We start from the raw sequence: 72,089 nt of genomic DNA on the forward strand, positions 1-72,089 counted from the left end.
GGGTAGCCGGCCCCACAGTCCAGGCTCGGGGCGGACGGGCCCCAAAGTCCAGGCTCGGGGCGGATGGGCCCCACAGTCAAGGCTCGGGGCGGACGGGCCCCACAGTCAAGGCTCGGGGCGGACGGGCCCCACATTCAAGGCTGGGGGCAGACGGGCCCCACAATCCAGGCTCGGGGCGGACGGACCCCACAGTCCAGGCTCGGGGCGGACGGGTCCCACAGTCCAGGCTCGGGGCGTACGGGCCCCACAGTCCAGGCTCGGGGTGGACGGGCCCTACAGTCCAGGCTCGGGGTGGACGGACCCCACAGTCCAGACTCTGGGCGGATGGGCCCCACAGTCCAGACACGTTGCTATTCCCGGGGCAGGCGGCCCCACAGTCCAGACCTGGGGCTAGACCCTGGGCAGGCGGCCTCAAAGTCCGGACACGGGGCGGACGGGCCCCACAGTTCGGACACGGGGCGGGCGTGCTCCACAGTCCAGACACGGGATTAGTCCGAGGCAGGCGGCCCCACAGTCCAGACCTGGGGCTAGACCCGGGGCAGGCGGCCCCAAAATCCGGACACGGGGCGGACGGGCCCCACAGTCCGAACACGGGGCGGGCTGGCCCCACAGTCAGGACACGGGGCGCGCGAGCCCCACAGTCAGGGCACGGTGCGGCCGGGGGGGCCCCACAGTCCGGACCCGGGGCAGGCGGGGAGCCCCACAGTCCGGACCCGGGGCGGGTAGGGGGCCCCACAATCCGGATCCGGGTTTGGCGCGGGTCCCCACTGTCCAGACCTGGGGCTAGACTCGGGGCAGGTGGCCCCACAGTCCGGACACGGGGCAGACGGTTCCCACAGTCCAGACACGGGGCTGCCACTGTCTGGACATAGGGCGGGGGGCCCCACAGTCCGGACCCGGGGTGGGCGGGGGGCCCCACAGTCCGGACCCGGGTTGGGCGGGGGTCCCCACTGTCCAGACCTGGGGCTAGACTCGGGGCAGGCGGCCCCACAGTCCGGACACGGGGCGGACGGGCCCCACAGTCCGGACACGGGACGGGCGTGCTCCACAGTCCAGACACGGGGCTAGTCCCGAAGCAGGCAGCCCCACAGTCCAGACCTGGGTCTAGACCCGGGGCAGGCGGCCCCAAAATCTGGACACGGGGCGGATGGGCCCCACAGTCCGAATACAGGGCGGGCTGGCCCCACATTTAGGACACAGTGCGGCCGGGGGGCCCCACAGTCCGGACCCGGGGAGGACAGGGAACCCCACAGTCTGGACCCGGGGCGGGCGGGGGGCCCCACAGTCCGGACCCGGGTTGGGCGGGGGTCCCCACTGTCCAGACCTGGGGCTGGACTCGGGGCAGGCGGCCCCACAGTCCGGACACGGGGCGAACGGGCCCCACAGTCCAGACACGGGGCTGCCACTGTCCGGACATAGGGCGGGGGGCCCCACAGTCCGGACCCGGGGCGGGCGGGGGGCCCCACAGTCCAGACCCGGGGCGGGCGGGGGTCCCCACTGTCCAGACCTGGGGCTAAACTCGGCGCAAGCGGCCCCACAGTCCGGACACGGGGCTGCCACTGTCCGAATATAGGGCGGGGGGGCCCCACAGTCCTGGCTCGGGGCTAGACCCAGGGGCAGCCGGCCCCACAGTCCAGACTTGATGCGAGCGGGGGGCCCCACAGTCCAGACCTGGGGCAGGCGGGGGGCCCCACAGTCCAGACCTGGGGCTAGACCCGGGGCAGGTGGCCCCACAGTCTTGACACGTTGCGGATGGGCCCCACAGTCCGGACACGGGGCGGCCACAGTCCGGACATAGAGCGGGCGGGCCTCACAGTCCAGGCTCGGGGCTACACCCGGGGGCAGCCGGCCCCACAGTTCAGACCCGGGGAGGGCGGGGGGCCCCACAGTCAAGACTCGGGGAGGGCGGCGGGCCCCACAGTCCGGACCCAAGGCAGGCGGGGGGCCCCACCGTCCGGACCCGGTGCGGGGGACCCCACAGTCCATACCCGGGGTGGGCGGGGGACCCCACAGTCCAGACCTGGGGCTCGACCCGGGGCAGGCGGCCTCAAAGTCCGGACACGGGGCGGACGGGCCTCACAGTGTGGACACGGGGCGGGTGTGCTCCACAGTCCAGACACGGGGCTAGTCCCGAGGCAGGCGGCCCCACAGTCCAGACCTGGGGCTAGACCCGGGGCAGGCGGCCCCACAGTCTGGACACAGGGCGGCCACAGTCCGGACATAGGGCGGGCGGGCCCCACAGTCCAGGCTCGGAGCTAGACCCGGGGGCAGCCGGCCCCACAGTCCAGATCCGGGGCGGGCGGGAGGCCCCACAGTCCAGACCCAAGGCGGGCGGGGGGCCCCACAGTCCGGACCCGTGTTGGGCGGGGGTCCCCACTGTCCAGACCTGGGGCTAGACTCGGAGCAGGCGGCCCCACAGTCCGGACACGGGGCGGACGGGCCCCACAGTCCGGACACGGGGCTGTCACTGAACGGACATAGGGCGGGGGGCCCCACAGTCCGGACCCGGGGCGGGCGGGGGGCCCCACAGTCCGGACACGGGGCGGACTGGACCCACAGTCAGGACACGGGGCGGACTGGACCCACAGTCAGGACACGGGGCGGGTGGGACCTACAGTCAGGACACGTGGCGGGTGGGCCCCACAGTCAGGACACGGGGCGGGCGGCTTTACAGTCCAGACCTGGGGCTAGACCCGGAGCAGGCGACCCCACAGTCCAGGCTAGCGGGTGGCCGGCCCCACTGTCCAGACTCTGGGCATACGGCCCCACAGTCCAGACTCAGGGTGGGCGGCCCCACAGTCCAAACTCGGGGAAGGCGGCCCCACAGTCCAAACTTGGGGCGGGCGGCCCCACAGTCCAAACTCGGGGCGGGCGGCCCCACAGTCCAAACTCGGGGCGGGCGGCCCCACAGTCCAGACTCGGGGCAAGCGGCCCCACAGTCAAGACCTGGGGCTAGACCCGGGGCAGGCAGCCCCACAGTCCAGACCTGGGGCTAGACACGGTGCGGGCGATCCCCACAGTCAGGACACGGGGCAGACCGGCCCCACAGTCAGGACACGGGGCGGGCGGGCCCCACAGTCAGGACACGGGGCGGGCGGGCCCCACATTCCAGACTCGGGGCAGACGGGCCCCACAGTCCAGACTCGGGGCGGACGGGCCCCACAGTCCAGACACGGAGCGGACGGGCCCCACAGTCCACACTCGGGGCGAACGGGCCCCACAGTCAGGACACGGGGCGAACGGGCCCCACAGTCAGGACACGGGGCGGGCGGGCCCCACATTCCAGACTCGGGGCAGACGGGCCCCACAGTCCAGACTCGGGGCGGACGGGCCCCACAGTCCAGACACGGAGCGGATGGGCCCCACAGTCCACACTCGGGGCGAACGGGCCCCACAGTCAGGACACGGGGCGAACGGGCCCCACAGTCAGGACACGGGGCGAACGGGCCCCACAGTCAGGACACGGGGCGGACGGGCCCCTCAGTCCAGACTCGGGGCGAACGGGCCCGACAGTCCAGACTAGGGGCGAACGGGCCACACAGTCCAGACATGGAGTGGACGGGCCCCACAGTCAGGACACGGGGCGGGCGTCCCCACAGTTCAGACCTGGGGCTAGACCCGGAGCAGGCGGCCCCACAGTCCAGACCCAGGGCAGGCAGCCCCACAGTCCAGACCCGGACTAGACCCGGGGCAGGTGGTTCCACAGTCCAGACTCGGGGCGGACGGGCCCCACAGTCCAGACTCGGGGAGGACGGGCCCCACAGTCCAGACACGCGGCGGGCGGGCCCCACTGTCCAGACATGGTGCGGGCGGGCCCCACAGTCAAGATTTGGGGCGGGCGGGCCCCATAGTCGGCGGCTCCACAGTCCAGGCTAGCGGGTGGCCGGCCCTACAGTCCAGACCCCAACTAGGCCCGGGGCAGGTGGCCCCACAGTCCAGACTCAGGGCGGACGGGCCCCACAGTCCACACTTGGGGGAGGACGGGCCCCACAGTCCACACTCGAGGCGGACGGGCCCCACAGTCCACACTCAGGGCGGACGAGCCCCACAGTCCACACTCGGGGCGGACGAGCCCCACAGTCCACACTCGGTGTGGGCGGGCCCCACAGTCCACACTCGGTGTGGGCAGGCCCCACAGTCCAGACTCGGGGTGGGCGGGCCCCAGAGTCCAGACTCGGGGCGGGCGGGACCCAGAGTCCAGACACGGGGCGGATGGGCCTCACAGTCACGTCACGGGGCGGGCGGGCCCCACAGTCCAGACCTGGGGCCAGACCCACAGCAGGCCGCCCCACAGTCCAAACCCGGGGCAGACCGCCCCACAGTCCAGACCTAGACAAGACACGGGACAGGCGGCTCCACAGTCCAGACACGGGGCAGGCGGGCCCCACAGTCCAGACATGGTGCGAGCGGGAGGCGGGCGGGCCCTACATCTGGCGGCCCCACAGTCCAGGCTAGCGGGTGGCCGGGCCCACAGTCCAGACCCGGGGCCTGCCGGCCCCACAGTCCAGTCCCGGGGCCAGCCAGCCCCACAGTCCAGACCCAGGGCCAGGCGGCCCCACAGTCCAGACCCGAGGCTAGAACCCGGGCAGGCGGCCCCTTATTCCGGACATGGGGCGGGCGGCCCTACAGTCCAGACTCGGGGCGGATGGGCCCCACAGTCCAGACACAGGGCGGACGGGCCCCACAGTCCAGACACGGGGCGGACTGGCCCCACAGTCCAGACTCGGAGCGGACGGGCCCCACAGTCCAGGCTCGGGGCGGACGGGCCCCACAGTCCAGGCTCGGGGCGGGCGGGCCCCACGGTCCAGACATGGGGCGTGCCCCACAGTCCAGACACGGGGCAGGCGGACCCCACAGTCCAGAGACGGGGCGGGCGGGCCCCTTTGTCCAGACACGGGGCAGACGGGCCCCACAGTCCAGGCTAGCGGGTGGCCGGCCCCACAGTCCAGACCCGAGGCTACACCGGGGGCAGGCGGCCCCACAGTCCCGACACGGGGCGGGCGGCCCCACATTCCGGACACGGGGCGGGCGGCCCCACATTCCGGACACGGGGCGGGCGGCCCCACAGTCCAGACATGAGCCTAGACTCGGGGCAGGCGGCTCCACAGTCCAGGCTCGGGGCGGACGGGCCCCAAAATCCAGGCTCGGGGCGGACGGGCCCCATAGTCCAGGTTCTTGGAGGACGGGCCCCACAGTCCAGGCTCGGGGCGGACGGGCTCCACAGTCCAGACTTGGGGCGGACGGGCTCCACAGTCCAGACATGAGGCAGGCGGGTGACACAGTCCAGACATGGTGCGGGCAGGGGGCGGGCAGGCCCTACAGCCGGCAGCCCCACAGTTCAGGCTAGCGGGTGGCCGGCCTCACAGTCCAGACTCGGGGTGGACGGGCCTCACAGTCCAGACTCGGGGCGGATGGGCTCCACAGTCCAGACTCGGGGCAGACGGGCCCCACAGTCCAGACTCGGGGTGGACCGGCCCCACAGTCCAGACTCGTGGCGGACGGGCCTCACAGTCCAGACTCGTGGCGGACGGGCCTCACAGTCCAGACCTGGGGCTAGACACGAGGCAGGCGGCCCCACAGTCCAGTTACGGGGCGGACGGGCCCCACAGTCCAGACTCGGGGTGGACGGGCCCCACAGTCCAGACTCAGGGCGGACGGGACCCACAGTCCAGACTTGGGGCCGACGGGACCCACAGTCCAGACTCGGGGCGGACAGGCCCCACAGTCCACACTCGGGGCGGTCGGGCCCCACAGTCCACACTCGGGGCGGTCGGGCCCCATAGTCCATACTCGGGGCGGACGGGCCCCACAGTCCAAACTCGGGGCGGGCGGACAAACAGTCCAGACCGGGGGCGGGCGGCCCCACAGTCCAGACTCGGGGCGGGCGGCCCCACAGTCCAGACCCGGGGCGGGCGGCCCAACAGTCCAGACCCGGGGCGGGCGGCCCCACAGTCCAGACCCAGGGCGGGCGGCCCAAAAGTCCAGAACCAAGGCGGGCGGTCCAACAGTCCAGACTCGAGGCGGGAAGTCCCACAGTCCAGACACAAAGCCAGGCCCGAGGCGGGCGGCCCAACAGTCCAGACACGGGGCCAGGCCCGAGGCGACCCGCCCAACAGTTCAGACATGGGGCTAGATATACTGTTCTGATAGAGGGGCCCTCTTCTGGCTGTGTCCGCCCCTGACGTACAGATATACAGCAATATGCAGCAGGTGAGACAAGATCCAGGGAGATATCCGATCGCCAGAACTGGGGTCAGGAAGGAATTTTTTTCCCCCCTAGGGGGTTTTCTTCGCCTTCCTCTGGATCTTTGGTTCCAGTGGCTCTCATCAGGTCTGCACTATCCGCAGCAAGTTCTGTAGTCTCTATCGGGCCTGACCTGGGAGTCATTGTGAACTTTAATTTATTAAAAGGCCAGTAATATTTTTATTACAATGTGGTTTATTGCTATTCCAATAAAAATAATAATAATAATATATTTTGTTGTGTGTTTTATTTGTGTGTACTTCACCCTACAGAGACAATGATGAGAGTGAACGCTGACGCTCAATGTTCCAGAACAAGAACCAGACTTGGCTGATCCGGCATATAATAAAGTGTCTGTCTCATCTGCTGTATACATGATGGCAGCTGCTGCAGGACCAGGGAGTATAGAGCGTGCTATATACAGGTGCATCTCACAAAATTAAAATATCATCAAAAAGTTAATTTCAGTTCTTCAATACAAAAAGTGAAAATCATATATTATATAGAGTCATTACAAACAGAGTGATCTATTTCAAGTGTTTATTTCTGTTAATGTTGATGGTTATGGCTTACAGCCAATGAAAACACAAAAAAAGTTATTATCTCAGTAAACTTAAATAATTAACAAAAAACTCCTGCAAAGGCTTCCTAAGCATTTAAAAAGGTCCCTTATTCTGTTTCAGTAGGCTCCACAATCATGGGGAAGACTGCTGACTTGACAGATGTCCAGAAGGCAGTCACTGACACACTCTACAAGGTCCCAGAGTTCCAATTTTTATTTGGAAATCAAGGTCCAAAGGTTTAGCTGCTTGAGGTCTAGTGTGAAGTTTCCACCATCAGTGATGGTTTGGGGAGCCATGTCATCTGTTGGTGTAGGTCCACTGTGTTTTATCAAGACCAAAGTCAGTGTAGCTGTCTACAAGGAAATTTTAGAGCACTTCATGCTTCCCTCTGCTGACAAACTTTTGGAGATGGAAATTTCATTCCCCAGCAGGACTTGGCACCTGTCCACACTGCCAAAGGTACCAATACCTGGTTTAAAACAACAGTATTGACGCACCCCCAGGGCCGTGGGGTACTCGGTGCCGGGCCTATAGATGCTGGGGGAAGGGATATGTCACAGTGGCGGCCCGGTCCGTGGCCCAGGGCGGTCAACAAAAAGGGGAAGGAAAATATTTATATGGGATGTGTAGTTCATAGGAAGTGTTCGTGACGCCACCTGTGGTTTCTGGTAATAGGTACCAGACCTCTGGGGCGGTTGATAGGGCAGCTGGGTTGGAACGGCTCCCCACAGGTGGAGCGGGCCCCAGGGCAGTGTAGTATAGATGATGGAGATGCTGGGGCTTGTGGTGCAGGAGAGATGGCGCAGAGGAAATAACTGACGAAGGCAGCGGAGTGCAGTCATCCGAGTTTACTCACAGTTCTGTTCAAGTTCCTCAGGTACACTGTACGGGTGTCAGGCTCCCGCGTCGCACTGCGTCTACCAGATAAGGGGTCCAGCACTTTCTCAAGTATATCAGGAGTGTTTGACGGAAGCCCGCTTTCTTTATGTTCCTTACTTAGACCGACTTCTCGCGCCAGGTCTTCTCCCTCCTGCCCTGTGCTTCCCCACACACAGTCCCGATCGGGTGTTCTGAAATCCCTCTGGGCAACCTGGAGTTCCCGGACCTACTTGATGCCCTTCACGGTGACTAGGGTGAGGCTGTGGCAACTGCACCATGGAAGTGCAGAAGCCTCCGGTTTTCCAGCCAAGACCTGGAGTAACACGGCTGGTCCAGGGAACGGTTCCCTTCTTGTGGCCTGATCCCTCTGTCACTTGGCAGACTCGGGCGTACGGGTGCCGTCCTGCACTCACAATACCCCCTGGGATCCCTTCTGTTAACGGAGCATTTCTCCTCTGCTCCCCTCCTGGGCCTCTATACCAGGCCCCTTGCTGGAGCAGAGCTACTGAAGAGACTCTGCTCCCCTCCTCTCCTTTCACTGAATCACTCTCACTCTCTGTTCTCTCCCCACCCTAAGATGGCTTCCCTTTATATACCTCCTATTATGGTGCTCCCCTACTCTACATCCTCCACCCTCACCCACTACTGGTTCCCCCTCTCTTTGGTTCCCCCCACTCCAGCCAGGGACAGGGCTCAGCAGAAACACTGTGCATCTTGCCCTTCCAGCCGGCCTGGAGTAGTGTAGTGTTGAATGCGGGTGTTGGGGTTCCGGGCAGCACTCCTTCCTTACCTGAGAGAAGGAGACACCACACCTCTGGGTGAGGTGCAGTACCTCTGTGGCGGCTGAACCCTCAGGGGCGCCACACTCCCCCCTGGTAAAACACAGCACGTCCGCGGGCAGGAACTGAGCAAAAACATGGTATTTTAGACGTTTTTTTTCATGTAAAACATTTTCAACATTTTTTTAAGCAAATGTAGTGAGATCCCTAACAGGGTGTCCATGTCACAGGTAAAGGTGTAAATCGAGCAGCATGAAGGACTCGTCCGAAAACCCTCAATGTAGGCCCTGGACGCCTGTTGAAGCCCAAGGTGCAGTACCTAGGTCATGTGGTAAGCTCCAAAGGTTTAGCACCAGACCCTGAAAAAGTCACCGTGATCAAGGACTGGCCAAGACCCTCCACTATCAAGGAGTGCGGCAGTTCCTCGGGCTGGTAGGCTACTACAGGAGATTCATCAAGGGTTTCACCAAGATAGCGGCACCCATGCAGAACTTCTTAGTGGGCCAGACCAAGAGGGTCAAGAACCCGAATCCTCCGTTCAAATGGGGTAAACCAGAAGACGAATCCTTCACTCGACTGAAAGTGGCTCTTACTGGAGACGAAGTCCTGGCCTACCTCGACTATGGCCAACCCTTTATACTCCATACGGATGTCAGCAACATGGAATTGGGAGCGGTGCTGTCCCAGGTACAGCAGGGCAGAGAGAGAGTGATTGCCTACGCCAGCAGGAAGCTCTGGCCCACGGAAAGGAACCCCGACAACTATAGTTCCTTTAAGTTGGAGTTTTTAGCCATAGTCTGGGCTGTAACAGAGCGTTTCAAACACTACCTCACCTCCTCCAGATTTACAGTCTTCACGGATAACAACCCGCTGGCGCACCTGGAGACTGCGAAGCTTGGTGCCCTAGAACAACGATGGATGGCTCGACTATCCAACTACGAGTTTACCATCAAGTATCGGGTGAGGCAAAAAAAAATGCTAATGCGCTGTCCAGGATGCCCAACTTGCCAGATGAGGGAGAAGACCCGGAAGAGCTGGAAGAGATAAAGCTATCAGATTTCCATAGTCACGGGATGACCCAGTGCTCCCATTGTGTGAGTTACAAGCGCTCCGCCAACAGACAGGCCACGTTTAACCCATTTCCCCACCATGGATGGGCAGAGACGCAGGATAGCGACCCAGCTGTCCACCTAGTAAAGGAATTGCTGACACAAGCTGACTCGCACCATGGTCCAGATGCTCCACAGGAGACCCAACAGTTGTGGAAGGAGAAGAGCAAGCTGTTCATCTATGAGGGAAAGCTGTGTTGAAGAAGCATCAACTCCCGGACACACGAACTTGTCTGGCAGGTGGTAGTCCCGAGGTGGGATGCGCCAATGGTCTTAGAAGCGTACCACGATGGAGCAGGACACTTTGGGTGGAAGAAGTTGGAAGCCCTGCTATGTGAGCGATTCTACTGGGCTGGCATGAGGAAAGCAATCGAGAGATGGTGTCAAGAATGTGGTCCATGCAACCTGAGATGGAAGGACCGTGACAGCCAGAGGGCTCCCCTGCAGTCCATAATCACCAAACAGCCACTTGAACTGGTAGCCTTGGACCAAGTGAAGCTAGCCCCAAGTCGGTCAGGCTATGTCCACTCTCTCACCATAGTAGACGTGCCAGTGAAAGATCAGACGGCTCAGACGGCAGCCAAAGCGTTCCAGCAACACTTTTGTCACCTGCACGGTTACCCTGAACGAGTGCTGACCGACCAAGGTCCAGCATTTGAAGCAGAAGTGTTTCAAGAATTCAGTAACCTGTACGGCTGCAAGAAAATAAGGATGTATCATCCCCAGACCAACGGGTTATGCGAGAAAATGAACCAGGTAGTGATAGTCTGTGGCCAGAGAAGTTACCGGATTTGGTAGACCTATATAACCACATCCCCGTGAACTCCACCAACTGTACACCCGCTTACCTGATGAGAGCAAGGCCTGGTAAGCTACCCATTGACTTAGACATGGGAGTTTTAACACCAGAGACGACATCACCAGATGCGGATTGGGATACCAAGCGGCAGCAACAATACCGCAAGGTGCAAGAATGTGTAGAGAGAAGTTTGTCCCAGGAGAGACAGAAGCAGGAGAAAACTTATAATCAGCACACACCTGCAGTTCCCTTGTCACCTGGAGAACAGGTACTCAAAATGAAGAGACGAGTTCACAAATTAGATGATCAGTGGGAGGTTGAGCCATACACCGTCTTACCTTCAAATTTTGACAACACCAAGGTGTGCCTCATCAGTAAAGATGGAGGAGAAACTTCAGCGGCAGTCTCAAGAGACCACTTGAAGATATGCCCTGATCAGTTGAAACACAAACAAGAACACCAAAACAGCCCCCAGCACACAGAAAAGGTGGAAGAGACGGTTCAAACCATCCTTGGAGAATTTCACCGGTCTTGGACGCAGGTGAACCAAGCAATCATGGTACCTGTCCTGACTTTTCCCCAAGTAGCCTCACCGGAAGCCGCAGAGACTCTAGAACAGCAGAGAGACCAGTCGGCCCCATAAACAGATGCTTCATCCTCAGCGGATCAGGAGAATCTACCCCCTGCTAGCGGTGAATCTGTCATACCCATGGCGAGTCAAAGAGTTCGTAGAAAACTACCAAGCTTACCCGTGTTACCTCAGACTAACCATAGTGTAGTCCACACTGAGCCCACCACACCAGCGGTAGACACTAGAGACCAGGGTAGGTCAGTTACAACAAATGTACTGCGTAGATCAACCCGTAGTACTAAAGGTCAGCTCCCTGCCTGCTGGAGGAACTAAAGTGTAAGATATGTAAGTGTATGTAGTTGTTAAACTTATGGACAATTGGACCACAGGACTAGGTGTGGTCAGGACAATGTTGAATATAGTTAATAATTGACGTAGAAAATAAACCGCAGACGTGACCGAAAACCAGGCCCACCGACAGAGTGCCCTGAAGCCACGCCCAGGGACGATACACGAAGTGGGCTGAGGCGGTTCCTACCAACCAAACTTCAGTTATCCGGAAACAGACAATTTCCGGATAGTGGGGTAAGGACTAAGCACCGCAGTGACTGATAAAAAATTTTGTTGGGTTTTTATGATTTTTGCGACTTTGTAAATTGTTGGTAAAGAGAATTGTTATTGTTGTTAATTGTTAATTCAAAAAGGTATCCTCAGTCCGGGAGTACTGAATTTAACTAGGGGGGAATGTGGCACCCCAGGGGCCCGGTTGCCACAGTGGCATTGCCTCCCTCACAAGAGGTGATGCCATGCCTGGAAGCAAGCAGGGGTCCCCTGATCAGGTATACCAGCATACCACACTTTCCTGGCTCCAGACGAGAAAGGGGAGCTCCTCCCCTTAGCAACTGGAATCTGGAGGCGGGGTTAGTTAGAGTGAGTGGAGAGGAGTTGAAGACATGAAAGCAATGAGGAAGGACCTGGGGAGTGGAGCTGTAAGCCAGCTCACTCCAGAGAGGAGCGCAGAAGAGCCGGACACCGGAGTCCGAGGTTGTGGGGCACTGAAGGCCAGCAGCAGAAACCAGAGGGCAGGAGACTGCAGGTCTCCTGGCCCCAACAGACGCCCGAAGGCTCAGCAGCACATAGGGCCCATCACCGCCACGTGGGAGCGACACTTAAGGAAGGCCCCAGCTGCCTGCCATACGTTTTACTCAGGGACGAGGGCCGCAGCATAGCTACAAGCAGCAGGGCCAAAGAGATTAGCGCAGAGGGAAGGCCTACAACTTCAACTGGCGAGCTGGATCCACAACTTGCTTCCAGGCCACCCGGACCTCTACTATCAGCTAGTACCCGTGTCCTGGTCTGCTTAACAACCGCAAGTAAAGGTAAGAGGAAACCGCCATTAAGCTGTGGACTGGTCATTATCTGCGCCATCGCCTGCACTACACCGCACCAACAACATCTACCCTTTAGTATTACTATATCCTGCCCTGGAGCTAAGCTATGCCTGTGGAGAGCTGAACCAACTCTGCTGCATCACCTTCAGCTCCAGAGGATCTGCACCGCAGCGGCAGCCCCATATCTATAAAACTTTACTCCCCTTCGACCTTTCCCTTTAATTGACCGCCCTGGGTCACGGACCGGGTCACTGCTACCGTGACACCCTCAGCATCGACCGGCCCGACTACCGAGTACCCCACGGCCCAGGGGGCGCGTCACATCCACTTCTATGGGAGCAGTGGTGTAATGTGTGACCCCTCTCTCCATGCACTTCTATGGGAGCAGTGGTGTAATGTGTGACCCTGCTCCGTCCACTTCTATGGGAGCAGTGGTGTAATGTGTGACCCCGCTCCCTAGGTCATGGCTTCGGGAAGATGGCCACCGGGAAAGTAATGCACTCCACTCTGCTCACCGTCGACACCGAGCCCGCAGTATCGCCATGCTTCTGCTGCCGGCATCCTGAGGAAGGGATCCTGCCTCCTGTGATCCAGCTCCACAAACACCGCAACCCCCTGGTAAGCTACATTTGAACCGTAGGACGCACCCCCCACTTTCCTCCCATATTTAGGGGGAAAAAACTGCGTCTTATAGTCTGAAAAAAAGTACTTGGTGCAGCACGATGCCCACTACTAAAGATGAGCGGATCGATTAGCAGATGATCAAGTTCAAGTTGAATTTCCTGAAATCCGCAGTTTGTCGTGAATTCAAACATTCTGCGATTTGATTTGTGAGAATCGGCAAAAAAAATTGCCCAGTGCCATTTCACACACGATTTAGGTATCCTTAGAGGTCTGGTCGCTGCTGTTATAGGGCAGATGCAAACCTCTGGATCCACTGGTACTCAGATCTCAAAATACAAGTAGCAAAAATGGAGGTTCCATGTCCTTCCATAAAGCTTAGAAAGATATTTATTCCATGCCCAAGGTATGCCACGTTTTGGCCCTAACGCTTGAGCAAGGCTCAGTGTTACAACCGGAAAACAAAACTTATGACTCTTTGAAGAAGGAGGGGGAGTAAAAAGTGAAGAATGTCGGGTGTTGGAAGGGGTTAACGAATGTGACTAGCAAGAGAAACCATGTACTTAGTCTGCAATCTGTCTTTGGATACAATTTTTCACATTGCTAAACAGAGTCTTTGGCTGGAGAGATTCCGCTGTGTTGGTTCCAGTAAGCTCCTTGTTTCTAGGAAAGTCTCCGATCTTCTCTTCATACTTTTGGTTTCATTGTAAGAGAATATTAAAATAAAATTTAAATGAGCATTCGCTTCCCGATGAGGAGGTTGTGAAAAATTCTCTGCTGATTATTTCTCTGATCTTTAGAGACGTTGAAGCTTCTTTTTTTAGCTCCAAATCCCCAGCACAGATGTAAGGTGCCTCAGTGAGGTTGTCGTGGGCGAGCTGTGGCCCCCTCTCGCTCTAGCACCCTACAGACTATACGTGTCCTCCCTCTGATGTGTGGCTGTGTATGTAGTGTTCTCCACTTACTTCAAACCATCCGATCGTGACTGTCTCCAGGCATTTCTCTTCTGGGACCAGGGCAGCAATAAATTCAGAGGACACGAGGTTCTTAACCATAACTTAGACTTTACTTGGGGAAGAGGAGTATGTACAATATTTACAGGCAGATATAATGGATAAGGCCTGACAGGTTATTATCTCCCTCACAGGCGCTGGCAACATCTTTAGCCCTGGTTCCCTCTTTAGGTGAAGCATCTCTGTGACTCTAATCTCTAGCCCTAGAGACTCTTCTGCAATAACAACAGTGTTCCGGATCCGATATCTCCCCCACGTCTTAGCCTGGAGTCCTATTTATCTTCCTCTGCTACCTGCAGACTAGAAGTGCCCCGGTTTCTCAATACCTCCGTTGAGCTTCTCCGGACAGCTAACAGGACTCTTGCGCAGGGAGATCTTTACACTGATGATCCCACTATCTGAGGGTATGGAGCTCCCATCTACCCTAGCAGCCACCATATACTCAGGCTGCCCGTATGGTTTACTGTCCTATCTCTTACTACTCATCACTTCCTGCTTCTGGAAACTAAGCAGAGATTTTCCTAATGTGCCCACCCTCTGTGGGCTGTCATCACACAGCATTAACCCCATCACTGTCTGTAACACTGCTGGCAGACTCAACCTGACATCTGCACCCGAGACAGTGGCATCTTGTGGCTGGTTAAAAGTACTACAGCCCACAAGGAATTATGCCAAGAACAAGCTCTATAAACATTCAAGGCTTAATCAGGGCACTAAGTTCCACCTCTACTCTACTGACTGGACCACTGAAGCTAACCCCTTAGCTTGGCCTTCCGACAGTCCAGAGAGGTTTAACTACGGGACCACTTTCTTTAACTACTTCAGTGCCAGAGGAAGGCTACATCCTTCCCCACTATTACACAGACATACAATTAAAGGGGTTTTTGAGTTTTTTTTTACAAAATCTTCGTGAAGGTGGAAGTCCTGGCTGGGTGCGTGGACTTTTACCTTTTGCTGTGAGGGTGCTATGCCCTTGCAGGCCGCATGTAACTGATGTTGCAGGTTGGCCTGGATCAGATGTTTCACAGTTCAATGAGGGAGACCACCATCCAAGCAAACTTTTTACTGAACATTAACTTGGGGAGGGTTATATACATTAGATAGCGGGTACATATCTTCTCAAATGTTTCCTTGATGATGGGTAACATTCTCCTCACACAAATTCAATCCCTTTCTCTTCTCTCTCTTTTCTTGTTCTTGTTCTTGGTCTTGGTCTTCACTGTTCCTCATTACTACATCACAACCCAGCTCGACACTATAGTTCAGTTTAGCAAGAGTCCTTTACTCAACCCGTGGTTCTACGTCTTCCTTCCCCTTAGGAGAACTACAGTGGGTACAGATGGGGTGCAGAGTGTACTTTAATGAGAAAAAAAATGAACTTTTTAGAATTTACCAAATGGCTGCAATGAAACAAAGAGTGAAAAATTTAAAGGGGTCTGAATACTTTCCATACCCACTGTAAAGTGCCAGTATGGCTGGTCCTTATCTTCTCTGATGCTGACGCCTTGGAACTCCCCCCAGTACACACTGTTTTTCTCACGTACTTCATCCTGTGTAGGTCCGTTACCTTTAGGAGTTATAAACTCTGGGCTGTATTTCTAGGTGTCCTCTCCCAGTACCATCTCCGATAAATCACTGTCTCTGGGTCACTGTGCCTCCTTTTTGGTCCGAATCACGCCATCTCTGTCATGGTCTCCTCTCAATACTAGGGACACCCATGAAATGCGGCACTGCTCACATTGAACCCCAAGTCCTTTCTCTATGCACTCTAGGCACTGACATTCTAACAGGAAACTGTCTCTTTCCCTTTAGCTTAGCCCCTCCCACACTGGGCTAGTCCCAACTATTAACTCTTACTTTACCTGGTAATTACCTGTTGCTGGGCAGAATACAATACCAACAACATAAAACATTTCACATCAAAAAACTTTTGCAATGATACACATTCTTCAAGGGGGAATGTGGGCAATATGTCCATCTCCTTACACTAGTTCACACATTATAATGAAGACACACTAAATAAACTATAATACTGGGGCATGTGTCTTAATCATTGAATATATGCAGGTGGAAATTAATTATATTTGAATTTTACAAAAATCCACATTCAGCAAAACACAGATTTTGGTCTATGCGGACTTGGCAATTTTTATTTTTTTTTTAGAGCCATAAACACCATCAAAATATATGATGAGCAGAAGGGCCAGAGAAAGTAGTATTTTTTTTATAGATTTTCCCACCTTTCATCTCTTATGCTTTGGGTTGTGGAGCAACCTGAAGAGAATAATAAGAAACATTAACTCTACAAAGCATAACTTCTCTGCACATCCACATATGCCTCATGACTTTCCACTGATTGCTGATCCTTTTTAACCTTTTATACACATGAAAACTCCCACAATCCTTTGCAGTATTAACTATATAACACCGGAGGGGCTGCTGGTTGGCCTCTTATAAAGTGAGAGCAGACACACTGGCTGTGGTTGGGCTAGTGAAGGTGAGTGTGTTTGCTACACAAACACTATTTACAAATATTGGTATAAATACTTTCCTTTGCATTGATACATTGTTTCTTGATGGAAAAAAAACACAATGGGGAGAAAAGATCCTTGGGTGGCTGGACTTTTAAGAAAAGACTTCAGGTGTCAGACTAAGAAGTTATGTGCCACCATCTGGGTTACAAACCTAAAAACTTTTTTGCACATGACTTTCCTCCCCTCGTTCCCCCGGTGTGCTGCTCAGGTCTGTGCAGTATGAGGACTGTGCACATTAGGCACAAAGTAGTGCTGTAATCGCACCAGTAGCGTGCTGAGCCCAGACTCGCAGGTGCAGACTGGTGCTTTGGCTTCATCAATCAGCAATATCCACCTTAGTTGTGATTGATTTCTTTACTTTTCTTGCTATATGTTGCTCCATTTATAATTTTTTTTCATATGGAAAAATATTTTCCCAATGGTGACTGGTGTGGCCAATAATGAGGGTTTAGTGCACACCTGGGCACGGCGGCTCAGTGGTTAGCACTGTGGCATGGCGGCTCAGTGGTTAGCACTGTGGCATGGCGGCTCAGTGGTTAGCACTGTGGCATGGCAGCTCAGTGGTTAGCACTGTGGCATGGCGGCTCAGTGGTTAGCACTGTGGCATGGCGGCTCAGTGGTTAGCACTGTGGCATGGCGGCTCAGTGGTTAGCACTGTGGCATGGCGGCTCAGTGGTTAGCACTGTGGCATTGCAATGCTGGGGTCTTGGGTTCAAATCCCACCAAGGAGAACATCTGCAATAAGCTTGTATGTTCTCCATGTTCTTACAAGGGGTTTCCTCCAAACCCACAGATTGAGTCACAGCTATGTAGGGGCTGAACCTTGTTATACCTCATTGAATGTGTTTTGTGACCCATGACTCTACATTTCGGTACTCCGCCTAATGTTTGACAATGAAAATGCTGCTACTTTTATGTAGTAGTTTTTTAATGCTCTTTAGATATATTTTGATCAGATCCCTTGTTTGCACAGTAATGAATAATTAAGGTGTCGCGGCTGCTTCTGTGGGGGGATGGGGGGGTGTCGCGGCTGCTTCTGTGGGGGGATGGGGGGTGTCGCGGCTGCTTCTGTGGGGGGATGGGGGGGTGTAGCGGCTGCTTCTGTGGGGGGATGGGGGGGTGTCGCGGCTGCTTCTGTGGGGGGATGGGGGGGTGTCGCGGCTGCTTCTGTGGGGGGATGGGGGGGGTGTCGCGGCTGCTTCTGTGGGGGGATGGGGGGGTGTCGCGGCTGCTTCTGTGGGGGGATGGGGGGGTGTCGCGGCTGCTTCTGTGGGGGGATGGGGGGGTGTCGCGGCTGCTTCTGTGGGGGGGATGGGGGGGTGTCGTGGCTGCTTCTGTGGGGGGGATGGGGGGGGTGTCGCGGCTGCTTCTGTGGGGGGTGGGGGGTGTCGCGGCTGCTTCTGTGGGGGTTGGGGGGGGGTGCCAAATTCTGAAGTGTTAATTTTTTTTCTTGCTGCATTTACAATAGTGGATAGATGTGATAAGAAAGTTACAAGTTTTGGAATGTAGTAATAAAAACTAAAAACAAAACTGCAGCACTCTAAGGATGAATGTACATGTTGCGGCAGAGGTGTTTTTCTCCCCCTCCCCCCACCCAGTTGTTATGCCATCATTTTGCCTTCGTTTACGTAAATCATGGTAATAACTATGCAACCTTTTACCATGATGGAATAACTGCAACGTTTTTTCTTTAACAAAAAAAAAGTATCATGACCGCAACATGTGATCTCAGCCTTAAGCAATAGGTTAGACCAGGGGTTAAAAGTGGCTGAATATAACTAACTTGAAAGAATTACTATATTATCCTGGGAAGTGAGGAGCCCCCCCAGGGGGCTCAGAGCTATGTACCTGAAGAAGTGGACGGGACGTCCACGAAACAGTCTTATAGCTTTTAGTCTCCAATAAATGCTGGGAACATTATCCATCTCTGACATATATATACATTTTTTCATGGAGGAGCGCGGTGATTAATGGCACCTTTATCATCTGTATACTATACTACTCGAATGTCCTATAATGACTGATCTTTCTCTTCTTCTGTTAGACAAAGGACACCACTGACGATGGCTCCGCTCCTTCCTATGCCGCGGCCGATCTGCCTGATAGAAAATGTTGATGGGAATACGCTGGTTCTCAATAAAGAAGCCGAGAAAATCCTTCTGGAAATCTCACAGCCGGTGGTGGTGATCGCAATCGTAGGAAAATACCGGACAGGAAAATCTTATCTGATGAACAAACTGGCCGGGAGCAGAACGGGTGAGTGATGAAGGCCAGCGCCAAACATATCCTATATATGAAGAATGTATGATCGGGTGGTTCCAGTCACTGATCAGGAGGGAGCACCGCTCATGTACAGAGATTCCATGTCTCCCGTGTGCATGAGTGACCACTGCTCCACTCATTGTCTATTGTAGACTAGGTCATACATGAACATTACTACTGCTCCACTAATGGATCTGATCATGTCTGCATGAAAAACACCTGTAAGTAATCAGAATCTGGATCATTTTCATGTACAGAAATTCCTTCTAAGGCTATGTGCCCCTGATGCAGTAATACTCCGGATTTTTCCTGATTGTTTCTGCATCTCCCTGGCAGAAAAAACGCATGCGGATTGTGCATGCGGATTGTGCATGCGGATTGTGCATGCGGATTGTGCATGCGGATTGTGCATGCGTTTTCCTGCCAGGGACATGCGGATGTGAAGCGTTCTTCACTTGCATTTCCACATGCGGGTTGTCAAGTGAGTTCCAAGCGATTTTAGCTTAACTTGGAAAGTGCTTGACAACTTGGTTACACTATATAAATCCATGTAACCGGCATGGATTTATATAGTGTGACCGTAAAAGAATGGTACCCAGATTTGGAGAAGAGGAGACTCTCCTCTGGACCCGGGAGTGTCCTTATCCGATGCATCTTGGCTCCCCGGCGGCTCGCAGCGGACTAAAAGGACAAAACATGACGTCATTTAGTGATGTGACGGATCACACGGCCGCCGACTTCATGGCAGATCCTTTTTAGACCATCGCAAGCTGCCGGCAAGCCAGGACGCATCACTAAGGACACCGGGGGCCATCAGAAGGTAAGTATAATGTATATTTTTTATTCTTTTTTTTTTTTTACAGGTACTATGGTACCCGGGTCCGGAGGAGAGTCTCCTCTTCTCCAAACCCGAGTACCATCCGCACATTGAAACCCATGGAATCTGCATTTGCAGATGCAGTGATGTGGATGTCATGCAGTCCAATGCAAGTCAATGGCGGCTAAAACGCCGCGATTCCGCAAAATAATTGGTAGTGCTGCGGATTTTTCCGCAATGATAATCCGCAGCGGAAATTTCCGCAGCATGTGCACAGCACATGCGGATTATCATTGGGGAACATGGCAGAGCTTCTACCAAACGTTTTTAAGCGTTTCTGCAGCGGAATTGCCGCTGCGGAAACACTTAAAAAACGCATAGTGGGCACACAGCATATGAGAGGATTATTAATCATTTATGTAATCGAAACATTCCTGTGAAAGGGCATTCACACCCCTCTCCTCACACAGAATTACAGTGGGAGAAAACTTACAATCTATATGCCTCCTTGTAATATAACCAAATTCTTAACATAGAAAATTGAGGAAATTATGTATGGCCGAGAAGTGACAAAACGAATTAAGATCTTTTGAGGTCCAGATAACAAAGGGACATATGTTTACACATAGATAGAGAAGTCTCTTTAGTCCCCAGGAAGCACATCCTGAATTGAAAGGAAACCTTACATCTGCAGCCAGTCGATTCGGAGCCGAAGAGAAGTCATGAATATTGGGATTTGTATAGGTCAGAGATTGATGGGACATACATTTTCAACTTCAAGACTAATCGAAGAGGGTGCCTATTTTTTCAGAACTGTGACACATGCCTATAAGCCCCAAATCAATAGTAGACAGATTGCTGACACCAGCCATGTTATGTTTTCTATCTATGGAAAGGTAAAATCCTGATAACAAAATATAGCAACTATATCGAACATCTGTAATCTTCAAAGGCAAAGATATCTCATAAGTTGGGAATTTCATTAAATACTGAAGGGCTGAGAACATCCGACAACCTAGCCCACGTGAGGTCATCAAGGGGGTGTGGCTGTAACTTAAATGCTGCAGAGACATACATATCAGTATCTCTCAGATTCCTGCAGAGATGCATATCAGTGTATGCAGGATTCTCGTCCACTGGACGTTTCAAAATCAAAGTGCTCTCCTTCACTAAGCTGAGCCATCTGTGCCAAGCATAACAAGTTTTTTTTTATCTTGTTTTTTTATGTAATTGTCTATACTATATATTTTGTCCCCTTTGTAAAATATTTTATATATATTTTTATAAACTGTGCCTTTCATTCTGGATTAAATATAAAACTTAATAGTTGTTACTTTTGTTCTGTAACCGCACTCCAAAGCCATATGCTACCAGAAATCAGGCATCCAATCTGCCTGTATAACAACTGGTGGTGGCAGCAAGTAGTTATTTGGTTATCATGGAGTTAACAGTGATTGTACCGGGTAATTTATATATTACATGTGTTGGAATAGAAGGTGTATATACTATACACTCACTGTTAGTTTCCCAATAACCGGCCTTAGTGGAAAGACCCTGTGGCCTCCTCCGTTGTCTGTCAATTGCATAATTGTCCGGACGATAGGGGGCAGCAGAGGGCTGTTTGTGACAAAAAGGTAACAGCAAGTAGATCTGCGCAACTTCCCAGGCTGTGATCCTTAACAATTTACATTTCTGATCCTAATCAGTGAATATTATGTCAAATTTCCTGCAGCAGCATCGCGCTAAATGTACTTATTGTCACGCAAGGTGTGGGAAAGACTTAGTACAACGAAGAGGGAAAAAGGGAAGTGGAGACCTCCTAGTCTGGTATAGTGTCACCCTGTCTCAACTTCCATCCCTACATTGCCTCTTCACTAATCACTGCACGTGTGCCTTGCCCTGACTTTCCCTGGAATATGGCTAGGGATGGGAGGAGATGAGCACTAGTCGATCTCCACTAAACTCTATAGACAACAAGGGTAGACAAACAGGGGGGAATTGCTTAGCTTTAGATGGCTCCAAACAAATGCGCACACTGCCTCAAGCTCCAGAGAGGACGAAGGACTGCACTTGTTAAAGCCTCACAAGTAGTAATGAATATCGCCAGAACCTCCCTCTCAGACACACCAGGTATTTATACACCCAGGCCAGGGTGCTAATTAGCTAGAGGGAGGTAGCTGCTGGGTCCTAGAGACAGCCAGCCTCTAAGATGTCTGTAATGCCAAACTTAGAGATCGCCTGCAACCAACTGCAGGGCGACTGTCACCTCTGACACACCTAAGACAGTTGTGTAAAGTGTGAAAGAATGTACTGATCCTAAGTTACATTCATTATTATACCCCAGAGCTGCACTCACTATTCTGCTTGTGCAGTCACTGTGTACATACATTACTGATCCTGTACTGATCCTGAGTTACCTCCTGTATTATACTCCAGAGCTGCACTCACTATTCTGTTGGTGCAATCACTGTGTACATGCATTACATTACTGATCCTGTATTGATCCTGAGTTACATTCTGTTATACCCCAGAGCTGCACTCACTATTCTGCTGGAGTCATTGGATGTGGTGGTATTCATAGGTGGATTATAATGAGGACGATCTGGGCTACAGCTCGGGGCCCTGAACCTCCAGGGGGCCCGGGGCATCTATGGCCAGATTGTCCTCATTATATGTGCAGCACCGCGGCACATACCGGCAGATAGTGGCGGGGGGGGCCCCCGGACCACTCCCCCAGCAGCGGCGCACGGCAGCTGCTTCTTATTCAGCCGGGCCAGCACTGCTGCAGTTAACTTCCCTGTGCTGGCCTGGCCGCGTCACTGCTAGGAGACACGGCCCTGTGCGCGGCAGTGTCTCCTAACTGTGACGTCACGCAGTGCGTGCCTGGCCTGCAGTGCTGCACTGGAAAAGAGCAGGACTGGAGCAGAGCCGGGGGATGGAGAGTCTGTGTGTGAGTGTGTGTGTAGGCAGATATCATTGTGTGATGTCTGTTTATATGTATTTTTGTGTTTCAAATGTGTTTATGCGTGTATGTATGTCTGTATATGTTTGTGTGCGTGACTGCGTGCGGCCTCCCGCTGTGTATAGATGGCACTGTGCGGCCTCCTGCTGTGTATAGATGGCTATGTGTGCTCAATATTGAGTCATACAATTAATGTAAGGCTATGTGCCCACGATGCAGAAATGCTCCGGATTTTTTTTGAGCGTTTCTGCATCTCCCTGGCAGAAAAAACGCATGCGGATTGTGCATGCGGATTGTGCATGCGGATTGTGCATGCGGATTGTGCATGCGGATTGTGCATGCGGATTGTGCATGCGGATTGTGCATGCGGATTGTGCATGCGGATTGTGCATGCGTTTTTCCTGCCAGGGACTTGCGGATGTGAAGCGTTCTTCACATGCATTTGCGCATGCGGGTTGACAAGCGCTTTCCAAGCGATTTTAGCATCACTTGAAAAGTGCTTGACAACTTGGTCACACTATATAAATCCATGCAACCAGCATGGATTTATATAGTGTGACCGTAAAAGAATGGTAAAAAATAGATATATACTTACCTTCTGATGGCCTGCCGACGTCAACGGTCGCATGACCCGTCACATGACCAAATGACGTCACGGCAGGTCCTTTTCAGACCATCGCGAGCTGCCGGCAAGCCAGGACGCATTGGATAAAGACACCGGGGGCCATCAGAAGGCAAGTATAATATTTATTTTTTATTTTATTCTTTTTTTACAGGTTCTATGGTACCCGAGTCTGGAGGAGAGTCTCCTCTTCTCCAAACCCGGGTACCATCTGCACATTGAAACGCATGGATTCTGCATGTACAGATGCAGTGATGCGGATTCCATGTGTTCCAATGCAAGTCAGTGGCGGCGAAAGCGCCGCGCTTCCGCAAAATAATTGGTTGTGCTGCGGATTTTTCCGCAATGATAATCCGCAGAGGAAATTTCCGCAGCATGTGCACAGCACATGCGGATTATCATTGGTGAACATGGCAGACCTTCTACCAAGTGTTTTTAAGCATTTCTGCAGAGGAATTGCCGCTGCGGAAACGCTTAAAAAACGCATAGTGGGCACACAGCCTAAAAAAAATTATTATAATTAATATTGTGCCAAATTAATTTCACTTCAACTATCACATGATCTATCACAGGGGATCATGTGACATGTCACGTGATACATCCGGTGTGTGTGTGTGTGTATGTGGGGGGGGCACGCCTTCTAAACTGGACGGGGCCCTTGCTACTCTTAATCCACCCCTAGTGGTATTAATAGTTTGCCTTGCTGATTTGCGCTGTAATTTGTTTCGGTATAAATCTCTGCAGGTTTTCCTCTGGGATCCACCATCCAGTCAGAAACTAAAGGGATCTGGATGTGGTGCGTTCCTCACCCTCAGAATTCCGGACAAACACTTGTTCTCCTGGACACAGAGGGACTCGGGGATGTGGAGAAGGTGAGTGACAGCCTCTGTCTTGTCTCCTATCGGTCAGACATTGCTCAGTCTCCTCCTCTGTCGCCCCCTTCCCTGTCTGGTGTTGCGGATCAGCAGTAAACTCTTCCTCTTCTTGTTCTTCAGGGCGACTGTAAGAACGATGCCTGGATCTTCTCCTTGGCCGTCATGTTGAGCAGCTCCTTGGTGTTTAATAGTTTGGGGACTATCGATCAACAGTCTATGGATCAGCTGCAGTATCTGAAATACTCTTCTTTAGGAACATATTATCTGACTTTAAAGACTACCTCACTTGCTATAAAGAGAAGTTGTGTATATATATATATATATATATATATATATATATATATTTATCTTTACCTGGTGTACATGTTGCTTTTCTCCTGAATCTGGAGGTGTCTTTTGTTCCTGCACCTTTTGTTATGGCCCGCTCTTCTATATTAATAAATCTTATCTTGTTATCCAAGTGATCGTGATCCTCAATAAGACACCCACAGAAAAGAGTTTTTCTTGGAGAACAAGACTAGATTTATATACTTGGAAAAGAAGGCCATAACTTAAGAATGTAGAGGTGCAGGAACAAAACAAAAATGTGAGTTTCAGATCAGCAGCATTTACAACACATATAAAAATACATAATTATGGCAAGTGACGGGTCCTTTAAAGTGTGGGGAGCATATAAGCAATGTGCAGAAATCCCCGTACTTCCAGCCTCGACTGCTATCAAGTGAGGTTATTAATGGCCATCTGAAGAAGGTTCTGCTGCTGAATGCACTTGAGGAAATAGTTAAGATCCTCTGCTGGCAGCTCCTAAGTAATCAACAACCAATGATGTCCTAGTTGAGCTTGATGGGGAGACAAGTGCAGAGACACTGCATGACCTGGTAGTGCGTTTTGTTCGATCTGGCTCACAGCACGAGCAACATGCTTCTTGGTATTTGCATAGTCTGAAATTGAAGAACAGGAGGGTGGAGAGAATCAGTTTTTACAATTAGTGTTGCGCTCCTGTCCCAGATCCGGGCTTTGCTTCCATCACTACGGTCTGCTATACTGCTGTCCACCACGTCAGGCTTTGAGATGGCCCAATGTGATCCCATGGGATCCTCTGCCTGGGTCTATAAAAGGTTCACCAAGACACACAACTGGGTCTTGGCATAAAGACCTTTAGTTTGTCTGGGCGGCCGCCGGCTGCCTGCGGCTTCCGGCACCTGGGCCCGGCTGCCTGCGGTTTCCGGCACCTGGGCCCGGCTGCCTGCGGTTTCCGGCACCTGGGCCCGGCTGCCTGCGGTTTCCGGCACCTGGGCCCGGCTGCCTGCGGTTTCCGGCACCTGGGCCCGGCTGCCTGCGGTTTCCGGCACCTGGGCCCGGCTGCCTGCGGTTTCCGGCACCTGGGCCCGGCTGCCTGCGGTTTCCGGCACCTGGGCCCGGCTGCCTGCGGTTTCCGGCACCTGGGCCCGGCTGCCTGCGGTTTCCGGCACCTGGGCCCGGCTGCCTGCGGTTTCCGGCACCTGGGCCCGGCTGCCTGCGGTTTCCGGCACCTGGGCCCGGCTGCCTGCGGTTTCCGGCACCTGGGCCCGGCTGCCTGCGGCTTCCGGCACCTGGGCCCGGCTGCCTGCGGCTTCCGGCACCTGGGCCCGGCTGCCTGCGGCTTCCGGCACCTGGGCCCGGCTGCCTGCGGCTTCCGGCACCTGGGCCCGGCTGCCTGCGGCTTCCGGCACCTGGGCCCGGCTGCCTGCGGCTTCCGGCACCTGGGCCCGGCTGCCTGCGGCTTCCGGCACCTGGGCCCGGCTGCCTGCGGCTTCCGGCACCTGGGCCCGGCTGCCTGCGGCTTCCGGCACCTGGGCCCGGCTGCCTGCGGCTTCCGGCACCTGGGCCCGGCTGCCTGCGGCTTCCGGCACCTGGGCCCGGCTGCCTGCGGCTTCCGGCACCTGGGCCCGGCTGCCTGCGGCTTCCGGCACCTGGGCCCGGCTGCCTGCGGCTTCCGGCACCTGGGCCCGGCTGCCTGCGGCTTCCGGCACCTGGGCCCGGCTGCCTGCGGCTTCCGGCACCTGGGCCCGGCTGCCTGCGGCTTCCGGCACCTGGGCCCGGCTGCCTGCGGCTTCCGGCACCTGGGCCCGGCTGCCTGCGGCTTCCGGCACCTGGGCCCGGCTGCCTGCGGCTTCCGGCACCTGGGCCCGGCTGCCTGCGGCTTCCGGCACCTGGGCCCGGCTGCCTGCGGCTTCCGGCACCTGGGCCCGGCTGCCTGCGGCTTCCGGCACCTGGGCCCGGCTGCCTGCGGCTTCCGGCACCTGGTCTGAGGTTTTTAATTTTTTTACTAAATTGATCACCCAGTCACATTTTCCTTAACCGCACCGTCTCCCTGTTACGTAACTGAACTGACAAAACTGATCAAGCTGAAATCAACTACTGAGGAAGACCATACCGGGGAATACAAGAGGTACATGCCATCTTTTACCTGGTGCGTCCGAGACTTCACTCTGACACTGGAGAAGAATGGAAAAGCAATAACAGAAGATGAATATCTGATGTCTTCTCTGGAGCTCAAGAAAGGTAATAGAACTTGTAGTGTTACAAAACTAATTTTTTTACACTGGAGGAGATGGGATGGGAAATAAAGACTTTTTGCATGTAGTTAACATATCTGTAGCCACCTTTATAGTGAGCCCTCACATATCCACATATATACAGTGTGAGCCCTCATATAGCCTCCTAAATACAGTATCAGCCCCCAGATGGCTTCTATATACAATGATCCCCTACGTAGCTTCCTATGTATGATATGGGCCCCCACATAGCCTCCTATATACAAAAAAGGGTTCCCACATAGCCTTCTAAATACATGCAAACATCCCATACACATAAAGAAAAATGCATTGACTCTCCATACAGCACATGCGATGAAATGATGTTGGCGCGTCTACTGTCCCATACGCTGACTGCTCTGTGCTCTACCAATGCATTCCCCATTGTCTGTATCCTGAAGATGTAGATGGCCTTGATATCGGGGGACAGGCGGCAGTGAGGACATGGTGCGGTGCAAGGGCCACTGTTTTCAACCCGACGGCTGTCTCAGGCCAGACTGGAACAGCCAGAGGGTTGATGTGGCCAGTGTGCTGCACTTTGATCAGCTCCTCTCTAGACCGATTAAAATTGGGTCTTATTCAATAATGTACAATAACAATACTTTTAATCAACTTTCTAAATGGATATTAAAGTGTCAATTGTGTCCATTCCATCTATGCCAAGTGGTCCGATTTTAACTCTACTCAAGTGATGATGCCATGGTTATTGGCCAGATATTGACATCTAGTCATAAGGTCCTCACTCCTGTACCAAGTCTCAGTGATACTGTGACCTACCTGGTGTCCAGTGTGTGGCTACCATAGGAGGCCACTCTTGAAAAGCTTGTTGGCAGGCTTCACAGCTTATCTGGGGTGACTTAATGATCTACACTGATTTATCTCTTCAAGGTACTGACGAAAAAAGCAAAACTTTTAATTTATCCCGAGACTGCATTCTGCACTTTTTTCACGAACACAAATGTTTTGTATTTGACCGGCCGGGATCAAAGAAACAACTTCAGATTTTAGAAGAATTAGAAGAGTGTGAGTTGGAAGAAGAGTTTGTGGAACAAACTACAAGATTCTACAGTTACATGATACATCACAGTCGTGCTAAATCCCTGGCTGGAGGAGCTGAAGTAACTGGGAGAAGTAAGTTACATACATGTGGACTATAGTTCCATACAACTTAATCTTATTGGATTGTGATAAACATTCAAGTTGATAATCATTTTACTTGTAGTTTTGCCCCCCAAAGCTAGTAGAAACTGCTATCCACTAAGTGGTACCTGTCCATCTTGCAAACTTGCAGCCTGTTGTCAAGTTAATCAGTTTCCAGATGTAGAGGTGCTGAAAAAAAACTGCAGGATTGGGGGGAGGCTGATTTGCTTTCTTTGGTCCATCAAATTGCCTACAGGGATAACAGAGGGGGGGGGGGTTACTTTAGGAAAGGCAAGTTATTGGACTATAGCAAGAGCTGTTACACAGTGGGCTCACTGGGTGAGGTGGAGCCTCTAATCCAGGGGTGGACACTCACCGCTTTAGGCCCCTGTACAAGAAATATCTGGTGCCCCCTCCTTTTATGGCATAAAGATACAGATATATATGTTGGCAGCAGATTAATCTCTGTATTGTCTAAATGTTGAAAAAAACAGAACACAGACATGGCACAAAACTAAAGTCATTTCAAATGGCAACTTTAGGGCTTTAAGAAACACTAAAAGAAATCAAGATAAAAAATGTGGTACTCAGTAAGGGTAATTTTTTTCAGACCAAGCAGAGGGAAAAAAATATGGAATCACTCAATTCTGAGGAAAAAAATATGGAGTCATGAAAAACAAACACATAAAACACTCCAATACATCACTAGTATTTTGTTGCACCACCTCTGGCTTTAATAACAGCTTGCAGTCTGAGGCATGGACTTAATGAGTGACAAACAGTACTCTTCATCAATCTGGCTCCAACTTTATCTTATTGCTGTTGCCAGATCAGCTTTGCAGGTTGGAGCCTTGTCATGGACGATTTTCTTCAACTTCCATCAAATATTTTCAATTGGATTGAGACCCGGACTATTTGCAGGCCATGACATTGACCTTGTGTCTTCTTTCAAGAAATGTTTTCAGTTTTTGCTCTATGGCAGGATGCATTATCATCTTGAAAAATGATGTTGTCATCATCCCCAAACATCCTTTCAATTGATGGGATAAGAAAACTGTCCAAAATATCAATGTAAACTTGGGCATTTATTGAAGATGTAATGACAGCCATCACCCCAGTGCCTTTACCTGACATGCAGCCCCATATCATCAATGACTGTGGAAATTTACATGTTCTCTTCATGCAGTCATCTTTATAAATCTCATTGGAACGGCACCAAACAAAAGTTCCAACATCATCACCTTGCCCAATGCAGATTTGCGATTCATCACTGAATGACTTTCATCCAGTCATCCACAATCCACGATTGCTTTTCCTTAGCCAATTGTAACCTTGTTTTTATCTGTTTAGGTGTTAATGATGGCTTATGTTTAGCTTTTCTGTATGTATCCCATTTCCTTTAGGCGGTTTCTTACAGTTCGGTCACAGACATTGACTCCAGTTTCCTCCCATTCGTTTCTCATTTGTTTTGTTGTGCATTTCCTGTTTTGGAGACATATTGCTTTAAGTTTACGGTCTTGACGCTTTGCCTTGTTTGGTCTACCAGTATGTTTGCCTTTAACAACCTTCCCATGTTTGTATTTGGTCCAGATTTTAGACACAGCTGACTGTGAACAACCGACATCTTTTGCAACACTGCGTGATGATTTACCTTCTTTTAAGACTTTGATAATTCTCTCCTTTGTTTCAAGTGACTTCTCTCATGTTGGAGCCATGATTCATGTCAGTCCACCTGGTGCAACAGCGCTCCAAGGAGTAATCACTCCTATTTATATGCAGACTAACAAGCAGATCTAATTTAATGCAGGTGTTAGTTTTGGAACTGAAAATTTACAGGGTGATTCCATAATTTTTTCCTCAATTTAGTGATTCCATAAGTTTTTCCCTCTGCTTGGTCTGAAAAAAATTACCCTTACGGAGTACCACATTTTTAATTTTGATTTCTTTTAGTATTAAAGCCCTAAAGTTGCCATTTGAAATTACTTTAGTTTTGTGCCATGTCTGATCTGCTTTTTTTCAACAACATTAAACTAAATGAACATCCTTCGAGCTCGGTGATTCCATAATTTTTGCCAGGGGTTGTAGAAGTGCCCCCACTACCTGTATTTCTCATTGTTGGGTAACAGATTGTCTCATTCCAACTTTAAGTAGAATGCTTCCATTAAGGTTGATTTACCTTTGGCTTCTGACATTCCAAACTGATTCAGAATTGAGCTGATTTTTGCACTTTGGTTTAGAAGAAAGCTTCCATCTTCTCTTTGGACCTGGATTCCTAGATAATGTCAGATTTCCAAGGTCTTTAATTTCAAAATGCTAATTCAGAATTTGTCATTGTTGCAATTTGTTTCCTCTTGATGAACCATAACCACTTCAACCTATAAGAGAATATGCATTTTGTGTATGAGCACTGATCTGCTTAACCTCTTTTTAAATCCTTCTTCCAATAAGACTGTTCATGTTGGTGTTCCATGCTCTTGCCGATTGCTTAATACCATAGAGATTTTTGTAGTTTGCAAACAAGACTCTTGTTGCCCTCTTTGATATAACCCTCAGTTAAATCATGTACAAGTCCTCTTCAAGGTCACCATTTCAAAAGGCAGTTTTGATGTCCAAATGTCTGACAAACATCTTTTGTACAGCAGCTATAGCCATTAGAGTCCTGAATGTAGTCTGCTTAGCAACTGGAGAAAATGTGGCATCATAATCACCATATTTCTAAGAATATCCTTTTATGACTAATCTTGCTTTAAATCTGTGACCCTTGCCTTCAGTGCCATACTTAGTCTTAAAAACACATTTACATTTGATTGTTTTCTTGCCTTGTGGTAGTTTGTTTCCAAGTTTTAAGTTGACTGGACTTTGTTTCCTCATTAGCAGCATTAATTTCAGTTTTTCTTGGACAGGTAGTTGCATCTCATCCCATGACTGGCTCTGACTCGTGCATTGTTTTGACAAAGTAGGATAGACGCTTAGCTGGTATACCCTTGTTTGATTTCGACAATCTCTTTACTTCAGGTTCACCTGATTTTGATGTTGCTGCTTAAGTGGTTGAAGAACCTAACCAAACTTCTACACCCTTTTTCTTGTTGTCTTGAAATTATGGCAGAGATTGTTGTTGCTTCAGCTGGACTACTGGTGTCATTTCATGAAACTTGAGCGACATGAAGTTCTCATCAATCATTACATCTCTGCTTATTGTTACCTTGTTTGTGGGTGCGGGATTCTATATCCTTCCTGGGTTTCACTGTAGCCCACCAGGAAACCTTCTATTGCATGAGATTCTCACTTCATACTTTTTTCTTTAGGAATGTGTACAAATACTTCTGAATATTCTTGTGTTGTAGTTTCGGCCTTTTGCTGTTCCATTGCTCAAATGTAGGTTTACTTGGTACTGTTTTGAAGATGGCAAGCTGTCATGATTGCTTTACCCCATATGTTGGCAAATCTGAGTCAAGTAACATACTTCCACTTTCACAGTGTCCTGTTACTCCTTTCCGCTACACCATTTTGTTCATGGTTGTATCGTACAGCAGTCTGAAACACTATTCCATTTTTACTTAAAATGCTTTCTCATTACTTGTATATTCCATTCCATTATCTGCACACAGAATTTATGCATTCTCCAAAAATGTTCTATACTTGGAGATACATTTCAAGTTTCTCTAAAACTTCATCTTTGCTGTGAAGAAGATAACTGTGTATTTTGAATAATCAATGAATGTGAGAAAATATCATCATTCTAGGAGTTTGAGTACTCATTGGACCACAACATCTGTGTGTATTTCCAGAACCTGTTCTGATTTTGTAGTACTATTCTTAGGGAGGATTTTCTTGACCTTTTCCCTTTGACAGTTAGTACATTTCATGGTTTGATTACATAGATCGACTGTAATACCATCAGCAAGTTGTTTTTGAACAAACTTTCTTAATGCTTCTTAGTCTCTACAAAATGCCTGTGCTATACATGGATACAATTCTTGTCTTGTTCATGTTTAGCAATGTATACACTTTACTTGCATTTTAGCTGGTACAACTGATCTTTGATTTTCCCTTCTGCTTGTGTTTGACCTTCTTTTGAAATGATACAGCTGTCCTCTTTAAATGCAACTTCATTTCCTTGTGAGTTTCTTCACCGATAAGATTGCTTTCAAGACTAGCGACATGGAGCACGTCCTTTACTGGGATCTTTCTGCTTTGTGTTGGGGAGACAATGTAACAATCTCCTAGTCCCTCTGAATTTATATACTGACCATTAGCCAAGATCACTTTCTCTGACTTTGGTCAAGGTTACAGAAGTTTGTCATTGGTCATATGATTAGCTGCCCCAGAGTCTACACACCATGCTTGCTTTCATGTACTTGCATTAACAGTAAACAGTTTTAGTACTTGAAGTGTCATATTCTTCAGCAATGACACTTTTCACCCTTTGATCATTTTGCTTTTTTAGCTGATTCATTCTAGCTTTCTAGACTCTGCAGTCAGCCTTTAGGTGCCCTGATTTCTTGCAGGCAAAACACTTGTTTCTTTCAAATTACTTTTATTTTTGGGTAGATCTTTGGTTTTTAAAGCAGATTCTGCTTTGGATAACCCACTGCTGCTTACACTTTTTCTTTCGCTTATACTCCTCTACAAGCTTTCCTCTGACATACTTCAATGTAAGCTGATAATCTGGAAGCACATCTAGTGCAGTTACAAGTGTATGTCATAGCTTTCTGGTAGACTTAGCAGTAGTACAATAACAGGGAAATCCTTCAGATCTTCCCCAATGCCCCACAGGTGCTCCATGATTTATAAAGTATTTTCTGATCCTGCATATCTTAGCCCTTATTTAGCTTGGACTGATACAGCTTTCTCATTAAATATGGCTTATTGTTGATATTTATCCTTTTATGCACTTTCTGCAGCTGTTCCCACATTTCCTTAGCAGTTTCACACTTACATAAATGCACAATTTGATAATCTATATTGAGGGAGATAATGCTCTGTGCTTTTTGATCCTTCTCTACACAGTCTTCTGGTGATGGGTCAGGTCTAGACTCCTGTGTGTATTTCCACATACTTTCTCTAGGCAGCAGCATCTTTACCTTGAATTTCCAGGATTGGTAGTTCTGGTTAGTCAAATTTGGCACTGTGAACTTCAGAGTTGCTGCTGGTGGCCATCTTTACTACTTGGTACACTGCTGGTCTCTGGGTTTTTGGGTTTCTGGGTCTCTGGGCCCACAACCTTTTGGAAATATAACACTATTGCTGGAGACAGAACCTCATGCACTATTAAACAGTAGTAAATAGTTGATGCAATATCCAATAATAAGCATTATTCTAACAACCTTGAACTTATGTGAACAAATGTTTTGTTTTTTAGCACTATGTTGCCATATTCTAAAGAATACACAAATGGGGATTAATTACCAAAGAAATAACATGATGGTCTTATATAATGCTAAATATAGGAATCTAATCTGGTTTGTGTATCTCAGTGTTGGCTGTTCTTGCGTCCTCATATGTGACGGCAATTCAGAGCGGAACAGTCCCCTGCATGGAGAACGCGGTCCTGGCTCTGGCAGAGATAGAAAACACCGGAGCTTTACAAGACGCAATGTCCAAATATCAATGTGAGATGGAAAAACATGTCCTAAAATTCCCAACCGAGACTCAACAAGAGTTCCTGAACATGCACATGGAATGTGAGAAAGAGGCCATTGCAGTCTTCATGGGACGTTCACTCAATGACAAAGATCAAAAATATCAACGGAAGTTGAAGGTCAGATTAAGAAATCCCCTGCCAGTTTGTCGAGGACCTTTAAAAATGACACTCCTGAAACTCAAGGCTCCTTCATCGAAAACTGGTTGCAATGATCAAGAAAACCGGTTCATCTTTGATTTGTACATTTACAGATATCAATTTTCTATTTTATTTACAACTTTTATTAAGTATATCATTATTGGCATCATCTTTGTGCTGTATCACCAATGAGAAATTTTGAATTTTGGCATGCCCATGTTTTGCATGAAAATGAATAGCTAGATTGGCAATGCCCATTTTAGGACAGTGACCTCCTTTCTGTCATAGCTGGAGATCAGCTTATTCATTTGAGTAGATCTCCAATACCCACAAGCTGTCACCAAGCAGTATATTGAGCTCTGCTGTTCTGGCTACATACATTATTTTCATCTGGCCACTACTGGATTAGGCAACAATTTATTGGTAGGGATTAGTGATGAGTGAGCATGCTTGGATATAGTTATCAGAGCATGCTCGGGATCGGATAGAGTAGCAGGCGTGCTCGAGTCAAATGCTCGTGTACCCGCAGCCGCATATATCATGGCTTATACACAGGCATTCTCCACATGTTTAGCGGCTGTATATGAGCCACTATACATGCGGCCGCAGGTACATGAGCATTTGACTCTAGCACGCCGGCTATTCTATCTAAACCCGAGCATGCTTGGAAAACTCAATATCAGAGCATGCTCGCTCATCACTAGTAGGGAATGCCAGGTGTTGGACTCCTGCCAATCTGATATTGAAGACCATTCTTATGGATAGATCACTAATATATTAGTTCTAGACACCCACTTGTAAGTGAAAGACAAACATACAAAAAAGCAGTATCAAATTCTCACGAGATATCAAAAGATAAGGTCAATAGAAAAACAAAATATATCAAGATACAAAAGATATACAATTCTAATTCATCAACAGTCAGATTTCATCTAACGAGAGTAGACTTGGCTTCAGGATGCTTCTACAGTTAGTCTGGACTCCCCTGTTTTGTCTAACTCAAACTTTTATAACACTAAAGACCATATGGAATATTACTTATTTTCTTGATACAAATGGTTCACCCAACTCTTAAGACCTCCATACTTATTAGCTGGTGGTCATCCAAACCTGTTGATTTTGGCAGGACTGGACTTTCCAATGCTTCCCATACTGACTCCTTCTCAATAGAAGAGCAGGATCAAGTAGATGTCATTTCAAAGTCCAATCTAAAAAAAAGATGAGCTGCTGTCCAATGTAACTACCAGGGGCTCTCTTCTCTCCCCTTTGAAAATAAACACAAAGTCAAAATGAGTGCTCATCTTTATGGGGGAGTTGGAAAGATAGCAGTATGCTGAATGAACTGATCTCATGTATATGGCCATGTTTACTATACACCTCACTTGTTAGTTTCCATTGTATTTGGGAATTTTAAAGTCCCCTTTTTAAACCAGGGATTAATCGATGATGAAATGAGTGAATATTCTACAAAGAATGAAAAGGCATCAAGAGATTTTTGCAGGAAACTTCTCCAAGAGCTCAGTGACACTATGGAGAGTGACATAACTGAGGGGAAATATTTCATACCTGGAGGACACAAACTGTATTTAATGGAGAAGCTTAAGGTTATAGAAGCTTATAACACAAGACCTGGAAAAGGTATAAAGGTGAGTTTTGTTAAGTCAAAAGTATAAAAAATGTTTATTAAAGTGGTTTAGGACCCATGATGGGAAAACCCATTCAATTGCATCTTTACACGTTTTGAAAAATAAAAATAAATTGGTATTTCATCAAGTCAGCTGACCCTATCCACCATGTAACCAATTTCACCTTTCAATACCATAGTCTTTTGAAGTGATGCAGAAGTATATCACTGAGAAGAAGGACATTGAAGCTGCCATCATTAAAGCAGATGAGACCCTGACTGAGAAGGAGAGACAACTAGCAGGTGAGACGGGCAGACGTAGTGACAGCTGTGAATGTCATAGACATTGATGCAATAGTTGATCAACTGATGTGTCTGGAACCAAATACTGGGCAAAATATGATCTTATTGGTTGACTGTATCCTACAGAGTTGTGCTAAAGTGGGAGGCCCTGGAGTGCTGATTTGCTGCAGGGTTCAGCTGCACAACAGTTACTTGATTTGGAGCACTGTTGTGCTGTAGCAATCTACTGCACAACCGTTTACTTGACTGTTTCAGGACACTATAAAGCATCACTGTGCAGGAAAGACTAAAAAAATCCACACTAGAAAATCAGACCTGAACGTCCTTCTTTCTCAGATCTGGTGGGATTCCTGGCATTGTGATCTACTGTCTGTGTTTAGTAATGTTGATTGGTAATTGCTCACTTGTTCCTGTTTTAGAGGAACGCGCTCAAGCTGAAAATGCAGTTAGAGAAAAACAAATTATGGAGCAAAATGCCAGAAATCTGCAACAATGCAAGGAAGATCAAGAAAGAAGTTTTGAGCAGCATAAGACAATGCTCATGGACAAGATGGAACAAGAAAGAAAGATGATAGTTCAGCAAAATGAATTGGTCTTAGCCCGGAAGCTCAAGGTAAAGTATTGTAAAGCTCAGGTGGATTTCCCCAAACTGTCCTTTCTGGTGCATGCAATTCACAAAATAACAATATTTTTGTATTTTCTCTTCTGGTGGCTGATTAATCCATAATGAGTATAATGGCTTCTAATGATGCTTCCACCAAAAATCTCAGCAATGACCTTGGAGCTTCCTCAAGTTCCTGGTGTAGTTAAAATCTAAACTCTACAAAGTCCAACAATGTCTACAAGATTCCTGGAAAAATTTGAGGGCTCTATTGCATGCAAAAGTTGGGTATTTGGGAGTGATTAAAAGTTTTCTTAAATATCCTCTCAATGAATCAATATTTTACATACCCATGTATTTTAAATTTATTGTGTTGCTAAATCTTTGCCCCTTTTTTCCCAATTTTAGGAGCAAGAAATGATGATTCATTTGCAAAATCAAATGTCAGACCTGCAAAAAGAAATTAAAACATTGCAGGAAGAGAACTCAAAAAGCGGATGTAATGTAATGTGAAATTATAAAAAAATAAAATCCCTTAGTTAAAGTTCAAAATATTAAAGTGGAGGACCTCTATTCTAAAAGCCAATAGACCTATATTTTTCAGTACTTTGACAACGAAAGAGACTGGTCCTCATCCTGCATTGCTAAAAAAGAGAAAAATGATCTTGAATGTTTCTGACACTGTTCCCTATAGGACAAGGATTGGTGGACTGCATTTTCTGTGATGTAAAATAACAGACTCATTTTGATTTACTTATTATAAAAAAAAGTCATAGATTGTGTTTTGGAGTTTCTCAGGATCCTAGAAGCTTCCTCCCTCTTTCTAGTTTCACCTGCAAGCCAGCACATTCCTTGACCTGTGCATGAGTGGGGCATCTAAGGCATTTTGCTGATGCGTTACTTACTTTTCTTTACCAAAATTCTAGATGGTTAGAGATTGACTGAGGTCCCACAAATTGATCTGTCCATCACCCAGGTCTGTAGTCCCTAGAAGGGGGAGGCTCACAAATCTGTTGCCTTCCGGAATCCTCGAAGCTTTTGATTAGCTGGGACTTGCGCAACGTCATCATTGGCCTACAGATGAAGTCACACCATCCCTGTGCCGGTCATCCCGCAAGTTTAAGAGATTTGCGAGCCACTCGTTTGGATACTGCAATACCAGTCACTACCTGTAAAGAAATGATGGCGCAGTTTCTGAAAATTAAAAATTTCTGAATTCAAGAAATAACTATACTAGAATTCTTCAATTAAAGTAATAGTGTGAACAACACAATCTTTATTATAGCATTACAATATAATTCAACTGATCAGCTTTGTATATGTAGAAGCTAAAATGATTCATATATTTATAATCTGTATCCTATTTGTATGGTAGGGGGGTTACATTTTATTGCTACTCTACCTCTCTGAACATTCTGCCATTCTTTTTTTTTTTTTTTGAGCGGAGAATAACACTGAATAAAACGAAGGATCTCAGAATATTATTTTCCAGTACGTCCCCATGACAGAACCATAGGAGGAGTAATCCCATATCCTGTGTAGGGACAGGAAGCACAAAAGTTTAAAAGCCCTCCCACCCCCAACCTCCTCAGTGTTTTTCCTGTCCCTACACAGGACAGGGAGTGCAGGAGCAGTGCTGGTGTGGGAGCGCTGGTGTTGGAGCGCTGGTGTGAAGACAGAGATACCTCAGGGGACCCTGGAGGGATTGGGGGGGGGGGGCCACGGCTCTCTCCTTCCTGCTGCCAAGCGGGTCCTGGGCCGTCACTCCCTGCCGGGAGTCCCTCAGCCCTCTGGTGTGCTGGAGCCTCCGGGTGCCGTTTCCCCATCACCGGGGCTCTCGGCGTCCTGCTCTGGACGGGTCCGGCTTCTCCCGGCTCCAGGACCGCCCGGCGTCGAAACCGGAAGTTCCGCGATGACTACTGCCGGTGGCGGTCGCGTGGGAAATTCAAACCGCAGTTAGACCAGACGCCAGGGAGCAGGAGAAAATGACAGGACGACCAGGTAAGGTATAAGAAGGGGGGCAGGCTTACAGCTTTGGCACCCCTGGCAGTACAATGGCTGACGTGTCACACCCTGATACCCACCCTGGATCGCCCCAGAGTCATGTAAGTGTACCATTACCCCTTTTTAGATGGCTAATGGGGCTTACACTTACCAGGCCCTCCATATTTTTTATAGGATGTCTCTGGGCAGTTACCACCTCCTTCTGAAAAAAAGGATATGGGAAAAAAGGCCACAGTAAAATCCAAGAGGTGCCTGGATTGTAACATCAGACTTCCCGACTCATATACAAAGCGTCTATGTGCTGAATGTAGAGCCTCCATGCTAAAGGAGGAGCACGGGGCTTTATTAAATGAGATGCGCAGTATAATTAAAGAAGTTCAGGCTTCTATCATGTCTCTACAGCCCCCAGGTTCAGGAATCCAGGATGCCCCAGAACTTAAAAGACCCAGAGAAGATATAGCACCATCTTCTGAGGGTGAAATCGACCCATCTGGCGACTCTGACAGTGAGACTATTAGTCTACCTCAGGGCGGAGAACGGAAAAGATATATGTTCCACTCAGATGGTATGGATATTCTTCTACTAGCCGTCCGAAACACGATGCAAGTAGAGGAAACGGAGAAGAGCAGTAACATTCAGGATGAGATGTTTGGTGGTCTTAAAACCCAGACATCCATGGTTTTTCCTGTTAATGCTCATGTGAAGGACATGATACTGGAGGAATGGGAAGATGCCGAGAAGAGACTCTCTATACCACGAGACTTCCGCGCCCGACTATCTTTTGACCCAGAGGATACCAACGTGTGGGACACTGTTCCTAAAATTGACGTCCCAGTGGCTAAAGTGGTCAAGAAAACCTCTATCCCCTTTGAGGACTCATCAGGACTTAAAGATCCTATGGATAGGAATGCGGACGGACTTTTGAAAAAAGCTTGGGAATCTTCGGTGGCCATCATTAAATCTAATATCGCTGCTACATCTATTGCCAGATCCATGAGAATCTGGCTAGAAGAGTTAGTCACCTACGGGATGGCACCCCGAGGGAAACTCTCCTTCAATCATTGCCCCTGTTAAAGATGGCAACAATTTTTTTGGCCGAAGCTTCGGCGGAATCGGTCAGATTTGCGGCCATAAATAATGTGCTTTCCAACTCAGCCCGTAGAGCTGTTTGGTTAAAAACATGGTCAGGAGATACAGCTTCTAAGAACAAGCTGTGCTCTATTCCATTTTCAGGGATCAGATTATTCGGACCTGTACTAGATGACATTCTAGAAAAAGCTTCCGATAGAAAGAAGGGCTTCCCTGAGGAGAAAAAGGAGCAGCCCTTTCGCAAACCCTTCCCCTCCCGTAAATATAACACTCAGAAAAAAGGGGAACCAGGAAGATCCAGCTGCACAAATCTTCTAAAATCCATATTTTATTGGGTCATGCAAAAAGTATTAAAAGTCCACCTTGGAGAGGAACAGCAAACGCGTTTCGAACTATAAGTTCTTAATCATTGCAATGATACAATGCAATGATTAAGAACTTATAGTTCGAAACGCGTTTGCTGTTCCTCTCCAAGGTGGACTTTTAATATTTTTTGCATGACCCAATAAAATATGGATTTTAGAAGATTTGTTCAGCTGGATCTTCCTTGTTCCTCATTGTTCGTCTGGTAGCACTCCTGGCTCCGTGCTGTTGATCTTCTAGGTGGGTGAGCTGATTTTTCCCTTTCTTTTTCTGTCAGAAAAAAGGGGGTCAACAAGCTGGAGTTTTAGTAAGGGGAGCAAAGATAGGAAATACCAGCCCAGTACTAGCTCCTGTCCAAAACGACAATGACTATGTCAGAGTTGGGGGGCGATTTAAAGTTTTTCAAAAACAGTTGGCATCGGGTCACTCAAAATCCCTGGACACTAACAACTATAGCACAGGGTTACAGGATAGAATTTTCTCAATATCCCCCTCAAAAATTCTGCCTGACAAAGGGTTCCCCTACCTCTCTTTCCCGTCTACGGGCAGACATAGAGAAGCTGCTACATCAGAGGGTTATTGTGCCAGTTCCGGAACACGAACAACATCAGGGCCATTACTCCTCTCTGTTTTCAATAAAGAAACTGTCAGGGGAGTTCCGTACAATGATCAACTTGAAGCCCCTAAACCAATGGGTCGGTTACAAAAAATTCCGCATGGAATCAGTAAGATCAGCCATTCCTCCAATAGACGCAGATGTGGTAATGTGCACCCTGGACCTCAGATGCATACTACCACCTGCCAATACATTCCTCAAGTCAGCAATATCTGAGATTTGCACTACCATCAGGCAGTCAGATTCTACACTACCAGTTCCGATGTCTTCCCTTTGGCCTGTCATCCGCTCCCAGAATCTTTACGAAGATCATGGCAGAGGTAGTGGCCTATATCCGACTCAGGGATATTACCATCATTCCGTACTTGGATGACTTCCTGGTGGTGGCAGGATCTCCTCTAGGTATGACGCAACATCTGGAAGTTGTCCTACAGACATTTACCAACCTGGGTTTGATTGTGAACAAAGAAAAATCCAATCTTATCCCCAGTACTTCACACATCTTCCTAGGAGTCCAGCTCGACTCCCGAAGGCAAATGTCTTATCTCCCGAAAGACTAAATGCTCTCAACTCCACAAAGGATTCGTTCTTTTTCAAGAGAGAAGAAGTCTTCAATCCGAAAGGCAATGAGTATTTTGGGAATTATGACGTCATGCATCACCTGCGTCAGATGGAGCCAGTTCCATTCCAGGCCTCTACAGAAATGCATCCTGGAATTGACAGACGGACATCAGAATTACCTAGACAGGAGGATGTCTTTGTCCAGAGACGCCCAGGATTCTCTACACTGGTGGCTCGACCAGAAGAATCTACAGACGGGAGTGCAGTGGATTCTGGAACCTTGTCTTTTAGTGACCACGGACGCAAGTCTCTCAGGATGGGGAGCTCGAGTGGGAGATTCTTATCTCCAAGGAACATGGTCCACAGAGATTCAGACCTGATCATCAAATTTTCGGGAACTACAGGCGATCTGGGAAGCCCTACAGAGAAGCCGGGCGGTCTTAAGAGACAGACATGTAAAAATCCTGTCGGACAACATCACGGCAGTCTCCTTCATCAGACATAAGGGCGGACCAAGACATCCACTTCTCCAGTCCCTGACCAAAAGGATATTCTTAGGGATAGAGAAAATAGTGAGCTCCATTTCAGTTCACCTTCGGGGATCTGCCAATCGGGAGGCAGATTATCTCAGCAGGCGTCAGATGAAGGCTTCAGAATGGGAACAGAACGAAGAGGTGTTCCAGCAGCTAACTCGCAGATGGGGTCAGCTGCACCTAGACCTTTTAGCATCCAGAACGAATGCAAAGACAACATCTTTCTTCTCTCTCAACCCGGGAGATCATCCTCTGGCAGTGGATGCTCTCTCACAATATTGGGGAGAAGGCCTAACATATGCCTTCCCACCTACCCCTCTAATTCAGAGAATGCTGCGGAAAATTCAGGAAGATCGGGTGACAGTCATAGCAATTGTCCCGTTCTGGGCAAGGAGGAGTTGGTTCTCCCTTCTACGTCATCTAGCGTTGGAAGACCCAATCGTTTTATCATTTCAGGAGGACCTTCTGACGCAAGGTCCACTGTTGCATCGGAATCTTCAACAACTCCAGCTCTCAGCCTGGCTTCTGAAGGGGAGATCCTGAAGAATAAGGGCTTATCCGCCAGAGTGATCCAGACTATGCAGGCTAGTAGAAAACCTGTAACACAGGCCATATATAAAAAAGTCTGGAAGACCTTTTGTCAGTTCCACAGGACGGTAGACACCTCTCAGCCAGACATCCCTGCGATCCTTGATTTCTTGCAGGCAGGATTTGACGCAGGTCTCAGACCAAGTACCTTGAAGGTGCAGATTGCGGCACTAGGTGCTTTGTTCGACACATCATTGTCCTCGCATCCCTGGATAATCAGGTTTGTCAAGGCAATCCAGAGACTTAGGGGAAGAAATTCTCTGGTTAGGCCTAAGTGGGATCTGAATCTTGTCCTGAGAGTCCTTTGTAAACCTGCCAGTCTTCTTGGTGGCAATCACCACGGCTAAACTGTTGGGTGAAATCCAGGCTCTATCTATTGTCGAGCCTTGTATGCAGATTTGGAATGATTGCATCATTCTCAAGCTGGATCCAAGTTTCTCCCCGAAGGTGGTGTCATCAATGACCTTAAACCAAGAAGTGGTTCTTCCATCATTCTTCGAAAACCCTAGGAATCAGAGGAAGGAAGAGTTCCACCATCTCGATGTCCGCAGAGCAGTGTTGGCCTATTTGGAAGCCACTCGGAACTGGAGATTAGACTCTAATCTTTTTATACAGTTTGGGGGAAAAAATAGAGGCAGGAAGGCTTCAAAACCATCCTTAGCTAGATGGGTTACATCCATGATTAATCTAGCATATCTTTCAGAAGGACAGCCTCCCCCTGAAATTATCAAAGCCCATTCCACCAGAGCAATTTCCACCTCATGAGCAACTAGAGCAGGGGCTACCATTGAACAGATATGTACCGCAGCCACATGGTCAGGACATAATTTCTGCAAACACTACAAGCTAGATGTTCTCACAGCAGAGATCTGCGTTTGGTAGGAAGGTACTTCATGCAGTTATCCCACCCTAAGCTATGAGTTCTTGGGTATACTCCTATGGTGCTATCATGGGGACGTACTGGAAAACCGGAATTAGTCTTGCAGGTAATGATGTTTTCAGGAGTCCACATGACAGCACCCTTATTTCCCTCCCTATATTGGTACTGTATGTGATTCTAACATATGTCTAAGCAAGTCTAAAAATAAAATGTTGTTGTACCCAGCCAATGTGGTTCTTGGAAAATCACTGAGGAGGTTGGGGGTGGAAGGGCTTTTAACCTCTTGTGCTTCCTGTCCCTACACAGGATATGGGATTACTCCTATGGTGCTGTCATGTGGACTCCTGGAAACATCATTACCGGTAAGACTAATTCCGTTTTTTTCCTAGGTTATGTGGGTCCAAATGGCTCTACTTTAGAATATGGATAATACAATTTTCAGTGTGTTTCAACCCTGTGGTGGGACCTTCATCATACTTATGATATTTCCAGTGTGTATCTGCACAGGAACATTAAAGGGAACCTTTCATGTTCAAAGAATGGTATTTAATTGCAGATACAGGGTTAATCTGTAGGGAAATAACATTAAAATGATGTTGGATTGCCTTACTGGAGCAGCAGCTACAGATAAAAAATTAACTTTCATCAAAATAAGTACACATACTCTCCATCAAAGGCAGCCATATAATTGTTTGCATAAGTAGGGGTCATATTGGACCCCATGGCTGTTCCCTTGTTATCCCCAAATGGAAAATAACTTACTCAGGACAAAACTCATTTTTGGGGACCTGTCAGAAGTTGGCTGAAGTATATAGATGACATTTTCCTCCTCTAGGATGGACCAGAGGGTGAATTGCTGTTTTTTGAAAGAAGAATTAAATAGAATATCTGCTGAGCTTCAGTTCACAATAACATATTCAAGGAGAGACATTCAATTCCTGGATATGTGGGTTTAGTCTAAGAACAATAGACTACAGATGTATTTGTATATATCAAACACAAAAGGACAAATATTTTCACACTATCAGTTATCATCCAAAAAATGAAGTCATTACCTTGGAGCCAGCTCCTTCGGGTTAGGCGGGTAATGGAGAGTAGACCAATGTTTGGAACAAATGTGTACCAAAGTTGTGAAAAAATGGCTACCTGCTACAGGGGGTTGATATGTATAAAAAAAAAAAAAAAAAAAATGCCGGAGATGTTTATTTTAACACTCTACTGTGAAGTATAGAGAGTACTTTTGACCACTTTTAGGTTTCCAAATCATGAAGTGGTTAAAAGTGACTTAAGGTGGAACATGTGTGCAACAATGTTTTGCAATTTTCATTTTATGGGGCGTGTTTGCAGCACCCTGAAAAAGATGGCGTGTGCACATACCCTTAGTGTGGCTGGTCATGTTTTGCCCCTCATGTCTGTATGGACCTTGTGCACTTGCCACAGTCATGGGGAACAGAAAATGGTCTTCCCCATACTGTTCCCACAAAGGTGGAAGCTACAATTGTCCACAATGTCTTGTGCTGAAGTTTAAGATTTCCCTTCCCTTCACTGAAACCAAGGAGCTAAAAGTTGACCCCTGATTTCAGCCCGTAGCATTATCCTCCTCCACCACACAGCAGGCACATTGCAGTTCAGCAGATAACGTTCTCCTGCAATTGGGCGCCGTCGTCACGTGTCACAGCACTGCACAAATGTCCCAGTACCGCAAGTGCCGACACTGCTGGAATGATGCTGACACGGGAGGCGAGTATAAGCTTTTTTTTATTTTCTCAGGGCCAAGCATGGGGTATGACAAGGTGTTGTCCAAGTAGTTGACAACTTCTTTAACTGTCCATGTAAAGTGGACAGTTTTGATTTCAAGAAAATTCATGCCCATTGTGCATTAAAAGACATTGTGTTTGTTTTTGGAGCAACATTGTAAAACTGTTTTAATTTTAGAGCTGTTTTTTTTCCTCTGACGCTGAAAAATTGCATTTAAAAGGTGTTGTTGCATTTTTAAAAGCCAAATTCCATTTTTTTCTGTATTGAAAAAAAACACTATAAACTGCTGTTTCAAACCTGCTCCCAAAAAAAGCAACAAGTTGGCACTGAAGACTGGCGCAGAGGACCATCCAGAAGTAGTGTGGGGACATGTGAGAATAATTCCTGTGTTTCATTATTTTAACCCTTCCCATTTCTCAAAAGAAGGCAGTAAATGGACTAACCCCATGGATGCCCATTCTGGTTAAACCTTTGAGTCTATTTTGCCTTATTCTACTTGAACTCCTGGACTTTGTGCATGACTCCATTTCTTGTCCTGCTTCTGTCCTTTGCTAGTTTTATTTTCTGTCAGCTTGCTTCACCAGGCAGCAACTACTCTGTTGATTACAATATGAAAGCTTCTGCAGCCCAAAAAATCCTGTATATGGGGAAAAAAAACAGATGGCCACTCTTTAGTAGAATTTAAGGGGCTATCAAAACCCCCAATTTTGCCAACTACTGAGTAAGAAATAGAGGCCATGTCCCAAACTTCACCATGAGAATAAGCAGGTTGAATTGACACCCTACTAATCTACACATCCCATTTAGCCCATGCGAATTTTTCCCCCATAAAAGAATTCTTGTTTTGAATATTCAAATAGTTTTTGTCTTTTTTTCTTGTCCTCTTTTGTTGATATCGGGGAAAGAAAAATTCTCCTGTAGTTAGAAGACATAGTTTTGTTGACTTCTAAGTTGCTTGCACAACTGCTTAGCCCTGGGTCTTGCAGAAATGTTCCCAAAATTTGCAGTTTTTCAATGTTTTATTGACTTTCCTGGACATTTGAGGTGAGTGTGTCTGTCTAGTTGGGCGTCTAGGAGGATTATGAAATAGGGCATGATGATGCATGCGAGCTACCACTGCCGATATGAGTGGACCCCTCACAGGAACTGAAACATGTGAAATAAAGAACTTTTATTATTTCCAAGTTCTAAAATATAAGAAATGGGAACTGAAACATTAAACACAGAAAATTACCTTCCTGCATTCATGGAAACATCTGAAACAAATAAGGATGTATGCTACAATTATAAGTAAAATAAAATATTGTTGACTATTTAAAGGGGAATTTGACCTGTAAAACTATATAAAAAATCAGTAAATGTTTCAACTTTGAAGCACACAGGCTGACACTTCTACAGATCGTGTTTCAGCTTTACCATGTAGACAAGGACAGAGTCAGCAGAGTCATCTCATTATCAGGGAATTTAATGACAACTTTGTTATCCAGCCGGAGGCCTCAAAAAAGCTGCACTATAGACATAATTAGGACCTGTGTGTTGTTCTGTCAGTTCTTGATCTCTGAGGGAACAGCTTGAGGACTGAAAAACCTGCATAAAATGGAGCAGAAGCCATAATAAATATTTAAAAAAAAATATGCAATAAATCAAGACTTTACTCAAAAAAAGACTCAAAACGAATGACTCAGAGGAATTTTTTTTTAACTGAGCTGTATGGGCCACATGACTTAGCTCTGGAATCCGGTTTGGAATAACCTAATGGCGATTCATTTGGCTCCTGAATAGTGTTGAGCCACCCCCGTAGTGTTCGAGTTCGGTTCGGTTCGTCGAACACCCGTGTGTTCGCCGAACTGTTCGTCGAACTGTTGGTCGAACACCTTCGAACACCGTTAAAACCAATGGCAGGCAAACAAAAACACATAGAAACACATAGAAAACACCTTCAAAGGTGTCCAAAAGCTGACAAACTGCTCAGAAGACACAACTAACACATGGAAAAGTGACAAGTACATATAGTCATGCGAAAAGAAAAGAGGTGGAGGAGTAAAAGGAGGGGGAGACACAGATATAGGCATGTCATGCCCTTCTAAAATCCAAAAAGTGAGAAGCCAACACGTTCAGTCCACTCCTGCCCGTGCCACCTCCGCGTCGCCGGGTTTGTGCCAGAGCCGCGGTGAACCCTGACGGCCAGCCCCCCTCTCCCAATACTGGTGCCTGTCCGCTGGTGGGTCGAGTGAGCCCCCCTGTGGTGGAGGCAGCTCTAAGCTTTTTAATTTAAATTGTCTCTCTAATTTGAATGAATACACTTTAAATCCATTTACAAGGATCTATTGGAGGGCAAGTCTCATGCCAGCAGCCGCGTAATTCCAGCTCCAGTAGCGTCCACTAAAGCTGCTGCAGTTAAAAAGCTTTTATAAGGATCGAGCTCGGCTGTCCACCGCAAGGCATCCTACTGCCAGTCCCAGCCCCTATGCCTTGGGGTGCCTCCTGATGCTCTTCACTGAGTATCCGTGGTCCCGAAGCATTTCCTTTGAAAAAATTAAGTGTCCAAACTACAGGTGGTGTAGCTTGCTTAACAGCCGGGATAATCCGCTGACTAGCAGACACTGCTACTAGGCACAAAGTATTTCCTGGGCTAGATGCAGTTAAAAATTTGTAATTAGATACTCTCGTTGGATGCTGAGAAAGCATTCCATAGAGTCTCCTGGCACGCCATATATGATTCTCTTAAAAAGCTTGGGGTAGGGGTCTAGGGGACCCTTTTATAGCCAAAATCACGGCCCTGTATCGCAATACGTCACCTAGGCTGAAGATAAATGGAACTGTAGCACCCTGAGGGCTCGGTTGCTACAGAGGTATGGGGCAGGGCGACCAATATGCCCCTGAGATGGGCACGACAGTCCCTGTCCCTGGCTGGAGTGGGGGGAGGGAACACTGAGGAAGGGGAACCCTGTAGTGCAGGAGCAGGGAGGAAGCAGTTCCTGGGTGCATTGAGAAGGGAGTATAAAAGGTGGGCACCATCTTAGTTCAGTGCAGAGAAGTCTGAGCAGAAGTGGCAGGGAGCAGGGGCTCTGCATGAGCTCTGCTCCGGAGGCGGGCCTAGTAACAGAGGCCCAGGCCTGGAAGAGGGAGAAGGAAGGAAGAGGAGCGGAGAAGGCTCCAGGAACGAGGAACGAAGGGATCCCAGGGGTGCGGACGGGCGAGTCGCCACCGCAGCCCCTCGCTACACCCGCTAGGAAGGCACCACATAGGGTCAGGGAAACTGGCGCCAAGTTTACCAAGAGGAGGCCCGAGGCAGCCGGACAGAAGGGTTGGTAAGAAAGGCCAGACAAAGGACACACAAAGGGGGTCCTGTGAAGCGCTCCAAAGTTATCTGGGAGTTGTCTGAGCCCCTCACCTGGTGAGCACAGTACGACGTGGGCAGCCGTTACCTGCAGACGTGGTCTGGATAATAAGAACTGTGAGTAAAGGCCCTGGACTGCATCACTGACTCCGTGTCGTTACTGCTGCTGCCCTGCACCATCACCCCCATCCTCCGCATACACTGCCCTGAGGCTATACTCCTCCCGTGGGAAGTTATGCTACGCTCTGCTGCACCCACAACACCAGCCTCAGCGGTCTGCCCTGGAGCGGCGGTTCACTCTGACCGCAATCCACGGGTGGCGTAGTCGGACATTTAAACATCAAAACCACATAAATAGTTCCGCCACTGGTTTGACCGCCCTGAGCCACGGAACCGGTTCGCCGCCACGGAGACTACAACCACCAGCATCCACCAAAAAGGGTCCGGCTCCGGGTATCCCAAGGCCCAGGGGGCGCGTCAGAACATTTTCATCACCTTTCACAATCACCAATGGGACAAGGCAGGGATGTTCTCTGTCCCCTCTTATACATCCTAGTGACGGAGCACCTGCTCTCATCAATTCGCCATAACCCCAATATTAGGTGGATTGAGGTGGGAGGCACCGAGTACAAGTGCTCTCTATTTGCTGATGATGTCCTAGTATATATCACTCAATCACATATATCCATCCCTGCTGTTATGGCTGAAATAGATCACTTTGTTACATGGTCAAATTTTAAAATCAATGCAGCGAAGTCTGAGGCCCTTGATGTCTCCCTCCCCAAATCCATATAGGATTCCATCCAGTCCAACTTTCCCTTTGCCTGGCCCTCACAGGGTATCAAATACTTAGGAATTCCTATTCATAGAGACCTCTCCCATCTATGTTATCTTAATTTTGGGCCCTTTATTGAACAACTCCATACAGACCACGGTTGGAAAGTTAGAACTGTAAGATTCACTACGTGAACCACTGGTGTTTTGTGGAAAAGCACATGTACACTGTGTTCCAAATTATTATGCAAAAAGTGTTTAGGAGTGATAAGGGAAGAATTTGTTTGTTTGTCAGTTAAACTCATTGATGGTGATGTGTGTCAGGGCTCTTTATATCACTGTAAGCAATTGCAGACACCTGTGCTAATTAGTTTGGCAGGTGTGTCCAATGAAAGGCAAGACTACTTAAGAAGGCTGTCTCACATTATTAAGCAGCCTACATTTTCTGCCAAAATGGGAAAGATAAAGGATGTGTCGGCTGCTGAGAAGCAACAAATTGTGGAGTGTTTAGGTCAAGGCATGACTACAATCAACATTGTGCGATGATCAGGATGAAGTGTCTTGGCAATCAAGAAGTATGTAGCTGATTCACAGTACACACGTGTGTGTGCTGATAAGGGCAAATTGAGGACTCTTTCCTACAGGCAATTACGTCAGGTTGAAAGAGCAGCGGCAAAAAAGCCTTGTCATAGCAGCAGACAAGTTTTTGAAGCTGCTGGTGCCTCCAACGTCCCCCGAACAACAAGATGCAGGGTCCTTCAGAGGTTTGCAGCTGTGCATACGCCATCCTGTCGACCTCCTCTATCCACTTCACACAAGCAGAAACGGCTCCAGTGGGCCAAACATTACATGAAGACTGATTTCAAAACTGTTTTGTTCACGGATGAGTGCCGTGCAGCGCTCGATGGTCCAGATGGATGGAGTGGAGGATGGCTGGTTGATGGACACCCCACGCAAACACGGCTACAGCGCCAACAAGGAGGAGGTGGAGTAATGTTTTGGGCTGGAATCATGGGGAGAGAGATTGTCGGCCCCTTTAGGATCCCTGAAGGCGCTCAAGATGAACTCCATAATGTATGTGGATTTTCTCAAACAGCACTTCCTGCCATGGTTCAAGAAGAAGAACCGTGTATTTCACAGCAAGATCATTTTTTTGCATGATAATGCACCATCTCATGCTGCACATAAAACATCTGCATCTCTGGCTGATATGGGCATAAAAGGGGACAAACTTATGGTGTGACCCCCATGCTCCCCTGACCTCTACCCCATTCAGAACCTTTGGAGCATCATTAAAAGGAGTGTCTATGATGGCGGGAGGCAGTTCACATCTAAGCAACAGCTCTGGGAGGGTATTCTGTCCTCATGCAAAACAATTGAAGCAGAAACCATCCAAAACCTGACAAATTCAATGGACGAGAGAGTTCAGAAGCTCCTTTCGAACAAGGGGTCCTATGTGAAAATGTAACATCACCTAGAATAAAGTTTTGAGTTGAAAACTGTTTGATTTCCGTTTCTAACAACCTGCTATTGCTTATAATTTCAAAAATGACCATTTTTTTGGTCTTTATTAAAATGAAAAGGTTGATCGAAAAGTTTGGGGGATCTAAGAGTGTGGCAACCCAGTAGTCATGATTACTTCGAATTCTGACAATATGAGGGTCATGCTGCAGGTAGTGCAGCAAGAAGGCACTTATGTGTCTTGCGCATCTCGGAGCCCCAAAATTATTTTCCGGGCTAGATGCAGCTAAAAATTATTATTAATTTTAAATCTGGTGAAGCTTTAGTATAGATGGCCTAATAGGATCAGTGCTGCACACTGCTACAAAGCCCAAATTATTTTCCAGTCAAGATACAGATAAACATGATTAGTAATTTTAAATCTGGTGGAGCTTATTATAGATGGCCTAATAGAATCAGTGCTGCACACTGCTACAAAGCCCAAATTATTTTCCAGCCAAGATACAGATAAACATGATTAGTAATTTGAAAGCTTAAAACGGTTGGTAGGGTGATTTTAACCAATCATCAAGCTTTTACTCTCCCCAGGATGACACAGGGGTAGAAAAGTCGTTTCGGATCCATGATTTGTTCATCTTTATGAACGTGAGTCTGTCTACATTATCAGTGGAGAGCCGCGTGCGCTTATCTGTCAGCACACCACCAGCAGCGCTGAACACACGTTCAGACAGAACGCTGGCTGCGGGGCATGACAAGATCTCCAAGGCGTAAGTGGCTAGCTCCGGCCATTTATCCAGATTGGAAGCCCAAAAAGAGCAAGGGTCCAGTGACACAGTCATGGCTTCAATGTTTACTTGGAGATACTCCTGTACCATCGTCTCTAGGCGTTGACTATGTGTCAGACTTCTTGTCTCCTGTGGCCTTGCAAAGGATGGGCTAAAAAAGTGGTGAAATGATTCCACAAAATTGATGTTACCAGCAGATACTGTGGTTCTGTTACGGTTTGAGTGCTGAACACTTGACGGTCCCACGGTTGGCAAGTTGGAACTGTGAGATTCACTACGTGCACCACTGGTATTTTGTGGAAAAGCACATGTAAGATTCTGCAACAGTCTCTGCTGATACTCCTGCATGCGTGCATCCCTTTCTATGGCAGGAATAATTTCTGCAAATTTACTTTTGTACCGGGGATCTAACAGTGTGGCAACCCAGTAGTCAGGATTATTTCTAATTTTCACAATTCGAGGGTCATGTTGCAGGTAGTGCAGCAAGAAGGCACTCATGTGTGTTGCGCATCCAGGAGCACCAAGTCCCTGTTGTGTTGGTGGCGAGGTAACAATCATGCTTCCTTCCTCTGTCCTCTCCCCCCAACCTCACACAACAGAAATGTGATCAAGGTCTCCCTCATCTGATGAGTCTTCCATCAGTTCGTCCTCCACTTCTTCCTGGGCTCCTGCACCTTCCTCACTAGTTTGGCTGCTACCATGCGCCCTGGTAAAACCATCTCCCCCACCCTCACATGCCTGCCGCCTTGGTGCTGCCGACCGTCTGGACCTTGCAGATGTTAGCCCTTCCGCATACAACTCCTCCTCCTCTACTTCCTCCACCTCCTCTTGTGCCACCACCTGACTCCGAATTCTGTTTAACATGTGCTCCAGCATGTAAATCACCGGAATATTCATGCTGATAATGGCATCGTCAGCACTAAACATCTTCGTCGCCATTTCAAAACTGTGCAGAAGGGTGCATAGGTCCCTGATCTGAGACCACTCCTCCAGCGTGATTTGCCCCACCTCTGGATCTCGTTGGCCCAGGCTATACGTCAGAACGTATTACACCAGGGCTTGTCGGTGCTGCCACAGTCGCTGCAACATGTGCAGAGTTGAATTCCACCGGGTAGGCACATCGCATTTTAGCCGGTGAAGTGGCAGGCCCAACGACTTCTGTAGAGATGTAAGTCGCTGAGCTGCGGGATGCGAACGGCGGAAGTGAGCACACAGCGACCGTGCCCTCTGCAGAAGGCCATCTAGTCTGGGATAGTGGGCTAAAAATTGCTGGACAACCAGGTTCAACACGTGAGCCATACAAGGCACGTGTGTGACATTGCCCCGGCGAAGGGCCGCACCCAGGTTTGCAGCATTGTCGCACACGGCCTTCCCTGGTTTCAGGTCCAGTGGAGACAACCATTCATGAAATTGGTTCTCCAGAGCTGACCACAACTCCTCAGCTGTGTGACTCACATTTCCCAGACATTTCAATGTAAAAACCGCCTGATGACGTTGAGCCCTACTGCCAGCATAGTAAGGAGGTGTGCAGGATCCCTTCTGCGCAGTTAGAAAGCTTGTGGCATGACCAGACAGGCTTTGGGTGCAGGTGGAAGACCGAGAGGAGGTTGAGGAGGCAGAAGCAGTGGAGGAACTTTGACATAAAGAGGATTGACGCACAACTCGTGGGGACGGCAAGACTTGGACAGCAGCCCCTTGTCCTGCTGTCACCATAGTTACCCAGTGCCCAGTCAGCGACATGTAACGCCCCTGTCCATGCCTACTCGTCCAAGTGTCTGTGGTGAAATGCACCCTGTCACACACAGAGTTTCTCAAAGAAGCGGTGATGTTGTGTGCGACATGCTGGTGGAGCGCAGGCACACCTTTCTTTGAGAAGTAGTGCCGACTGGGCATCTGGTACTGGGGCACTGCGACGGACATAAGGTCTCGAAAATCCTCTGTGTCCACCAGGCGGAAAGGCAGCATTTCTGTAGCCAAGAGCTTGCAGATGGTGAAATTCAACCTCTTAGCTTTCTCATGGCTAGGAGGAAATGGTCTTTTACTTGTCCACATCTGAGGGACCGAGGGCTGGCTATTGTGCTTAGACGGGGTTGATAAGGGTGTCCCCAGCAAACTGCCGGTCTGTGAGGAAGATGCAGGCGGACATGTTAGGTTGCCTTGATCCAAAGGTGGTGCGATCGATGTCGGACAGCGCTCAACACCAGCTGGTGTTACCACCTCCAAAGAAAATGATGACCTGCCAATCACGCTGGCTGTTGCGGGTAAAGAGGTGGCAGGTCTGCGCCCCAAAACAGGTGTGACTGCTGTCCCCCCAGTCACAGAGGATGAAGAGGCCGCGGATGCACAAGATATGGCAGACGGTGGTTGGCCCGGCCGGCTAGGCCGCATTGTAGCACACTGAGCTTCCCACTGCAACTTATGCTTCATGTCCATGTGCCGGTTCATGCATGAAGTACTCAAACTATGTATTTTTTGGCATCTACTTAGCTTTTGCTGACAAATGTTACAGATAACACGAGTTGGGTCATCTTTATCGATCTGAAAAAATGCCCAGGCTATGCAAGGCTTAGCACCCATGCGACCTGAAGAGCCACCACGACTTGTGGTGAGAGGCAGAGTTGTGTTTGAGGATGCAGTTGTTGACATGCTTCCAGTACTACGTCTTTGTCCAGGAAGGCGCAACCTGACCTCGTCGTCACTAGCATCTTCCTCCACCTCCTCTGCTGACCTCATCTCTTGGCTGACTGTGGGTTGACAGTAAGTGGGATCTCCAATCTCATCATCATCACCCTGTGCGTTATCACACCCATCGTCCTCAGAGCCAACCTGTTCCTGCCCTGACAAAAAACTAAAGTTGTCGCTCCAATCAGGTATTTGAGTCTTATCATCGTCTTCCTCATTGTCTCCACCAACAGGAGTTACAGTTTGGGAATGAGGGTCTACATTATGGTCAGAACCTTCTGCGTCTGGTCCTGGATCCGACTCATAAAGATTCTGGGCATCAGTGCAGATCATTTCCTCGTCTGGATTCACAGAAGCGCTGGAGTCGACCTCTGATTCCCAGGCTATAGTATGAGTAAACAGCTCTGCAGACTCAACCATCTGTTTTACCTCATTCTCAGACGGGCAGCTGGAGATTTGGGAGCTGTGAGGAAGCAAGTGCGATTGGGGTGACACCTTTGAGGACTGGAGTATTTGTGATGTTGAAGTTGATGTGGAGGAGAGCCCACTTAAAGGAGCACTTGATATCCGTTGAAGCACCTGCTGTTTTTGTGCCTCATCTGGAATTTGTAGCGATTGGCGTGGCAGTAAGAAAGGGATCTTATCACATTGTCCGCTAAAAGAAGTAGACATTTTAGTTTGGCTGGAAGATGGTCTTTCTTCTGCAGATGTTACTGTTGCTTTAACACCTACCCCACGGACACAACCTTTTTTCCCCTTCCCAACACGCCTATTCCCCTTTCCACCAGCAGCAGGCCTTTTTCCACTCATTTTGGTGGTTAACTAATTCACAACTCTGGAGTTGTTTGCACAAAAAAACAATGGATGGGAACCGAGCAGAGCTGAGTGGCCAAACTGTGGTATTAGGCCAAAACTATTGGCTGGGTTAGATGCAGAAAAAAATTATATTCAATTTGCAACCTGATGGAGGTCAGTATAGATGGATTAATAGAACAAGTCCCACACACAGCTACAAGCCCAATATTTTTTCAGAGGTAGATGCAGAAAAAAAATATATTCAGTTTGCAACCTGATGGAGGTCAGTATAGATGGACTAATAGAGAAAGTCCCACACACTGCTAGAAGGCCAAATATTTTTTCAGAGCTAGATGCAGATAAAAATTATTTTTAATTTGCAACCTGATGGAGGTCCATATAGATGGACTAATAGAGAAAGTCCCACACACTGCTAGAAGGCCAAATATTTTTTCAGAGCTAGATGCAGATAAAAATTATATTCAATTTGCAACCTGATGGATGTCAGTATAGATGGACTAATAGAACAAGTCCCACACACAGCTAGAAGCCCAAATATTTTTTCAGAGGTAGATGCAGATAAAAATTATTTTTAATTTGCAACCTGATGGAGGTCAGTATAGATGGACTAATAGAGAAAGTCCCACACACTGCTAGAAGGCCAAATATTTTTTCAGAGCTAGATGCAGATAAAAATTATATTCAATTTGCAACCTGTTGGAGGTCAGTATAGATGGACTAATACAACAAGTCCCACACACAGCTAGAAGCCCAATATTTTTTCAGAGGTAGATGCAGAAAAAAATATATTCAGTTTGCAACCTGATGGAGGTCAGTATAGATGGACTAATACAACAAGTCCCACACACAGCTAGAAGCCCAATATTTTTTCAGAGGTAGATGCAGAAAAAAATATATTCAGTTTGCAACCTGATGGAGGTCTGTATAGATGGATTAATAGAACAAGTCCCACACACAGCTAGAAGCCCAATATTTTTTCAGAGGTAGATGCAGAAAAAAATATATTCAGTTTGCAACCTGATGGAGGTCAGTATAGATGGACTAATACAACAAGTCCCACACACAGCTAGAAGCCCAATATTTTTTCAGAGCTAGATGCAGAAAAAAATTATATTCAATTTGCAACCTGATGGAGGTCAGTATAGATGGACTAATAGAATGATGCTATGCCCAAAAGATTTTACTTCACTAGGTGCAGTAAAAAAATTGGTATTCTATACACAGGTGGTATATCTTGCAACACAGATAGGCTACTCCACTGACTAACACACTCTGCAATAGGCCAAAAAGGATTAGCTTTGCTAGATTCAGCCAAATGCTGTGAAAAAAACTTGCACAGCACTGGCACAGACCTGCCTGGCAAAAACTGATAGGAACTGATGTAACCTAGTCCTGAAAAGGACTCCAATTACAATTAGTCTTTACTCCCACAATCTATCTATTTAAGAGCACAGACCTGCCTGATAAAAGTCGTAGGAAATGCTGTAACCTAGTCCTTAAAAGGACTGCAATCACAACTATTCCCTACTCCCAAGCTATCTGTAGATTTGTGCGAAAATTGGCTTGAAATTAACAAGGTATAGCGCACACAGCAACAGCGGTGCCGTCTAACACGCAGCTGCAGCAGTGAGAAAATGGTGGCGACGGGGAAAATGGCTTGGTCTTATAGGGCAAGGACATGTGACATACACTGCCAATGACACATGCCCTTGCTTGTGTGAAAAAAAGCACTTCGCTCCGTGTGTGCGCTGCTGATAGGCTGACAGATTGCACCTCCCCACTGTAAATGCGGGAAAGAGAAAAAAAAAATGGAGATCTTCATTGTTCCTGCAGAGATCCATCCCCTGCCCCTCCCCCCACCCCGCTGTACACTCAAACTGCGTATTAACATTAATTTTCATCATTACTGAGAAAAAATCCAGTTATGATTTTGGTGCACGAACAGTTATCGAACATAACCTCGAACAGCCGAATTTTTCTCAAATTGTTCGTGTTCGCCGAACGGCTCGAACACCGCCCAAAACAGCTCGAATTTTAGATTGGCGAACAGTTCGAGTAGAACAACGCTCATCTCTACTCCTGAACTGTGTTGTAACTGGAAATGTTGTTATCTGTCCTGGAAGTCAAATGTAGCCTTCTCATGGGGAAGGGAGCATATGGAGATGCTTCTTCTAGGCCATCATTGCCGACCATGTCTGACAACAAACTGTTGAACACCTAATGGGGTAAACTGTATCACAACTCTATACCAGAGGTGCCGGTGTTTTTTGTTATTTTTTGTTTAGATGGATTATGCCTCCATATCTGCACCCGAGCTGTTCATTGCGTCATTCCTCTTCCCCCTCTTTTGCAAGAACCTTCTCCTTTTCGGTGCTTCACCATGTCTTCAGACTTGCATCATCAAACGTGGGATACATTTATAAGGAACTTTTAAGATAAATCAATGGATCAGACCAAATGTTCAAGTGGTTGTCCACAACCTTGGATATGTGTTTTTTTATGTTACAACCCCTTTAATGAAGAGCGGTGGCAGACCATTTTTTGTTAACTATTCGATAACAGACACTGAAAACTTTGCTAACAAGGATTTCTCATTTAACCCCACTTTTAAGGATTGGCCATCACGGATGTTGATCACGGCACTTAACTAAGGTTTCAAAACATTTTCTCCAGACTGAAAGTTTCTTTGTCCTACCAAGCTGTGACGTCTACAATTTAAAAAAACATAACAATCAGCACAGCAAAAGGCATAGTAATAAATTACAATGAGTCATACAAGAATGTAGAACAAATAGTGCAAATAAAGAGCAGAGGGAAAGAAAAAATATTTGGGACCGTGGGACAACTCTTGGTGGTACGATGTTTCCGGCGTAGAACCACATCTAAGCTGGATTACCCAAGGGATAAATGAGAAAAGTCACGTATTATTCCACTGCCAAGCCCAGGGTATCCTATCAGGGCTCTGAAGTTGGCCACATGCATCCTATTACACACTTTTTTATAGCGTTTACCCTCGAATAAAGAGGTCATAACAGGGATGAGACTTAAGGTAAATATTCCCCAAATTGGGCAGTTAGGTCAAATTTTGTTGACCTTTTTGGAGGATTTTTTGGTGTGCCATCTATATGTGATTTACAGATGTCATCACATCTTTTTGCCAGTGATCCTATGAGGCTCTTTGACTAAGGGGCATCTAGGAGGGTCAGAAGTATTAGGGCAGGGAGTCAAATATGAGCTACCACTACCGGTGTGACTGAAAGCTTCACAAGAACTGGACCATGTGATGGAAAGTGAAAGTCCTTCAACTTTGGTGGCTATCATTACTCATTTCTAATATATTGAGCAAAAATATGAAATTAAAGTAAATCTAAAAACCAAGATCCCCATTCTACATCCCTAGAAACTGTCCAATCAGCAGATGAGGATAAATGAATTATTAATTTTTTTCTTTAAAGTTGCAGATTATGTAAAGAAGAGTCTTGTCAACGCTGGCGACATCGAAGAGTGAAGGCTGAAGAAAAAAAAAAATGGAGGCAGAAAAAAGGAGCCAAACCGAGAACTCAGAGGGACAGGTGAAGAGCAAGGTGTGAATAATTTTTTTTTTCTTTTTTTAGCTCCTTAACAACACTGAAAAGAATTCAGCGAAAGGAATAAAAAAATGGATTCAGGGGAATTTTGTAAAATTAATTTTGCTTTTAAATTGATTTGCTCTTCTCTTGACAGTATACAGGGTGGTCCGGTCTGGGATCAGTAGATCAGTATACAGTAGATCTTGTGGTAGGACAACTCACTCAGCCGCTTTTGGAAGTAGACTTAGGAACCGGGTTTTTTCTGCAGGCTTTATTGTATGGCACAAAGCCCTGCACTCCAGCAAAAACAAACACTGCCTTACTGGCAAAACAAAAGATAAATTATAGCACAGTCCATAGGAGTGTGGGGTTCTTCCACACAGGTTGTAGCACAGCCTGCAGCTCCTTCCTGAGCTGTGGCCTCCCAGTCTGGAGACCTTGCCTCTCCAAACACAACAACAGAAAAAAAATAGTGCCTTATCATTTAAGCTTGCTCAGCCACACCCTGAGGGGAAATAGGGTGAATGACTTCCCACCCTCTTTGCCATTCACATAAAACCACACGCTTGAGTTTAATTAACCCCCAACATATAACATGCTGGAGGAAAGTTTGTAGGTTTCAGTTCAAACAGGCTAGCAGCTGGAGTGACACATACCTCCCCTCGCATATAAAACCAGTGAATCTATCACAATCTGTATGAAGTGTGTTTTACAGAATCTGGTCTAGAGTTCATATTTATATATGTAGGGGGTCTAGTCTAAAGATCGTATATAGGGGTCCGACATCTATATTTTTATTTAGTGGGTCTACTTTGTAGTCTTTAGATTTCGGAGAACTGAGTGTGCTAAAGAAGGTCATATGTAGTATTTGTGGATCAAATGCGTGACTTTTATAGATGGGGGGGCAGGATAATAAAATCAATATTTCTAGGATAGAAAATCTCTAATATTGAATACAACAGACAAACTTTTTTTTCAGTTTGGCCAAATCGAGTTATATGGATGCAGTGTTATGTCTCCTTCAGAAATGGTGCAAATCAATTCACCAGATCAAGACCATCGGCCACGTCAACGAATGGCTTTCGGAAGGAAGTCCAGAGAACCGCCACTTACCTGATGGCATCCCTGGCTCCTCTTTTGATTAGCCGGCCTGGCACAAAAAATCTAAAGAGGAGCAGGTGATGATAAGATGCGTTTCAGTGGCCAGCGATTATTAGATTGGGTCCTACTGTAAGGGGATGAAAGATTGAAGAAACACACACAATAGTGTTGAAGCCACAAACATGGTCATCTGCTGACAAAAGATGCTAGAAATAGAGAAAGAGGAAAAATGACAATGGTAGAAACTAAAGGGCGGAACACGTGTCCCCTGAGGGAGAAGATTAGAGGAGACACCGGGTCAGGTGACAGCTGTGGCACAGTTAATTATAAGAAGCCCGGGAAGGAAAAGAAGGGAGAAGTTGGCACCTGAACCTGTAACAGGATGGACATGCGGTGTAGCGGAGTTGGCTTATAGCCACCATTGGGAGTGAAGGACTGAGTAATTAGATCCGAGTGGAGGACCGAACAACCTGATGCGAGAGGAGGATCGAGTAACCAGATCTGGGTGACCAAAGCTGAGAGATCCAAGCCAAGTGAGCTGAGCCAAGGCCGAAAGATACGACCAGGCTGCAGAAAGGGACGTTTGTGTGAGCCTTCACTCCCAGCGTAGATGTACAGTACAGAGTGTGGACCGGGGCCGCGCTTCTGGGAACGAAGACGGCCAGTGTGATGAGCATGCTGTGTACCAAGTAGCTCACCAAACCAAGACTTGTGGCCTAGCAAGAAATACCGGTGAGCACCGTTAGGGCCTGTGTGACATATTGCGCCACTTAGAGAAAAGACAATGGTGACGGTCCCAGTAGTGAGAGTGATGCCCATTTTTCACTATACTGACCCAGATAAACAAAGTTCCTGGGCTGCAAAAAGTGCTGCCAATTAACGGTGCTCCTGAGAAGTTCCCATCAAATTAATCCTTCATTGAAGGGTGTTTTCAATACATTCATTGAGGCCCTCAGGTGTGAAAGTTGATTGGAAAATCCAGTACAATTCCCTATTGATGAGTTTTTGAGGAAATTTTTCAAATAACTCAATTTTTGAATTCCAATACAAATGATGTGATTTATTAACTGCAATGCAACTGCAACCTTCAATACGATGGTAGAAAGATGCAACCAGTTCTTAATTTTATATATGGTATTAAGTGTAAATACTCCATAATATAATTGAAGAAAAATATTTTTCATTTATAATATGCTGATCTCTGTATTTTTACCACAATTTTATTATGTTTCTATTTGTATTTTATTTTACTTTTGGTTATTCGCATCACTGGTGACCCCTATAAAGGTCATCTGTCACTTTCTGTGACCATCTCCGAAACGCATAGTTTAATTAAAGAAGTTTATTTTTATCCACTTGGAATCTCCGTTAATTGGCAGCGCTCTTTGCAGCCGAGGAACTTTGTTTATCTATGTTAATACTTCAGTTCTGGAAAATAAAAATCCGAGATCCAGTGGGTGTAGCTGCAGCTGTGGAAGAGATTTGTCCTCTGCTTCTCCGTATGGTGCCTGACCCGAAGGCAAGTCATCACACTCACCTTATCAGTGATCCAGCCCCATTGATCCGCACTAGGAGCACTTTCTTTTCATAATTCACTGTACTGTCATGGTTCTCAGTTAGCCTTAACATCATGCATATAGAGTGGCATGTAAAAGTTTGGGCACCTCTGGTCAAAATTACTGTTATTGTGAACAATTAAGCAAGTTGAAGGTGAAATGATCTCTAAAAGGCCTAAAGTTATAGATGACACATTTCTTTCGTATTTAAGGCAAATAAATAAATAAATATAAATATAAATATAAATATATATATATATATATATATATATATATATATATATATATATATATATATATATATATATATATATATATATATATATATATATATATATATATATTAGTGTTGAGCGAGCATGCTCGACACTGCTCGGTACTCGCCCGAGCATCTCACTACTCGGGATGTTCGGCGAGCACCGAGCATTTCCGGGTAACTCGGGAGGGAGCTCGGGTCTCCGCCCTGCATGTTTGGCGCTCTTTACAGAGCCAATGAACATGCAGGGATTGCCAGCCAGTCACTGTAATGCCGCAGCCATGTTTGTGGGCATTACAGTGATTGGCTGGCCGCACAGTGTCACCTCGAGTATTTAAAACCGGGCGCCGCCATCTTGGGCACAGTCGCTCCGGATCAGACAGTGTAGGGACAGCGCTGCTGATTTAGGGAGAGATATATCCTGCAAAATAGTTAGTGTAGGGTCTGTAAAGGCTGCCAGATCAAACAAACAGTCCTTCTCAGGACTAATATCCATCCCAGGTATATCAGGCAGGCAGGCAGGCAGGCTGTATAGGAGACGCAGTGGTTATACCAGTAAACGCTGCATTACAGTCCTGTGTGCTGCTCCTGTTGCTGAAATTGCTGGACTTAGCTCCAGGTCCCGGGGGCCAGGAAAAATCCTTTTTTTTATCTAAATCCTCTTTTTTTTTTCCTCCTTCACAATGTACAAATACCCATCTTATTAACCTTTTGGTGCCCCCCCCCCCCCCCAAAAAAAGTGTGCCTCTGATTTTTCAGACACAAATATATCTGTTGAAAATAGTCTGGTGTAGGCCAGAGAAATAGAAGTGTGGTTTTGCAGTTCTATGGGCCATTTGTATCTAAAAAAAACAGTTTGAGTGTGTCGCTCACTGTTCAGCCGCAAATATATATATTTTAAAAAGCCTGGTATACACCAGTAAATTATTACTGTGGTTTTGATGTTCCACGGTAAAACATCTCTATTATCCTGTTTTTGGCATTTTTTGCTGTATAAAAATAATAGTGTCTCCCTGATTTTTCAGACACAAATATATCTGTTGAAAATAGTCTGGTGTAGGCCAGAGAGACAGAAGTGTGCTTTTGCTGTTCCACGGTAAAAAATCTCTATTATCCTGCTTTTTGCATTTTTTGCTGTAAAAAAAAAAAAAATAGTGTCTCCCTGATTTTTCAGACACAAATATATCTGTTGAAAATAGTCTGGTGTAGGCCCGAGAAATACAAGTGTGGTTTTGCAGTTCCACGGTACAAACCTCTGTATTATCCACTTTTGGGCCATTTGTATCTAAAAAAAAACAGTTTGAGTGTGTCGCTCACTGTTCAGCCGCAAATATATATATTTTAAAAAGCCTGGTATACACCAGTAAATTATAACTGTGGTTTTGCTGTTCCACGGTAAAAAATCTCTATTATTCAGGTTTTGGTAGTTTTTTCCGTAAAGAAAAACAGTCTCCTGACTGTTGTGACACAAAAATATATCTGTTTAAAATAGTCTTGTGTAGGCCCGACATCCCAGTGTGGTTTCGCAGTTCCACGGGTCAAATCGCTGTACTATCCAGTTTTGGGCCTTTGGTATCTAAAAAAAAAAAGCAGTTTGAGTGTGTCGCTCACTGTTCAGCCGCAAATATCTCTATTTAAAAAAGTGTGGTATACCCCAGTAAACAATAACTGTGGTTTTCCTCTTCCACGGTTCTAATCTACTCTTTATTACCCTTTTTCCATTGATAGTGCAAGTGTAAGCTATTTTACTTCATTTACAATGGGCAAGGCGCGTGGCAAGGGACGTGGAAGTGGACGTTCTGGTGATGGTTCGTGCAGAGGATGGGGCCGTGGCCAAGGTGAAAATGTGCCACAACCAACAGCCACATCTTCTCGCTCCCACTTCTTGACCGAATTACTAGGGAAGCACAGAACAACACCAGTATTGAGAACTGATCAGTGTGAACAGGTTATTAATTGGATAGCAGACAATACTTCCAGTTACCTGGGCACCACCACCTCCGGTCTGTCTTCCACACGGTCAACTCTTAGTAGCCGTGAGTCTCGACCGCATACTCCTCCTCACCCTGATGCTCCTTCCTCCCACCATGCCGAGTGTTGTCAGACAGCAAGTGATCCCACACTTGGACACTCTGAAGAGCTGTTCACTGGTCCATTTCCATATTTGGGTCCCTCGCCTGATACGCTTGAAGTGGTGGAAGAGGAGATCCCATGTTGCGATGCCCAAATATTTGAACAGCCACGGCCACAGGAAGTCGCCGTTGGCAATCTGTCACAAGAGGTGGACGATGACGAGACACAATTGCCAGGAAGTGAGGAGGAGGATCGTGGTGCGCAAGTGGAAGAGGAGGAGGTAGTGGATGATCTAGTAACTGACCCAACGTGGAAGGAGGACATGCAGAGTGAGGCCAGCAGCACACAGGGGGAGGGAGGAAGAGTACCCCAACAGGCAGGAAGAAGCAGTGTGGTGGCCGCAGACAGAAGGCAGGCAACCGTTCCCCGTAACACCAACACGAGGGACGTTGCTAGTACAAGCGGTAGGTCTTCCAGAGTCTGGAATTTTTTTAAAGACTCTGCTGATAACCCCAAAAAGGCCATATGTTCCACCTGCCATGCCAGCATCAGCAGGGGTGACAAAACTACCAGCCTGACCACCACCAGCATGATCAGGCACATGGCAGCAAAGCACCCGACTTTGTGGGGCGAAACCCAGGGTCCACGACCAGTGTCAGCGGGTGTCACCACTGCTTCTTCCACTGTTGTGTATGCAATAGAACCCCCTGTTGTGTGTGCAAGGCAATCCCCTGTCCATACTGCATGTAAAGATGCCCCCTCCTCTCAGTCTTCACTTGTTATGGCAGTTTCTCAAGAAACAGCATCAACGTCCACGTCCACGTCCCACCGCAGCGTTCAATTGTCCATATCCCAGACCTTTGAACGAAAGCGGAAATTCGCAGCTAACGCCCACAGGCCACAGTCCTAAATTCGCACATTTCACGACTGCTTGCATTGGAAATGCTGCCTTTTAGGCTGGTGGAGACGGAATCCTTCCGCAATCTTATGGCGGTGGCCGTCCCTCGGTACTCGGTCCCCAGCCGACACTATTTTACCCGGTGTGCCATCCCCGCACTACACAAGCACGTGTCCCAAAGCATCTGCCGTGCCCTCAACAACGCAGTTACTGGGAGAGTCCACCTGACAACGGACACGTGGACAAGTGCTTGTGGCCAGGGACGGTACATCTCTCTGACGGCACACTGGGTAAACATAGTGGAAGCCGGGACCCAGTCGGACCTTGGGAAGGAACACATCTTCCCCACACCGAGGATTGCGGGCCCTATGTCAGTCAGAGTTGCCCCCACAGTGTACAGCTCCTGCGCATTCTCCTCCTCCTCCTCATGTTCAGCCTCCATCTCAGATATCACCACATCAGTTACAAGCTGGAAGCATTGCAGTACTGCCTCTGCCAAGCGGCAACAGGCTATGCTGAAACACATAAGCTTAGGTGATAAACCTCACACTGCTTGTGAGTTGTGGACAGCTGTGAAAGAGCAGGCAGATCTGTGGCTGAGACCGCTGAACCTACATCCTGGCATGGTCGTGTGTGACAATGGCCGTAACCTGGTGGCGGCTCTGAGGCGAGGTGAGATCACACACGTACCATGCCTGGCTCATGTGCTTAACATCGTGGTTCAGCGGTTTCTTAAATCGTACCCCGAGTTGCCAGATCTGCTCGTGAAAGTACGCCGCCTGTCAGCTCATTTTCGCAAGTCGGCTACAGCTTCCGCCGCCCTTGCTGTGTTGCAGCAGCGTTTGCAGCTTCCGGCACACCGACTGGTGTATGATGTCCCCACACGTTGGAACTCTACCCTCCACATGTTGCAAAGGATTTGTGAGCAGAAGAGAGCAGTTGTGGAGTACCAGCTGCAACAAGGCCGTCGATATTCAGGTCAGACTCGACACATAAGACCTCAGGAGTGGACCTGGATGTCTGACATATGTACCATCCTGACAAACTTTGAGGAGGCCACCAAGATGGTGAGTGGCGATGACGCCATCATTAGTGTCAGCATTCCACTTGTCTGTCTTTTGCAACGCTCTCTGCAGAGAATTAAAGAGCAGGCATTGCAGCCAGAGTATGATGAGATGGATCAAGAAGCCGTAGCGGGCGATTACACACAGCCCAGCCTCATCTCATCCCAACGTGCATTGGGGGACAATGAGGGAGAGGAGGAGGAGGAGGAGGAAGAACAGGAGCTGCTATCATGCGTTGTAGACGGTAGTACCTGTACAAGTGTCATACCGTCGGTTCAGCGTGGGTGGCCTGAGGACAGGGGGGAGGAGGAAGAGGAGGAGGAGGAGGAGGAGGAGAGCATGGTCAGTCGTCATCTTGGTGAGGACACGGAAATCTTGCCCGTTACCAGTCTGGCACGCATGGCTGACTTTGTTACGCTGCCTTAACCGTGACCCTCGCGTTGTCAAAATGTTGGGTGACAGTCATTACTGGTTGGTGACACTTGTAGACCCCCGCTACAAGGAGAACTTTCACTCTCTTATTCCTGAGGTGGAGAGGTCTACAAAAATGGGGCAATACCAGAAGGCCCTTGCTGCAGAACTCTTAAAAAAATTCCCATCTGAACACGCTAGCGGCAGAGGTCACAGTTCATTGCCCAACCAAGGCGTACAGGCGAGAGAGATGCAACTCCAATCCAGCAGAGGCAGGGGAACACTGTCAACGTTCTGGGACAGTTTTCTGACACCCGCCCAGCTTACAGGCCCTGAGGCGCGGGGTACTCTCACAAGGAGTGGAAAGTTTCAAAAGATGGTGAGGGAGTACCTTGCCGATCGGACCAGTGTCCTCCGTGATTCCTCTGTGCCTTTTAATTATTGGGTATCCAAGCTGGACACTTGGAATGAACTCGCTCTGTACGCCTTGGAGGTCCTGGCCTGCCTTGCCCTAGCGTGTTATCGGAGCGTGTTTTTAGTGCCGCTGGGGGAATTATAACTGATAAGCGCACTCGCCTGTCAACTGACAATGCTGACAAGCTGACCCTTATCAAAATGAACAAGGGCTGGATTGGACCAGACTTCTCATCACCACCAAATGACAGCAGAGTAACATAAAGTCAAATCCACTGTGTTATTTCGGGAGGTGTGTTCACATGCACCGCTTCACACCCACACATGGGTATACGCTTCCTCGTTTCGGCTGTTTAATCTTCTTCTCCTTATCCTCAGCCTCCACCACCACTATACCACCAGGGTGCCAGCATTGCAAGTTCCTCCGTCCTAATTTTTGGCAGCTTTTGCTGGGAAAGCATAAGCAAATACCATGGGACACCCACTCCCCAATAATGGGACTTATGTTTGTAATATGCTGTACTGCATGGCTCTTGTAAGGGGCATTGCAAGTTGCTCCGTCCTAATTTTTGGCAGCTTTTGCTGGGAAAGCATAAGCAAATACTATGGGAGACCCACTCCCCAATAATGGGACTTATGTTTGTAATATGCTGTACTGCATGGCTCTTGTAAGGGGCATTGCAAGTTGCTCCGTCCTAATTTTTGGCAGCTTTTGCTGGGAAAGCATAAGCAAATACTATGGGACACCCACTCCCCAATAATGGGACTTATGCTTGTAATATGCTGTACTGCATGTGACGCGCCCCCTGGGCCGTGTGTACACGTGTGTGGGATACCCGGTGCCGGGTCTCTGGGGTCTGTAGTCTCCGTGGCGGTGACCCGGTCCCGTGGCTCAGGCTAGTCAAACCAGTGGCAATCTTTCTTAGGTTTTGAGGTTAATTGTCCGACTGCGCCACCCGTGGATTGCGGTCAGGGAGTACCACCGCTGCGAGGCAGACCGCTGAGGCTGGTGTTGTGTGCGCAGCATAAAATGGGATAACTCCCCTCGGGAGGAGTATAGCCTCAGGGCAGTGAGTGTGGATGATGGGGGTGATGGTGCACGAGCGCAGCAGGAATGACTCAGAGTCTTTGCAGTGCAGTTCAGGGTCTTTACTGATGATTATAAGGTAGACCCTCCCGGGAGTACTGGCTAGCATAAGAGGCCTGGTCAGTCTATGAGCAAGCAGGAGTTCCCCTGGCCAGGTGGAGTTGTAGGCCTCCCCGTCTGTCTGCACTCTTCCTGGCTAACTTGCTGTAAGCGGGTAGAAGTAGCCCACGTCCCTGAGTGTACTGTGTAGTGCTCACCCGTATGGCTGGTGACTTGGGGCCTTCTGTTAGCCTCCGCTCCACGACGGCGGTGCTGGTCCCTTGCTTGTGACTGAGCCTCCGGGCTTCTATGGCCAGAGGACCTGAAATCCCCTGCCGGCTGGTTTCTGCTGCTGGATATATAAGTCCTCACAGCTTCGGACTCCTGTGTCCGGTTCCTATTGTCTTCTGCCAGGGCGAGCTCTGCTCAGCTTCCAGCCCCTCGTCTTTAGCTCCTAGCTCCTACAGAGCTCCTTGCTGTTACTTTCCCTTGCTCTCACTCTGACTGACTGTTCTCTGACTCACTCAACCCCACCCCAGATCCAGTTTATAAGGGCAGAATTCTCCCCTCCCAGGACTGGGGCAGGAGGATGTTGCATGTTTAAGGGATCCTGACCAGGAAACCTCCCACTTGCTCTCCGACGTAATCTCTATTACTGTGGTGACCAGACCCCTGGGGTGCCACACATGGCTCTTGTAAGGGGTATTGCAGTACCTCATAATTTTTGGAAAGCATTCCATTCACTGCTTAGGCCAACAGTGCACAGGAGACCCAGTTGCTATAAATGGAAAAAAAGGTTTAGTTAACGCCCTCTGACCTCCATGTCATTTCCAAGGGGCATTGGAGTGCCTCGAAATTTTTGGCAGGCATTGCACTCACTGTATGCCCTATAACTGTGTAGCCGAACCGCTCCTTTTGTTACAGAAGCATATCCTACAAGACATATCTGGTTGACTGGCCTGATATTGATGTGAATGGTCCCTGTTCCTCCTGCTCTTTCTCCTTTGCCACTACCTCATCCATCATTTATCACCTGAAGCTTTGTTTTAACGGGAGTCATAGAACTTGGATAGTAGCAGGAAAACATCCAGCAATCCTCGGAGGAGGTAGGATATGCGCCAAAACGCTGACCTCCTCAGGCCTAGCCGCTACTACATACATGCGCTTGCATTACAACAAAACAAAGCAGATGCTAACTTCTATCATCCTCATCATGCTCCTCACCTTGGCACTCTCAACTCCCCTGATGGAGAAGCCAGGGCCCACCGGAGGAGTCTGATAGTCCGGTGGGCTCGGCCAATGCTGCCCTAAAGCAGGCCAGGCTAAGAAAAGTGTGGGAAAGGTTACCGGTACTAATAGGGGTGGCTGGGGACCGAGTATGGACACCCGGCCACCCCGCCACCCCCTGGAGGCTGGTGAGCAAACGGGGACACCCGGCCACCAGGCGGCTGGGGACTGAGTATGGATACCAGGCTGCCGACACAGCCATGGCGTGGTGGCCAGATTCCGCCTCCACATGCCTAAAAGGCCAAATTTAAAGTGCAAGCAAGCAAGCAGTATGGTATTGCAGCCTGGAGGTGGGTGGGTGGCAGGCTGCATACTTGCGCTTGCATTGCAAGGAATGGGAGAGGTACAATTGAACACTGCCCTGGGACAAGGACTTGAATGGGGATAGTTGCAAGTCTGCAACGACAGGTGCAAGGTGGGAGGCATCTTCGCATGTACCATGAACAGGGGTTTGGCATGCACACACTACAGCGGAATAGGCTCTCCTTCCCACTAAATGCACTGGGGAGGGCACAGGTAATGTTTTGGTATACGCGCTTAATCTTATGTATAAGGCACACTAGGACAAATAGGGGCGGCTGGGGACTGAGTATGGATACCTCGCTGCCGAAGCAGCCATGAGGTAGTGGCCAGCTTCGGCCTCCTCTAAACTAAAAGGCCCCATTTCAACTGCAAGCTAGCAGTATGAATTGCAGTCTGGGGGTGGGTGGGTGGCAGGCTGCACACTTACACTAGCATTAAAAGAAAACATAGCAGATGCTAACTTCTGTCATCATCATCATGCTCCTCACCTTGGCACTCTCAGCTCCACCGATGGAGAAGTCAGGTCCCACCGGAGGAGTCTGGTTCTCTCGTGGGCTCGTCCAATGCTGCCTAAAGCAGGCCGGGCTAAGAAAAGTGTGTGGGGGGATGTTCCAAGGAGAAATGGGGGCGGCTGGGGACCGTTTAAGGACACCCGACTGCCCCCAGGCGGCTGGGGACCGTGTGGACACTCGGCCGCGGGGCGGCTGGGGACTGAGTATGGACACCCGGCCGCCGGGCGGCTGGGGACTGAGTATGGATTCCAGGCCGCCAACACAGCCATGACGTGGTGGGCAGATTCCGCCTCCACATGCCTAAAAGGCCCAATTTCAAGTTCAAGCAAGCAGTATGGTATTGCAGCCTGGAGGTGGGTGGGTGGCAGGCTGCATACTTGCGCTTGTATTGCAAGGAATGGGGGAGGTACAATTGAACACTGCCCTGGGACTAGAACTTGCATGGGGATAGTTGCAAGTCTGCATCTTCTGATGCGGCAAGGATCACTTATGATGGGCACACTTTTAGACAGTGACCTGGGAATCAGAGATGCTTCCAGGGGTCTTCCCCATGCTGTTCCCATGTCTTTTCAGCACTTTATGCATGTGTCACACAGCACATGGCCAGATAAGGTTGTAAAATGTTAAAATGACATTTCCCGGTGAATGCATTTGTCATAGTTGAAAGCAATACAAAAGTGCAAAAACGCATAAAAAATGCTACTTGTGAACATAGCCGAAGGTGTGGAGGAGTATTTTTGTTTTTGGTCATTTATTTTAACTTATACACAAGTCTTTTCCCTGGAAAGGATGTTCCTTAACATATTTCACAGGAAAAAAGTTTCACTTTCGTTTTATTGTGAGCCTGTAAAAGTGGCTTAATACCTCTGACCACGTTGTTGACAGCAGTGACTTGGGGGTCAGAAATGCTTCCTGGGGCGATCCCCATGCTGTCCCCATGTCATTAGAGCACTGTCACTATCGTTTTGGGCACTTGTTAGGCTTTTAAAAGACTGCCGGGGGTGCCACCGCAAAAATACTCGAGTCTCCCATAGACTAACATTGGGCTCGTTGCTCGGGTCGAGCACCCGAGTATCACGGCGAGCTCGGCCCGAGCTTCGAGCACCCGAGCATTTTAGTGCTCGCTCAACACTAATAAATATATATATCAGTACAGACCAAAAGTTTGGACACACCTTCTCATTTAAAGAAATTACTGTATTTTCATGACTATGAAAATTATACATTCACACTGAAGGCATCAAAACTATGAATTAACACATGTGGAATTATATACTTAACAAAAAAGTGTGAAACAGCTGAAAATGTCTTATATTCTAGGTTCTTCAAAGTAGCCTCCTTTTGCTTTGATGACTGCTTTGCACACTCTTGGCATTCTCTTGATGAGTTTCAAGAGGTAGTCACCGGAAATGGTCTTCCAACAATCTTGAAGGAGTTCCCAGGGATGCTTAGCACCTGTTGGCCTTTTGCCTTCACTCTGCGGTCCAGCTCACCCCAAACCATCTCGATTGGGTTCAGGTCTGGTGACTGTGGAGGCCAGGTCATATGGCGTAGCACCCCATCACTCTCCTTCTTGGTCAAATAGCCCTTACACCACCTGGAGGTGTGTTCAGTTGTTTCACACTTTTTTGTTAAGTATATAATTCCACATGTGTTAATTCATAGTTTTGATGCCTTCAGTGTGAATGTACAATTTTCATAGTCATGAAAATACAGAAAAATCTTTAAATGAGAAGGTGTGTCCAAACTTTTGGTCTGTACTGTGTGTATATATATATATATATATATATATATATATATATATATATATATTCATCTTTTACATTTTAAAAATTACAAAGAGGAAAATGGGCAGATGGAAAAGTTTGGGCACCCTTGGAGATTTGTGGCTCAGATAACTTTGGCCAAGGTTTCAGACCTTAATTAGCTTGTTAGGGTTATGGCTTGTTCACCATCATCGTTAGGAAAGGTCAGGTGATGTAAATGTGGCACCTCCCTCACAGGGGGTGATGCCATGCCTGGAAGCAAGGAGGGGTCCCCTAATCAGGTTTACCAGCATACAACACTTTCCTGGCTCCAGACCAGAAAGGGGAGTTCCTCCCCTTTACACTGGAATCTGGAGGCGGGGTTAGTAAAAGTGAGTTGAGAGGAGTTGGAGTCAGGACAGCGACGAGGAAGGACCTGGGGAAAGGAGCTGTGTTCAAGCTCACCCCAGAGGAGAGAAGCGCAGAATAACTGGACACCGGAGTCCGAGGTTGTGGGGCACTGAAGGCCCAGCAGCAGAAACCGGAGGGCAGGAGACTGCAGGTCTCCTGATCCATCAGACGCTCGGCGACACAGCAGCACCATAGGGCCCAGCACCGCCACTTGGGAGCGACACTTAAGGAAGGCCCGAGCTGCCAGCCATACGGGTGAGGAACAGACGTTTTACTCAGGGATGAGGGCCGCAGCATAGCTACAAGCAGCAGGGCCAAAGAGATTAGCGCAGAGGGAAGGCCTACAACTCCACCTGGCGAGGTGGATCCCCAACTTGATTCCCAGGCCGCCCGGACCTCTACTACCAGCTAGTACCCGTGCCCCAGTCTGCTTAACAACAGCAAGTAAAGATAAGAGGAAACCGCCATTAAGTTGTGGACTGGTCATTATCTGCGCCATCACCTGCATTGCACTACACCAGCAACATCTAAAATATCACCACTTACTGCCCTGGAGCTTAGCTCTGCCTGTGGAGAGCTGAACCAACTCTGCTGCATCACCATCAGCTCCAGAAGATCTGCACCGCAGCGGCGGCCCCATATAGCCACATACCACAGGTGGCGTCACGTATATTATCTCTATAAAAACTTTATTCCCTTTTACTTTTCCCCTTTTATTGACCGCCCTGGATCACGGACCAGGTCACTGCCACTGTGACATCCCCAGCACCAACCGGCCCAGCTACCGAGTACCCCACGGCGCAGGGGGCGCGTCATAAATGTCCCAGCTTTAAAAAAAAAAAAAACAGCTTCCTCTAACCTTGTGCCATAAAGCAGCAGCCTTGAGTTCTTCTAAGCAGATGCCTAGCACTCTGAAAATGAAAATGTTGAATGCCCACAAAGCAAGAGAAGGCTATGCGAAGATAGCAAAGTGTTTTCAAGTTGCCCTTTCCTCAGATCGAACTGTAATTAGGAAATGGCAGTTAACAGGAACAGTGGAGGTCAAG

At 48.3% G+C, this 72,089-nt stretch overlaps 1 protein-coding gene across 1 annotated transcript; it reads left to right on the plus strand.

Annotated features, from left to right (window-relative positions):
* Positions 1-18,551: 18,551 nt before the first annotated feature.
* LOC141173065 (guanylate-binding protein 7-like) lies at positions 18,552-36,580 on the plus strand. The gene is made up of 10 exons (XM_073657702.1): positions 18,552-18,759; positions 23,911-24,038; positions 24,162-24,271; positions 26,398-26,585; positions 27,506-27,748; positions 33,235-33,518; positions 34,973-35,185; positions 35,364-35,466; positions 35,886-36,079; positions 36,476-36,580. Exons 1-10 carry the CDS (start codon positions 18,567-18,569, stop codon positions 36,578-36,580), a joined length of 1,761 nt encoding a protein of 586 aa, XP_073513803.1. The 5' UTR covers positions 18,552-18,566.
* The last annotated feature ends 35,509 nt before the right edge of the window (positions 36,581-72,089 follow it).

The sequence above is a fragment of the Phyllobates terribilis genome, unplaced genomic scaffold (assembly GCF_046119375.1).
Source record: "Phyllobates terribilis strain yellow unplaced genomic scaffold, ASM4611937v1 Scaffold_12__6_contigs__length_324123572, whole genome shotgun sequence".
NCBI lineage: Eukaryota > Metazoa > Chordata > Amphibia > Anura > Dendrobatidae > Phyllobates > Phyllobates terribilis.

Coding starts and splice junctions, on each gene's coding strand:
- LOC141173065 (XM_073657702.1), top strand. CDS start 18,567: ATGGCTCCGCTCCTTCCTATGCCGCGGCCGATCTGCCTGATAGAAAAT. Junction 18,760..23,910: donor ACTGGCCGGGAGCAGAACGG/GTGAGTGATGAA, acceptor AAATCTCTGCAG/GTTTTCCTCTGGGATCCACC. Junction 24,272..26,397: donor CAGTCTATGGATCAGCTGCA/GTATCTGAAATA, acceptor ACCGTCTCCCTG/TTACGTAACTGAACTGACAA.